This window comes from Eumetopias jubatus, unplaced genomic scaffold, assembly GCF_037043125.1.
Source record: "Eumetopias jubatus isolate StellerSeaLion01/CBP00866 unplaced genomic scaffold, mEumJub1_p1.0 scaffold_10, whole genome shotgun sequence".
Taxonomy (NCBI): Eukaryota; Metazoa; Chordata; class Mammalia; order Carnivora; family Otariidae; genus Eumetopias; species Eumetopias jubatus.
The window spans coordinates 128,909,525-128,981,613 of NW_028274816.1; the positions used below are offsets into that span (position 1 = coordinate 128,909,525).

Here is a 72,089-nt window from a genome sequence, read left to right on the forward strand (position 1 = left end):
TATCATTCTCAATGGGGAAAAGCTGAGAGCTTTCCCCCTAAGGTCAGGAATGTGGCAGGGATGTCCACTCTTACCACTGTTATTCAACATAGTATTAGAAGTCCTAGCCACAGCAATCAGACAACAAAAAGAAATCAAAGGCATCCAAATGGGCAAAGAGGAAGTCAAATTCTCACTGTTTGCAGATGATATGATACTTTATGTGCAAAACCCAAAAGACTCCACCCCAAAACTGCTAGAACTCATACAGGAATTCAGTAGAGTGGCAGGATATAAAATCAATGCACAGAAATCAGTGGCATTCCTATACACCAACAACAAGACAGAAAAGAGACAAATCAAGGAGTCGATCCCATTTACTATTGCACCCAAAACCATAAGATACCTTGGAATAAATCTAACCAATGAGGCAAAGGATCTGTACTCAGAAAACTATAAAATACTCATGAATAAAATTGAGGAAGACACAAAGAAATGGAAAAATGTTCCATGCTCATGGATTGGAAGAACAAACATTGTGAAGATGTCAATGCTACCTAGAGCAATCTACACATTCAATGCAATCCCCATCAAAATACCATCCACTTTTTTTAAAGAAATGGAACACATCATCCTAAAATTTGTATGGAACCAGAAGAGACCCCGAATAGCCAGAGGAATATTGAAAAAGAAAAGCAATGCTGGCAGCATCACAATGCCGGACTTCCAGCTCTATTACAAAGCTGTCATTATCAAGACAGTACGGTACTGGCACAAAAACAGACACATAGATCAATGGAACAGAATAAAGAGCCCAGAAATGGACCCCCAACTCTATGGTCATCTCATCTTTGAAAAAACAGGGAAGAACATCCAATGGAAAAAAGACAGTCTCTTCAACAAATGGGGTTGGGAAAATTGGACAGCCACATACAGAAGAATGAAACTGGACCATTTACTTACACCACACACAAAAATAGACTCCAAGTGGTTGAAAGACCTAAATGTGAGACAGGAGTCCTTCAAAATCCTAAAGAGAACAGAGGCACCAACTTCTTCTACCTCAGCCGCAGCAACTTCTTCCTAGAATCATTGCCAAAGGCAAGGGAAGCAAGGGCCAAAATAAAATCTTGGGACTTCATCAAGATAAAAAGCTTTTGCACAGCAAAAGAACCAGTCCATAAAACCAAAAGACAACTGACAGAATGGGAGAAAATGTTTGCGAATTACATATCAGATTAAGGGTTAGTATCCAAAATCTATAAAGAACTTATCAAACTCAACACCCACAGAACAAATAATCAAATGAAGAAATGGGCAGAAGACATGAACAGACATTTTTCCGAAGAAGACATCCAAATGGCCAACAGACACATGAAAAAGTGCTCAACATCGCTCGGCATCAGGGAAATCCAAATCAAAATCTCTATGAGATACCACCTCACATCAATCAGAATGGTTAAAATTAACAAGTCAGGAAATGACAGATGTTGGCGGGGATGCGGAGAAAGGGGAACACTCCTACACTGTTGGTGGGAATGCAAGCTGGAGTAACCACTCTGGAAAACAGTAGGGAGGTTCCTCAAAAAGTTGAAAACAGAGCTACCATACGATCCAGCAATTGCTCTGCTGGGTATTTACCCCAAAGATACAAATGAGGGACCTGAAGGGGTATGTGCACCCCAATATTTATAGCAGCAATGTCCACAATATCTAAACTGGAAAGAGCTAAGGTGTCCATCGACAGATGAATGGATAAAGAAGATGTGGTATATATATAGCATGGAATATTATGCAGCCATCAAAAAATGAGATCTTGCCATTTGTACCGACGTGGATGGAACTGGAGGGTATTATGCTGAGTGAAATAAGTCAATCAGACAAAGACATGTATCATATGACCTCACTGATATGAGGAATTCTCAACCTCAGGAAACAAACTGAGGGTTGCTGGAGTAGGGGTGGGTTGGGAGGGATGGGGTGTCAAGGTGATAGACATTGGGGAGGGTATGTGCTATGGTGAGCGTTGTGAATTGTGGAAGACTGTTGAATCACATATCTGTACCTCTGAAACAAATAAGGCAATATATGTTTAGAAAAAGAAGAAGAGGAGCAAGATGGCGGAGGAGTAGGAGACCTAGATTTCATCTGGTCTCAGGAATTCAGCTGAATAGGGATCAAATCATTCTGAACACCTACGAACTCAACATGAGATCGAACAGGAGAGTAGCAACAACTCTCTGAACAGAGAAGCGACCACTTACTGGAAGGTAGGGCGTGCGGAGAAGTGAATCCGAGGCGATATTCGGGAGGATAGACGGCGGGGGAGGGGCCTCTGCCGGCCGCTTCTGGCAAGTGATAGAGCCGCGGAGCACAAAATCGGAACTTTTAGAAGTTGGCTCGGCAGAGGGACGTCGCTGCAGTGGCTAAGCGGGGGGTGGAATCCTCCCGGGACAGTGTGGTCTCAGGACCCTTGGGGTCACAGAGAGACCGGGGGTGCCTGAGTGCGCCAGAGCTCCCAGGTATCAGAGCAGGGAAGCCGGCTGCAGATACGGAGCAGAGGCGCGGGCTCTCAGCTTGGGGTTGCCATAAACTGTGATCTGCGGCCCAGTCGGGGCACGGCTCCCCCAGCAGGGACCCAACAAGCAGCAGATCCGGGGAGACTCCCCTTCCTTCCCGGTGAGGAGTGGTGCGGGAACGCACTGCAGGGATCTGCTGGGTTTGGAGACTCCGCGCGGGGTCGGGTGCCAGAGATAGCAACGCTCGGTCACAGGCCGGGTGAGCACGGAGTGCGGCCGGAGACCGGGGACACGGAAGTGACTGCTTTTCTCTGGGGGCACACTGAGGAGCGGGGCCCCGAGTTCTCAGCTCCTCCGAGTGGAGATTGGGAGGCCACCATTTCTGCCCTGGTCCTCCAAACTGTACCGAGAGCTTGCAGGGAACAAAATCTCCTGAGAGCAAACCGGAGTAGCTTCCTTAGCCCGGACCGACAAGGGCGGGGCAATTCCGCCTCCGGCAAAGATATCTGGAAACCACAGCAACAGGCCCCTCCCCCAGAAGATCAACACAAACAGCCAGCAAGCCAAGACCAAGTTGATCGATCAAGGAGAATAGGAGAACTCCAGCGCTAGGGGAATACTGCACATAAATTCATGGCTTTTTTTTTTTTTTTTTTTTTTTACCATGATTCATCATTTCATCAAAGTTAATTTTTGTTGACTGTTTTTTTTTATTTTTCTTTTTCCCTTTTTCAACCAATATCTTATAAATCCCTTTTAAAAAAAAACATTTTTTATTTTTCATTTTTAGAGTCATATTTTATCCCTTCATAGTAGTTACCCTTATTTTTGGCATATATATATAAGTTGTTCTCTCTTTAAAATTTTGAGGTACAGTTTCTTCTAACAGATCAAAATATACCCTAAATCACTAGTGTATGGCTTTGTTCTAGTCTCCTGCCTGATCACATTCTCTCCCTTTTCCCTTTTTTTTTTTCTTAAATCTTCTTTCTTTTTTCAAACAACTTATCTTACCAAGTCCTTTTATAAAATCTTTTATAATTTTCATCTTTACAGTCATCTTCCATCCCTTCATTGTATCAACCCTTATTTTGTACATATATGTCTTTCTTCCTTTAAAATTTTAAGAGGCACTTTTTTCTAACAGACCAAAATACGCCCAAAATCTAGTGTGTGGCACTGATCTATGCACTAGCCTGATCATATTTGATCATATTCTGCCTTTTTTGTATTGTTTTGTTTTTGTTTTTATCTTTTTTTTTCTTTATCTCTTTCTTTTTTCTTTCTTTCCCTTTCTTTTCCCCTGGTTTCAGGTCTTTTCTGATTTGTATACAGTATATTCGCTAGGGACGTTGTAAACCTGTTAGCATTTTGTTCTCTCATTCATCTATTCTCCTCTGGACAAAATGACAAGACGAAAGAAATCACCTCAGCAAAAAGAACAAGAGGTACTACCGTCAGCCAGGTACCTACTCAATACGGACATTAGTACGATGTCGGACCTAGAGTTCAGAATCATGACTTTAAAGATACTAGCTGGGCTTGAAAAAAGCGTGGAAGTTATTAGAGAAACCCTTTCTGGAGAAATAAAAGAACTAAAATCTAACCAAATCGAAATCAAAAAGGCTATTGATGAGGTGCAATCAAAAATGGGGGCACTAAATGCTAGGATAAATGAGGCAGAAGAGAGAATCAGCGATATAGAAGACCAAATGATGGAAAATAAAGAGGCTGAGAAAAAGAGAGAGAAACAAGTACAGGATCACGAGGGCAGAATTCGAGAGATAAGTGATACGATAAGACGAAACAACATTAGAATAATTGGGATCCCAGAAGAAGAACAGAGAGAGAGAGGGGCAGAAGGTATATTGGAGCAAATTATAGTAGAGAACTTCCCTAATGTGAGGAAGGAAACAGGCATTAAAATCCAGGAGGCACAGAGAACCCCTCTCAAAATCAGTAATAATAGGTCAACACCCCGACATCTAATAGTAAAACTTACGAGTCTCAGAGACAAAGAGGAAATCCTGAAAGCAGCTCGGGAGAAGAGATATGTAACCTACAATGGTAGAAACATTAGATTGGCAACAGACCTATCCACAGAGACCTGGCAGGCCAGAAAGGACTGGCAAGATATCTTCAGAGCACTAAACGAGAAAAATATGCAGCCAAGAATACTATATCCAGCTAGGCTATCATTGAAAATAGAAGGAGAGATAAAAAGCTTCCAGAACAAACAAAACTAAAGGAATTTGCAAACACGAAACCAGCCCTCCAAGAAATATTGAGAGGGGTCCTCTAAGCAAAGAGAGAACCTAAAAGCAGCAAAGAACAGAAACGAACACAGACAACAGACAGTTAACAGTCACCTTACAGGTAATACAATGGCACTAAATTCATACGTTTCAATAGTTACCCTGAATGTAAATGGGCTAAATGCCCCAATCAAAAGACACAGGCTATCAGATTGGATTAAAAAACAAGACCCATCAATATGCTGTCTGCAAGAGACTCATTTTAGACCCAAAGACACCCCCACATTGAAAGTGAGGGGGTGGAAAACCATTCACCATGCTAATGGACACCAAAAGAAAGCTGGGGTGGCAATCCTTATATCAGACAAACTAGATTTTAAAACAAAGACTGTAATAAGAGATGAGGAAGGACACTATATCCTACTTAAAGGGTCTATCCAACAAGAAGATCTAACAATTGTAAATATCTATGCCCCGAACATGGGAGCAGCCAATTATATAAGGCAATTAATCACAAAAGCAAAGAAACACATTGACAACAATACAATAATAGTGGGGGACTTTAACACCCCTCTGACTGAAATGGACAGATCATCTAAGCAAAAGATCAACAAGGAAATAAAGACTTTAAATGACACACTGGACCAAATGGACTTCACAGACATATTCAGAACATTACATCCCAAAGCAAAGGATTACACATTCTTCTCTAGTGCCCATGGAACATTCTCCAGAATGATCACATCTCACAAATCAGGTCTCAGTCGGTACCAACAGATTGGGATCATTCCCTGCACATTTTCCGACCACAATGCTTTGAAACTAGAACTCAACCACAAGAGGAAAGTCGGAAAGAACTCAAATACATGGAGGCTAAAGAGCATCCTACTAAAGAATGAATGGGTCAACCAAGAAATTAAAGAAGAATTAAAAAAATTCATGGAAACCAATGAAAATGAAAACACAACTGTTCAAAATCTTTGGGATACAGCAAAGGCAGTCCTGAGAGGAAAGTATATAGCAATACAAGCCTTTCTCAAGAAACAAGAAAGGTCTCAAATACACAACCTAACCCTACACCTAAAGGAGCTGGAGAAAGAACAGCAAATAAAGCCTAAACCCAGCAGGAGAAGAGAAATCATAAAGATCAGAGCAGAAATCAATGAACTAGAAACCAAAAGAACAGTAGAACAGATCCACGAAACTAGGAGCTGGTTCTTTGAAAGAATTAACAAGATTGATAAACCCCTGGCCAGACTGATCAAAAAGAAAAGAGAAATGACCTAAATCAACAAAATCATGAATGAAAGAGGAGAGATCACAACCGACACCAAAGAAATACAAACAATTATAAGAACATATTATGAGCAACTCTATGCCAGCAAATTAGATAACCTGGAAGAAATGGGTGCATTCCTAGAGATGTATCAACTACCAAAATTGAACCAGGAAGAAATAGAAAACCTGAACAGACCTATAACCACTAAGGAAATTGAAACAGTCATCAAAAATCTCCCAAGAAACAAAAGCCCAGGGCCAGATGGCTTCCCAGGGGAATTCTATCAGACATTTCAAGAAGAATTAATACCTATTCTCCTGAAACTGTTCCAAAAAATAGAAATGGAAGGGAAACTTCCAAACTCATTTTATGAGGCCAGCATTACCTTGATTCCAAAACCAGACAAAGACCCCATCAAAAAAGAGAATTACAGACCAATATCCTTGATGAAAATGGATGCAAAAATTCTCACCAAAATACTAGCCAGTAGGATCCAACAGTACATTAAAAGGTTATTCACCACGACCAAGTGGGATGTATCCCTGGGCTGCAAATCTGGTTCAACATCCGCAAATCAATCAACGTGATACAATACATTAACAAAAGAAAGAACAAGAATCATATGATCCTCTCAATAGATGCAGAAAAAGCATTTGACAAAGTACAGCATCCTTTCTTGATCAAAACTCTTCAGAGTATAGGGATAGAGGGTACATACCTCAATATCATAAAAGCCATCTATGAAAAACCTACAGCGAATATCATTCTCAATGGGGAAAGCTGAGTGCTTTTCCCCTAAGATCAGGAACGCGGCAGGGATGTCCACTCTCACCACTGCTATTCAACATAATATTAGAAGTCCTAGCCACAGCAATCAGACAACAAAAAGAAATCAAAGGCATCCAAATCGGCAAAGAGGAAGTCAAACTCTCACTCTTTGCAGATGATATGATACTGTATGTGGAAAACCCAAAAGACTCCACCCGAAAACTGCTAGAACTCATACAGGAATTCAGTCAAGTAGCAGGCTATAAAATCAATGCACAGAAATCAGTGGCATTCCTATACACCAACAACAAGACAGAAGAGAGACAAATCAAGGAGTCGATCCCATTTACAATTGCACCCAAAACCATTAGATACCTAGGAATAAATCTAACGAAAGAGGCAAAGGATCTGTACTCAGAAAACTATAAAATACTCATGAAAGAAATTGAAGAAGACACAAAGAAATGGAAAAACGTTCCATGCTCATGGATTGGAAGAACCAACATTGTGAAGATGTCAATGCTACCTAGAGCAATCTACACATTCAATGCAATCCCCATCAAAATACCATCCACTTTTTTCAAAGAAATGGAACAAATAATCCTAAAATTTGTATGGAACCGGAAGAGACCCAGAATAGCCAGAGGAATACTGAAAAAGAAAAGCAAAGCTGGCGGCATCACAATTCCGGACTTCCAGCTCTATTACAAAGCTGTCATCATCAAGACAGTATGGTACTGGCACAAAAACAGACACATCGATCAATGGAACAGAATCGAGAGCCCAGAAATGGACCCTCAACTCTATGGTCAACTTATCTTTGACAAAGCAGGAAAGAATGTCCAATGGAAAAGAGACAGTCTCTTCAACAAATGGTGTTGGGAAAATTGGACAGCCACATGCAGAAGAATGAAACTGGACCATTTCCTTACACCACACACAAAAATTGACTCCAAATGGTTGAAAGACCTAAACGTGAGACAGGAGTCCATCCAAATCCTAAAGGAGAACACAGGTAGCAACCTTTTCGACCTTAGCCGCAGCAACTTCTTCCTAGAAACATCGCCAAAGGCACGGGAAGCCAGGGCAAAAATGAACTATTGGGATTTCATCAAGATCAAAAGCTTTTGCACAGCAAAAGAAACAGTCCACAAAACCAAAAGACAACCGACAGAATGGGAGAAAATATTTGCGAATGACATATCAGATAAAGGGCTAGTATCCAAAATCTATAAAGAACTTATCAAACTCAACACCCAAAGAACAAATAATCCAATCAAGAAATGGGCAGAAGACATGAACAGACATTTTTCCAAAGAAGACATCCAAATGGCCAACAGGCACATGAAACAGTGCTCAACATCGCTCGGCATCAGGGAAATCCAAATCAAAACCTCAATGAGATACCACCTCACACCCGTCAGAATGGCTAAAATTAACAAGTCAGGGAACGACAGATGTTGGCGGGGATGTGGAGAAAGGGGAACCCTCCTACACTGTTGGTGGGAATGCAAGCTGGTGCAACCCCTCTGGAAAACAGTATGGAGGTTCCTCAAACAGTTGAAATTAGAGCTACCGTTCGATCCAGCAATTGCACTACTGCGTATTTACCACAAAGATACAAATGTAGGGACCCGAAGGGGTACGTGTACCCCAATGTTTGTAGCAGCAATGTCCACCATAGCCAAACTGTGGAAAGAGCCAAGATGCCCATCGACAGATGAATGGCTAAAGAAGATGTGGTATATATACACAATGGAATATTATGCAGCCATCAAAAGGAATGAGATCTTGCCATTTGCAACGACGTGAATGGAACTGGAGGGTGTTATGCTGAGTGAAATAAGTCAATCAGAGAAAGACATGTATCACATGACCTCACTGATATGAGGAATTCTTAATCTCAGGAAAGAAACTGAGTGTTACTGGAGTGGTTGGGGGTGGGAGGGATGGGGTGGCTGGGTGATAGACATTGGGGAGGGTATGTGCTACGGTGAGCGCTGTGAATTGTGCAAGACTGTTGAATCACAGTTCTGTACTTCTGAAACAACGCAGCATATTTTAAGAAAAAAGAAAAAAAAGAAGACAACAGGAGAGGAAGAAAAGGGGAGTATGTCAGAGGGGGAGACGAACCATGAGAGATGATGGACTCTGAAAAACAAACTGAGGGTTCTAGAGGGGAGGGGGTAGGGGGATGGGTTAGCCTGGTGATGGGTATTGAGGAGGGCACGTTCTGCATGGAGCACTGGGGGTTATGAACATACAATGAATCATGGAACACTGCAGCAAAAACTAATGATGTAATATATGGTGATTAACATAACAATAAAAAAATTTAAAAAAATAAAAAAAGAAAAGAAAAAGAAGAAGAAGAAGAAGATAGCAGGAGGGGAAGAATGAAGGGGGGGAAATCGGAGGGGGAGATGAACCATGAGAGACGATGGACTCTGAAAAACAAACTGAGGGTTCTAGAGGGGAGGGGGTGGGGGAATGGGTTAGCCTGGTGAAGGGTATTAAAGAGGGCACGTTCTGCATGGAGCAATGGGTGTTATGCACAAACAATGAATCATGGAACACTATATCAAAAACTAATGATGTAATGTATGGTGATTAACATAACAATAAAAAATGGATAAAAAAAATTCATCCCCCCCTAAAAAGAACTAATGATGTAATGTATGGTGATATAACAATAAATAATTTGAAGTAAAAAAATAGTCTGTGTATTACCATGAATACATATAACTACATACATATGTATATTTGATATTTAATGAAGTTATTTACTTTTTCTACACCTGCATTGCATGTTTTGAATTTCTTGTGTAGCATTTATATTTTTTTTCTTCTGTTGGCTATTGTTTCATTTTTTTAGTTGAGTGCCTACTCAAAATTACTGTGATAATACACTGCTATGTGCTTTAGCTGTTACATAAAGGAGCCAGATATGTATCTTGACATCAATTCTGGATTGTACAAGTGTCTTACTTTCCCCACTAGAATCTTCATTCTGCATCATGGTTCCCTTTCTTGAAATTTAGTTGCTCTATAAGACTCTCAGTCTTGAATCTTACACTCTTAGATGATTTCATCTATTTCCATAACTTTACTTATCACTCCACTATGGTCCATGTGCTGTTAATTTTACCCCAAAATTTCATATCTTTCATTCTACTCTTATTTGAATACTTCCATGAAAATGTCCCATAAGAACTCTTGAAAATATGAAATTAGTTTTTCTTCAATGACTCTTGTTCACAATTTTCATTAAATGCATCATTAACTTTTTAGTGAAACCTTAAACCCTATCTCCTTACTACTTTCATAATAATTACTGTATTCTAAGTTTCTATTTCCATTACCTTTGTGTTTACAGTTGACCATCTAACAACTGGGGGTTAGGGACACCAAGCCCCTACACAGTAAAAAATCTGCAAGTAGCTTCTGATTCCCCCAAAGCTTAGCTATTAATAGCCTACTGTCGACTGGAAGCCTTACCAATAACATAAGTAGTCTATCAACACATATTTTGTATGTTGTATTATATACTGTATTCTTACAATAAAATAAGCTAGAGAAAATAAAATGTTTATTAAGGGAATCACAAGGAAGAGAAAATACATTTATAGTACTGTTTTGTAAAAATTTTGTGTTTAAGTGGACCCGTGCAGTTCAAACGCATGTTTGTTCAAGGGTCAACTGTAGATCCTCTTTCTGTATCTTCACTATTTCTTTAGATTGCTCTGAGCTGTATAATTAAACTCCTGGTCTCATGAGAGACTATGGACTCTGAAAAACAAACTGAGGGTTCTAGAGGGGAAGGGAGTGGAAAGATGGGTTAGCCTGGTGATGGGTATCAAAGAGGGCACGTTCTGTGTGGAGCACTGGGTGTTATACGCAAACAATGAATCATGGAACACTACATCAAAAACTAATCCTGTAATGTATGGTGATTAACATAACATAAAAAAAAACTCCTGGTCTCACCAATCCTCTGCTCCCATACTGCTCTCTGTCTACCCAATTTTAGTTCAACACAAACTCTCATTATTGCTTCATGCGAAGCTTTTATTATCTATCAATCAATCAATCGATCTATCTATCTACATAATACCATAAATACCCCTAGACCCGCCATGCAACCTGAAAGTTAGGTCTTTAGTAATAATTCATATCTAACTACATGGTATCCCCAGTTGCATTCTCCTGACTCTCCCTCTTGAATTTCCTCTCATACTGAATCCTATGCTCATCTTTGCTTTGCTTTTGTTTATAATACACTGTTATTGCATATATATCTATTCCCAGAAAATTTATTTTCTTGTTGGTTTAGCTATTTATAGCCTTATAAAAGGGTATCAATAACAATCTTTGCGGATTTACATTTTTAAATTTTACTATTATGTTGCTCAGGTTCAGTAAAATTGTAGCATGTATCACCAGGACAGAAAAAGGAATTTCTCTACTGGCTGGAGAGATAACCCAATTACCAAAGACATTTTGTTGCCTTCACACATGAGGGGCAAGAAGGACCGTGTCTAGAACTATGTCTGAATTTTGTATTTCTATGACCAATAATAGAGATGAACAGAAATTACAGCAACCTAATAATAATAATAATTATGATGGTAATAATAATGATGATAATAAAGGCAGTACTATTGTGGATTGAGACCCCTCAGGAATGAAAGTTTGGGTCATCTCAGCAGGTGAAGCCCCAGTGGCAGCTGTTTGACAACTCCCCTCAGAGATGTGAGCATCAGACATGTGGTCATTCCTCTTCTGAGCTCCCAGGTTCTGGTGACACCACCTTTCCCTTTTGTACCTAGGGGAAGTAAGTGACTTCTTCCTGTGGTTAATAATCTTTGGACCTTCACATCCATCTCTTTCTCCTATAGTTTTCTCGGGACAAACGTATGTTATCTACTTCCCTCTATTTAAAAAAAAGTATTATTTTTTTTCTTCCAAGTTTTTATCTAAATCAACTTAGTTAACGTATAGTGTAGTATTGGTTTCAGGAGTAGAATTTAGTGATTCATCACTTACATAGAACACCCAGTGCTCATCACAACAAGTGCCCTCCTTAATGCCCATCACCCAGTTAGCCTATCCTCCCACGCACCTCCCCTGCAGCAGCCCCTGATTTGTTCTCTATAGTTAAGAGTCTCTTATGGTTTGCCTCCCCCTCTTTATTAAATCTTATTTTATTTTTTCTTCCCTTCTCCATGTTCATCTGTTTTGTTTCTTGAATTCCACATATGAGTGAAATCATATGGTATTTGCCTTTCTTTTACTGACTTATTTCACTTAGCATAATACCCTCTATTACTTCCATCCATGTTGTGACAAATGGCAAGTTTCCATTCTTTTTGATGGCTGAGTAATATTCCATTGCATGTATATTCCACATCTTCTTTATCCATTCGTCAGTTAATGGACACTTGCACTCTTTCCAGTTTGGCTGTTGGTGATAGTGCTGCTGTAAACATTGGGGTGCATGTACCTTTTCAAATCTGTACTTTTGTATCCTTTGGATAATACCTAGTAGTGCAATTGCTGGAATGTAGGGTAGTTCTATTTTTAACTTTTTGAGGAATCTCCATACAGTTTTCCAGAGTGCACCAGTTTGCATTCCCACCAAAAGTGCAAGAAGGTTCCCTTTTCTCTGCATCCTCTCCAGGTTCCATTGTTTCCTGTGTTTCTACATCCCTGTATTAAATCTTCTTGGTATAAAAATACCAGATGTGATTTGTGTTTCCTTTATGGGCCTGAACTGACCCCAACTGACATACCAGCTATATACTGCAGTCTTTTCCAGACTTAGTCAATCCCTGGATATTGGTATGTGGAGTAATTTAAATTATAGTGTTTAAATTATTGCAGGACAGAGTCAAAGGAAATGGGTGGGACAATGACTTAACATACAGATGCAGTGATTTTTATTTGCATTATAAACATACATGTAGATTCTAATGATTACTGCAGGATACAGTAAAGGAGCTTAACTTCCCTTGTCCAAATTAAACAGAGGAATAATGTGAGACTGTTATAGGGTAGCTATGTGGTATGGAGTTCTCCTAAGAACCTACATTTTCTTCATTTATACACTCCTTTTTGGCACTTAATATTTCACTATGGGAAATATTTGAAACATCTCATACCATTTGGCCTTCTTGAGCTTACCCATAACAACAAAATTAACATTGTTGTATTTGTTAAACATATTATTTTTTTAAAAGATTTTATTTATTTATTTATTTGATAGAGACACAGCAAGAGAGGGAACGCAAGCAGGGGGAGTGGGAGAGGGGAAGCAAGCTTCCTGCGGAGCAGGGAGCCTGATGCAGGGCTCGATTCCAGGACCCTGGGATCATGACCTGAGCCAAAGGCAGACTCTTACTATTGTAGGATTCATATATTCATTTCATACAGATTTATTAAGTAATTACTATATGTCAGCACTGTCTAAGTACTGACCATACAACAGTGAACAAAACAGATCCCAAATCTTCATACTCTCCTGGGGGAGAGAGAGGCAATACATTTATAGGACATTTTAATTGGCCAGCCTTGAAAATTCCCGACATGAAATACCTCCATTTCCTCCATTTTGGTCAGTCATTCACACAGATTCATATGCATCTGTAATCAAATCCTTTTTGGTTGAAAAGAAGGTGATTGGGATAGTTCTCACCCTTGGTGTTTTAGAGACCCAGAAAGCATTAAATGGTGAATAACGTCATCTTCCAACATCCAAATTCTTCCAATATGGACAACTAGCTGACAATGTGAATTATCTACAGAAAATAATCATTTATATTTTTACTGGCAGTTAAAAATAGTAGATAATAAAAGAGTTTGCACACTGTTCTAAGATACACTTAATTCACTTTTTGCTAATGTTACCCTGTTTGGAAATCTGATATTTAGGTACAATCACTTACATATTATTAATATTTTGAGAAAGTTTTATAATTTCCTCATGACTGAATCAAATCATAGGTTGTGGGGTTCCTTGGTGGGTATTTTGTGACCCCCTGGATTAATATCTCTGTTTAGGAAATATCACCTACCTGTCAGGGTTGATCATCCAGAATCCAAGTCTCATCTTCCCTGGGCCATACTGGAGAAACAAGGTCACATCATTTTCAACACTGCTCTTTTTTTTCTGCATTTATTTGGCACCCGAAGTTTTGTCACTGTAATTTTATTTCATGATGTAATTAATTAAGTCAGAATATTTTTTACTTTAAAATGCAATAACTCAATTAAAGAGCATCATTTTGTTAAGGTTATAGGCAAAATCTTATGCTCTTTAGAAACAGTCTAAGCGATGATACAGTGAGAACAAAAATCTCTGCCCAGGTCATTTCCTTTAAAGATTTTATTGGATAGGTATATAAAGTCTAGTCTGATTATGTCTATCATTATGAAATTACAGTTCAGAGAGTGATATTTTCATTTGTCCATGCCATTTTCCAACATGAATCATTGGGGACACTTTATATCACCAAGACTGTGAGAGGTACAGTGATGTTTTAAGATAGTTCTTGCCCTCAGAGGCTTGTAAGCATAGTAGGGGTAATTAGCATAATAGTAAAAAATCAGACATTTGAATAGTGATTTATAGCCTTTAAATCATGAACTATTGTGATCCTCACACCCTGTGACAATAGTGGGGCAGAATTCTTATTCCTAATATGTTGATGTAGAAGCAGAACTTTCGACTGTCTCAATTTTGTTCTGATTATCAGTAGCTTATCTAGGATATGAACCCAATATTCCTGTGCTGCCAAAAGGATAATAATCTATACAAAGTGATAGTTTCATAAGAGGTATCATAAGATTTCAGAGAAGAGGAATTACTAGCTAAGAAGAACAAAGTTGATTGTTGGTGGAGGAGGACATTGGAGCTGGATTTTCAAGTGTATCATAATTGGTGACTCCAATTGACTCTCCAATATGACCTCACATTGGTTATGAGGAGAGTCTTTTGCTGAAGAGTTTCCCCAGGGCAGCCTTCATGTCTCGGTTTCTCAGGCTGTAGATGAAAGGATTTAACATTGGGGTCACTGTCATATACATCACAGTTATCACTGCATCCTTTAGGCTGTAACTAGACAGAGGCCGGAAATACATGCCCATGACCGTCCCATAATACAGAGAAACAACTGTGAGGTGAGAACCACAGGTAGAGAAGGCTTTGAGCACACCCTTAGTGGATGGAACCCGTAAGACTGTGGAAAAGACATGAATATAGGAGATGATGATGCATAGTAATGGCACAGAGAAAACACCAACGCCTAGGTACATCATCTTCACATTAAAGTAGGTGTCAGAACAGGACAGCTTGAGTAAAGAGGTAATGTCACAGTAGAAGTTGGCTACTTCCCTGTTCTCACAGAAAGACAGACTAGCTGTGAGCAGAGTGTGGGGGAGGGCATTGGCATTTCCCACCACCCAAGACCCAATAACTAGGAGGACACAAGTCCGTGGCCTTATAATTGTTGTGTAATGAAGTGGGCGGCTGATGGCCACAGCACGATCATATGCCATTGCAGCCAGCATATAGCTATCTGTGTTACCCAAGGCAATCATAAAATACAACTGTGTTAGGCATCCCCCAAAGGAGATGGCTTTGTTGCCGAAGACATGGTTGACTAGCATTTTAGGGATGGTTACAGAAGAGAAGAGGATGTCAACAAAGGAGAGATTGGCAAGGAAAAAATACATGGGGTTTTGAAGGCGAATGTCAGAGCGAATGGCCAAGATGATGAGCAGATTTCCAATCAGTGTGATGGGATAAATGAATAGGAAGAGGATGAAGAAGAAGTCTTCCTGGTCCTGCTGACCAGTAACTCCCAGGAGGATGAACTCCAGGATAGAGGATTGGTTGTCTTCCCTCATGGCTCCTTTGTTAAGAAAGGGGGAGAAGAATCCAGAAATATTAGTGGAGTTACTGTAATGATCTTCCTTATCCATCAGTTTTGGTTCAAGTGACCAGCAATCTCTATGAAGCATTTACCTGAATCCAGAGATAGCCAACATTTTGGGCAATTATCCTTGTTGTTCAGTGGGCCTGATCAACAATTAGCCCTTGACACTCATGTCTAAGAAGTGAGCAATCTGTGAATCAAAGATGTCCATCCTCCTCCATCCCAGAACCATCCCTCAAACACCTAGGATTTAATCAATTAACTTCTTTTTATATTACATGTGCTAGATACTTTGCTAGGCTTATGGAAAAAATATGCACAAAATACAATGTTTAATCCACTTATTCAACACGTAAGACATAGTCTTTGCTCTCAGGGACTTCACGGTGTAATGGAAAAGCCAAAAGTCACACGCTAATTTTATTACACTTGACAAAGAAAGGGGAGCATTTTGGAATCTTTGACAAAATAGGCCGGTGCAAAGCATGTGTTTTTATAAGGACAAGCCATGAATTTGGGAATTGTTCCAATGGCCAAACTAATAGTGATCCCAGAGACCAGGAAGTAGCAGGTGTCTACACTGACACTGGATGATTGTAAGTCACCAGGATCACTGGGTTTATGTCCTAGCAAAAACAAGCCTAGTGAATTTCCTCCCCAAATATCCCCTTTTCTAAGAATTTGACCACCTCCTTTGGTAGGGTGTATCTCTTTGGAGAACTCCCTAATATTGATAATCACACAGCTTTTCTCTTCCCTTTCTTTCTTATTTCTTTTGTTGAGTGATCCAACTCCTTAGTCATTTCAACTAGTGCTTAGTAAACTCTCGGGTCTATATCTGTAGGCTTGACCTCTCTCTCCCATATTTCTTCATGCAGCTGTCTTGCCAACATGTCTGTCCAAACACTATACTCTGCACTCCAACCTAAGTAGTTTGCAAGCTCATTGGGAAAGGAAAACCATACTTTGTTTATTTTAATAACCCCAGAGAGACTGTTGTGGAAAATTGTGTGCACTCGATATCTCTTGGGTTAAATCGAGGTTTATATTTTGGGCTCCCCACATGTGCGAGGTTCAGAAGCACACTCACCCAGTGTATCCCTCACTTTTACATCTGATCTTGTTGATTGTTCATTTAAAATAATTCTTACATAACTCAACTTTTCTACTTATGGTTTTGGAACTCCAGCTTAGATCATCATCATTTTCTGCCTGAAATACTGTAATGCTCCCGTAACTGCTTGCATACAGAGTCTCTCCTCTTTGATTCACTTGCTTTCTGAGGCATACTAATGATGGCAGAGACTGCTAGCTGTCATCCAAATCCCTGTTGTTCTTTTCTTCCTGGACACACACTTAAATTACATTTCCTAGGCTCCCTTGCACTGAGGTGTGTTCATGTGACTGAGTTTTGGTCGATCCATCGTAATCCATGTGTTGCAGTTCTGGGCTTCCTCCAACTAGATGGAAATGGCCAGGAGGCTGACTGGGTTGGTGAAGTCACATGAGAGAATGAATCTGTGTTCCTAGTTCCCCATATCCAAGGATACCCACAGGGACTATTATGTAGGAGAGAAATAGACTTTATTCTGTTTAAACCAGTATATGTTTTGTGATCTATTTGTTATTGTAGTTCAGGATATCTTAAGTAATTCACTAATTTTTCTAAGGGGCACTCTACTCAAAAATTAATTCAATCTATATTTAATTCAACCACTAATTCTCAATGTCTCCTGTAGTGCCTGTGTGAATTATATGCTGGGCACAGGGATGCAGTTCTCATTATATTTTCTCCAAATATCATGTACTTAAAAAAAAAAATCTCTGTACCTAAAGGAATTTGGTTTTCTCTTTTGAAATGTCTTTCCCTGTCTTCACACATAATATATAAGTGTTCAGAGGGTTCAATAAAGCTAAAGGGCTAAGAGAGTGTGAATAGTTCGTGTGGTCTGTAATGTTTCAGAGGTGGGGCTTTTGGCAACATGGAGGATTAAGCTAATGTTGACAAGTCCCCCCAGTTAAAACACAGAGATTCTAGATAACATTGAAAACTTTAAAAAAAAAGCATGTAGCTAAACCTAAAGGAGAGAAATGGGAATACCTGGGTATGAGAAACAAGAAGAAAACTCAGAACTAGTGTTGTCAGCCATAGTTGATAATGATCTTGAGAACTTGGGTTCTAGAGCCAAGGTTTGAATCCTAATGTTGCTACTATGTCTCTGTGTGACTTTGGGCAATTCAATTCACCATTTTTTTGTCTGGTAAAATGACAAAAATAATTCTACTTACCTTTTGGAGGTTTTGTGAAGGTCAAAGGAAGTAATGCAGGTAGTACAGTTGCTGGCTATCTATCCTTGATTTGTTACTGTATAAAGACTCACTTCTCCAACATTCACAGCTCCTACTGAGGAGTCAGCTCAGATGCTGTCAAAGAGGGTTTTGGTCCTGTCGCCTTCCCTCCTGTTCCACAAATGGGACGTTCACAGCCAGCTGCTGTAGCACTTGTTAACGTTCCTCCTGGGGGGCAGGCATGCTGCAGAAAGGGCCATGAGTAGGCCTGGAGAGCAGGTCTCTCTGATCCTCTGGACCTGAGGTGAAGGAGCTAGGATGGGGATGGTTTGGAAAGAAGAGCCCTGACGTTCCTAATCATGGAGAGAAGGGGTGACTGTTCTAGATGGGGCCTGAAGATGAGGACTCTAGCTTCCCCTTCAGGAAGCAAAGTGGTCATAGAATAGAGAAAATTAGGAGTTATTTACCAGGTTATGACATCTCTGGAAACATGACTCCCTCAGGTCTTCATTATGGCCATAGTCAGAGTAATTGTTGAGACTTATTACACACTCCTACAGCTGTGCCCTGAGGAGACAATGATTCTCAAGAGTAGTCTTTCCCAGAGTTCTTTTCTGGAAGGCAGAATGGGCAAGAGGGTTTCCCAGAGAATGTGTCTCCAGGGTCCAAGCTCTGAGCTGACCTCTTCTAGCCACTTTGTTGGAATATGAGCCCCCATCCTCTGCTTCAGCAGAGGGTGCTGCTCCTTGGGTGCTGCAAAGACTGTGGTACAATTAAGCAAAAGAAATAATCAACAAAATGAAACAATGATGTGTATATATTGCAAACCAGATATTCGGTAAGGCGTTAATATCCAAAATACTTGCAAACCATATATTTGGCTTCCTTAAATGTTTGTTAAAATTCACCAGTGAAGCTCTCAGATCCAGGGATTTTCTTTGTTGGGCAATTTTTGATTACCGATGTAATCTCCTTACTAGTTATAGGTCTATTCAGATTGTTTCTTCATGATTTAGTCTTGGTAGGTGGTGTGTTTCTAGGAATTGTGCCTACAATTGTTTGTAATGCTCTTTCATTATCCTTTTTTATTTCTCTATGGAAATAATGTCCCCAGGTTCATTTCTGATTTTAGTAATTTGAGTCTTCTTTCTTTTTTCCTTAGTCCATCCAGCTAATTTTTTTTTGTCAATTTGGCTGATCTTTTGGAGAACCAACTTTAAGTTTTATTGACCTTTTCTACCGTTTTTCTATGCTCCATTTGTCTTTCTCTACTCTAATCTTTATATTTCCCTTCTTCTGCTAGCTTTGGGTTTTAGTGTGTTCTTTTTCTAGTTCCTTAGGTTGTAAATTTAGGTTATTGATGTAAGCTCATTCCTATTTTTTAATGTAAGCAACTTTAGCTAAAAATTTCCCCTTTAGCACTGATTTTGCTGCATCCCATAAGTTTTGATATGTTATATTTTTACTTTCATTTGTCTGACTATTTTGTAATTTTCCTTGTGATTTTTTCTTTGATCCATTGGTTATTTAAAAGTGTGCTTTTATTTCCACAATTTTGTGAAATTTCCAGTTTTCTTTATGTGATTGATTACTATTTTTATCTCATTGCAATCAAGAAAGATAGTTTGCTTATTTATTTATTTATTTATCTATTATGTTATGTTAATCGCCATACATTACATCATTAGTTTTTTTTACTTTTTAAAAATTTGATTCTGTTATGTTAGTCACCATATAATACATAATTAGTTTTTTTAATTATTATGTTATATCACCATACATTACATCATTAGTTTTTGATGTATGTTCCATGATTCATTGTTTGCGTATAACACCTAGTGCTCCATGCAGTATGTGCCCTCTTTAATACCCATCGCCAGGCTAACACATCCCCCCATGCCCCTCCCCTCTAGAACACTCAGTTTGATTCTCAGGGTCCATAGTCTCTCATGGTTTGTCTCCACCTCCAATTTCCCCCCCTTCATTTTTCCATTCCCGCTATCTTTTTTTTTTTATTAACATGTAATGTATTATTTGTTTCAGAAGACAGGTCTCTGATACAACAGTCTTACACAAATCACAGCACTCACCATAACACATACCCTCCCTATTGTCTATCACCCAGCCACCCCATCCCTCCCACCCCCACCACTCCAGCAACTCTCAGTTTCTTTCCTGAGATTAAGAATTCCTCATATCAGTGAGGTCATATGATACATGTCTTTCTCTGATTGAGTAATTTCGATCAGCAGAATACCCTCCAGGTCCAATCATGTCATTGCAAATGGCAAGATTTCATTCATTTGATGATTGCATAACTATTATGCAAAGATATTATATATCTTTATATATATATATATATATATATATATATATATATATATATATATATAAGATATACCACATCTTTTTCTTTATCCATTCATCTGTCAATGGACATCTTGGCTCTTTCCATAGTTTGGCTATTATGGACATTGCTGCTATAAACATCGGGGTGCATGTACCCCTTCAGATCCCTACATACTTAGTAGTAGGGATCCCTACATCCCTAAATACCCAGTAGTGCAAATTCTTGGCTGTAGGGTAGCTCTATTTTCAAATTTTAAGGAACCTCCATACTGTTTTCCAGAGTGGTGGCACCAGCTTGCATTCCCACCAGCAGCATAAGAGGGTTCCCCTTTCTCCGCATCCCCGCCAACATCTGTTGTGGAACAACTATTATTCTTAAATCAGAGTTCCACGTCTTTCCAACACCCAATATTTCTCTCCTCTCTTATTGTTTTAAACTCCTTCTTTTTTCATTTTAAGTATTTATTTTAATTTCAGCTAATTTACGTTATTGGTTTTTTTAAAGATTTTTTTTATTATTTATTCGACAGATAGAGATAGAACACAAGTAGGCAGAGTGGCAGGCAGAGGGAGAGGGAGAAGCAGGCTCTCCACTGAGCAGGGAGCCAGACGTGGGGCTCGATCCCAGGACCCCAGGATCATGACCTGAGCCGAAGACAGCCACTTAACCAACTGAGCCACCCAGGCGCCCCGACATTATTGTTTTAAACTCTTTTTTTTATCTTCATCTGGAAGGACTTCTGAAGTCTGTTCTCCACATTACTAATTTTTTGTCTGTCAATTCTGCCTAAAAAGCCAATTAAAATCTTATTTTTTTGTACTTAATCATGTCTGTCTGCTGTTTCCATATCTGCTTCATTTTCATCTAAATTTGTTTCTGATTTATACTATATTTTTTATCTCTTAACATGAAAAAAATAATTTACAAAAATTTTGTTTCCTTTCTTACACTATGTGCATGTATAAGTTTTTCTTACAGTATGTTAGATATTGCTCTCTTTCTCTTACTCTGTAAATACATTTCATAAATCATTCCTTTACAAATTTTTTTTTTAATGAGAAGAGATTTACTCAAAGCTGGATTAGCCAACAGACAACTCAATTTAGCCTCTCTCACCATCCAGAGGTTTTTCCCTTTGTGGGGAGGAGACAATCAAAGATTCTTTTGTAAGTCAATGAAAGCTGTAGTCACTGTCCACAGTTAATATTTGCAAATATTTTAGTATCAAATATCATTTTCTTCATCGTTCTCTCCAATACCATTGCATAATCCCTTGCCTCTAATGGATTCCCAGTAATCAAAATATGGAAGTAGCGAGAGAATCTGGAAAGGAAGCCAACATCAAAATGTGATTCCAGAAGAAATATTATCATGACATGTCATAGTATCCGAGTCTGGGGGTCCCAAGTCCTGGACACTGGAGCATGACCCTAACACAGGGCAGAAACAACAGATCATTGAATGGCGTGACTTGAAACATGTCTAGAGCAAAATGTGGTGAAACAGTGTTTATTAACATCTGTGGTAGGTGTGCACAGTCTGATGGAAGATTTTAGAGAGGTGTCCAACAACCACAGGAGTAGATCAGGAGTTAATAAAATAACAGTTAACACTGACTGGGACTCTTAACTATGTACTATCTGCTAGGCTCTCCTAAAGACACTTAAGATAGTAATTCATTTGATCCTCATAGAAACTTTATGAGGATAGTATTGTAGGGTAGGGTAGTATTAAGGTAGGGTAGTATTAGCAGTAATGGTACTCCTATTTTAAAGGTGAGAAAATATGTTGAATAACTGTCCGAGGTCAGTTACAGCCAGTAAGAGACAGAGCCTGGCTGGATACCTGGCCAGAGCACAGTCTTCACCACAGCCCTCTAAGAAAGAAGTGACCTCTCTGTTACAGAGGGTGCTAAGTCATAGGATAAATGCCACTAAGCAGACCTATTATAAAGGTAACACATACATGAAGCAGACTAGATAAACACCTAAGTCCCATCCGTCTCTATGAATGCCATCAGCATGCGAGATAAAGTATAGCACCTGCAATAACTCCCCTCAAGTCAAATCCTAGAGGAAAGAGGAAATAGAATTCTTTTTCCTTGCACACGTAACACCACAAAGTTTTCAGAGTAGCCTGGAAGAATGACCAGGAAGAATGACCAGCTGTAGCCCAGTCCTTGTATCCCAAGGGGTGATTCCAAGTTTGTGTTGAACTGCAGAGGGGCCCACATTTCAACAAAAAGGATAGAATGAGTCAGCCCAGGGCTCGGGCCACAGAGACACATTCTGCCTGATACCGTCTTACGTATCCTTCCTCTAGAAGAGAACTGTGGGAAAGATTACCCTTGAGAGTCCCTGTGTCCCCTCAGGAGACCAGTATAGGAGTGTGCCAACAGGTCTCAACGATTCTTCAGATTTGGGCCTGAATGAACACCTTGGGGAGTCATTTTTCAAAACATTATAACCTGGTGAATATTCACAATTTTCTTGATGCTATAATATACCTTCTTCCTTGAAGGAGAAACCGGAGTCCTCATCTTCAGGTTCCATCCAGGACAGCTCCCGAAGCCTCTTTGTCCACACGTGGGAAGCTGGCGGCTCCTCTTTACAAGAGAGCCCAGCCTTTCTCCACCCCAGGAACAGAAGATTCACAACCCAGCTTACCTGCCCCCCAAAATGAATGTTAACAAACACTAGACGTTGGCTGTAAACTCCCCATTTGTGGAAGAGGAGTGAACGCCACAAGCTCAAGACCCTTTCTGACAGCATTTGAGCTGTCTCCCCGGTGGAGAGCCCAACTCCTGTAAATGTTGAAGAGTCTTTATGACAGCAACATCAAAGGATGCAGAGCCAACAACTGCACTACCTGTGTTATCTCCTCTGACACTCACAAAACCCCTAGAGGTAAGGAGAATGATTTTGTCATTTTATCAGATGAAAAAATGGTGAATTGAATTGCCTAAAGTCACACAGAGAGGTAGGACTCACACCTCAGCTCTGGAATTAGACTCTCAAGATTTAGTGGACAAAAGGGAGAAAGTTGGGGCAGGGCTAGGCAGGATACCCTCCCCTTCTGACAGTGGTTACTTATGGGCTCTTGTCCATGAAAACAGGATCAGGAAGAAGTGTTTCTGTTGGTTTTGTCAGGTCTGAGCCTTTTGTGACTCCTGAAAGTGTGTGTGTGTGTGTGTGTGTGTGTGTGTGGACTTGCAGGAGCTCATTGCCTCATGGAGGACCTACAGAGCCACCTTGGGCTCCCACACTCAAGGGCGTTGGCTAAGACGTCCCTTCAGAAAATTACATTACTTCATTGTCAAAGCACCGGTGGCTTGAACTAACAGGGATACTCAAAGCACTCAGAGGACTTTTGTTGGCCTTGTCTGCTACCACTGATGCCAGGGGGAGGCATTTTGTCTCGTGTATCCTGAAAGACTGTCCTCGGCACCATCATATGCTGGAATTCTCAGAGCGCAAACACTTCCCAGGAAGAGTAGTTAGTGACCGGCATTGCCTGGAAACCTGGGAACTCAAGGCTGTCTTTCCAGGGCACTCAAGGCTGTCACGGCCTCTGGCATTCATGTTGATGCATGTCCTGCTTCTCTTCTGGGGAGGGTAAGATACTGTCTGTCACCTCTTCCTCCTGGGCTTTTGCAAGTATCATCTCTCCCGGGGTGCCTGGGTGGCTCAGTCGTTAAGCATCTGCCTTCGGCTCAGGTCGTGATCCCAAGGTCCTGGGATCAAGCTCTGCATCGGGCTCCCTGCTCCACGGGAGGCCTGCTTCTCCCTCTCCCACTCCCCGTGCTTGTGTTCCCTCTCTTGCTGTGTCTCTCTCTCTGTCAAATAAATAAAATCTTTGAAAAAAATAGAATCATCTCTCCCCATGATCACCTCCAACATCTTGCTCTGTGCTTCTACATCCTCAGTCCTTGACTGCTCAGCAACCCTTTCCTTGGGTTCTCTGTTTGTCTAGCTCCTGCAGCGATTATACCAATCTCATCCTTTTCTGGGGCTGCTTTTCTTCCATTCCTTCACTTTCTAATTTTATCTCCTTGTGGTTGTCTCTCTACCACATGGTCACTCCAAACTGTTGCCCTATTGATCAGTCACTTTATTTATATGTCCAAATATCTGTATTTACATTAAACAAAAGATTCATATGCCTATTATCACAAAGAGTTAATGTGAGGGAATGTACCCATACGGGTTCAAGTTTCTCATTGAAGTAGGACATGACATATAGGTCTGGAAGAGTGCTGAGGTAAAGTGCATGGTGGGTTTGGGGATAGTGTCAAAGGTTTTGATGGACTACTATGAATAATGAGAGGAAAGCTTGTTGAGGATCCAAATGGAATTGAGCACTATAAATTCTAGCCCCATTTTGTGTGATTTCTCCAAGACGCCTCAACCATGTAGGAAGAAGGAAGTGAACACATGAACAGATTGCCTTAGGGTGAAGGTTTTGTTTGAAGGGTGCATGACCATGGGGTGCAGGCTGGGCGGGGATGAAAGTACCAGAGCTAAGCTGGCTACCTGAGATGCAATATAGAGGTCAAGGGGCTTGAGATCATCATTGGGTCAAAGAACAGGTGTACACATGATCTCACTGATATGAGGATTTCTTAATCTCGGGTAACAAACTGAGGGTTGCTGGAGTGGTGGGGGGTGGGAGGGATGGGGTGGCTGGGTGATAGACACTGGGGAGGGTATGTGCTATGTTGAGCACTGTGAATTGTGTAAGACTGTTGAATCACAGACCTGTACTTCTGAAACAAATAATACATTGTATGTTAAAAAAAAAAGAATATATTAAGAAGGGAAAAACGAAGGGGGGGAAATTGGAGGGGGAGAAGAACCATGAGAGATGATGGACTCTGAGAAACAAGCTGAGGGTTCTAGAGGGGAGGGGGGTGGGGGGATGGGTTAGCCTGGTGATGGGTATTAAAGAGGGCATATACTGAATGGAGCACTGGGGAACAATGAATCATGGAACACTACATCAAAAACTAATGATATATGGTGATTAACATAACAATAAAAAAGACAGGGTTAAAAAAAAGAACAGGTGTACACAAAAGGAATGAGCTGGAAGAGGTAGCACTGAATGATTAAATAACACTGGCCAAATGTGTCAAAAACAAAAACCTACTTGCTTCCACTTAGTATTTTGCTTTCCCTAACCTGAATCTTCTTTTCCATTGCATCTTTCTCTCTCAGCATGATATACTGTCCCAATGGTCCCTCTTCCCACCATAAATAAACTTTCACTTGTTCTCAATCTCTTCACATACAACACCTTCAGTGAAACTGGACTTGAGTACCCAAGTCAATGGCCACAATCTGGACCTAGTTATCACGAAGTCTGTTACATTCTTATGTTAAGTTTAAATTTTTTATTATGATGTTGTTAAAAATCAAAAAGACAAAGAGAATAACATAACAAGAAGTTATCACATGGACTTAACAAAATTATGAACAAATATAAACATTATGTCATATCTCCTCCAAATTTCTTAAGGAAATAAATAATACAGACTCACTTAAAACTCTCTTTGTTCCCATCCAAAATCTTAGTGTTCCCACTCTCCCCCAGAAAGGCGGCTATTCTAGAATGGGTAGTTTACTCCAATTCAGGATTTATGCTTTTACTACATACATGTATATTATTTTATGCAATAAAACTTACATATACTGTGTAATATGTCACATGTCTTCCAGTAACTTGCCTTTTACCTAGCACTATGGTTTTTAAAAACTATTCTACATGAATACATTCAAAACTGTTGTACAGAATTTATTAATAAGGAAATGGCACAGGGGGCGGAGCAAGATGGCGGAGGAGTAGGAGACCTGGATTTGGTCTGGTCTCAGGTATTCAGCTGAATAGGGATCAAACCATTCTGAACACCTACGAACTCAACAGGAGATCGAAGATAAGAAGAGTAACAACACTCTGAATAGAAAAGCGACCACTTTCTGGAAGGTAGGACGTGCGGAGAAGTGAATCCGAGGCGATATTCTGGAGGAGAGACAGCGGGGGAGGGGCCTCCGTCGGCCGCTTCTGGCAAGTGCTAGAGCCGCGGAGCACAAAATCGGAACTGTTAGAAGTCGGCTCCGCTGAGGGACGTCGCTCCAGTGGCTAAGCTGGGGGTGGAACCCTCGTGGGACAGTGTGGTCTCAGGACCCTCGGGGTCACAGAAAGACCGGGGGAGCCTGAGTGTGGCAGAGCTCCCAGGTATTGGAGCGGGGAAGCCAGCTGCAGAGACGGAGCCGAGGTGCGGGCTCTCAGCTCGGGGTTGCCATAAACTGTGATCCGCGGCCCAGTCGGGCCACTGCTCCTCCAGCAGGGACCCAACAAGCGGCAGATCCAGGGAGATTCCCCTTCCTCCCCCGGGAGGAGCGGCGCGGGAGCACACCGCAGGGATCTGCTGGGTTTGGAGACTCCACGTGGGGTCGGGTGCCAGACATAGAAATGCTCGGTCACAGGCCGGGTGAGCACAGAGTGCGGCCGGAGACCGGGGAGACTGGAGTGACTGCTTTTCTCTGGGGGCATACTGAGGAGCGGGGCCCCGAGTTCTCAGCTCCTCTGGGCGGAGATTGGGAGGCCACCATTTTCACCTTGGTCCTCCAAAGCTGTACCGAGAGCTTGCAGGGAACAAAACTCCTGAGAGCAAACCCGAGCAGCTTGCTTAGCCCGGACTCACAAGGGCGGGGCAATTCCGCCTCCGGCAAAGACATTTGGAAACCACGGCAACATGCCCCTCCCCTAGAAGATCAGCAGGAACAGCCAGCAAGCCAAGACCAAGTTTACCGATCAAGGAGAAGGGCAGAACTCCAGCGCTAGGGGAATACTGCACATAGAGTTCATGGCTTTTTTACCATAATTCATTATTTTTTCAAAGTTAATTTTTTTAACTGTTTTTTTTTTGAGTTTTTCTTTTTCCCTTTTTCAAACAACATCTTATCAATCCTTTTTTAAAAAAATTTTTTTATTTTTCATTTTTAGAGTCACATTTTTATCCCTTCATAGTAGTTACCCTTATTTTTGGCATATATATATAAGTTGTCCTCTCTTTAAAATTTTGAGATACAATTTCTTACAACAGATCAAAATATACCATAAATCACTAGTGCATGGCTTTGTTCTCTTCTTCTGCCTGATCACATTCTCTGCCTTTTTTTTCTTTTTTCTTTTTCTTTTTAAATCTTCTTTCTTTTTAAAAAACAACTTCTTATCTTATTAATTCCTTTTATAAAATATTTTATAATTTTCATCTTTACAGTCATCTGCCATCCCTTCATTGTATCAACCCTTATTTTGTACATATATAAGTCTTTCTTCCTTTAAAATTTTAGGAGGCACTTTCTTGTAAGAGACCAAAATATGCCCAAAAGCTAGTGTGTAGCACTGATCTATGCACTAGCCTGATCATATTTGGTCATATTCTGTTTTTTTTGTTTTGTTCTGTTTTTGTTTGTTTTTATCTTTCTCTTTTTCTTTTTTTTTCTCTTCTTTCTTTCCCTTTCTTGTCCCCTGCTTTCAGAACATTTCTGATCTGTATAGAGTATATTTGCTGGAGACGTTGTTAACCTGTTAGCATTCTGTTCTCTCATTCATCTGTTCTCCTCTGGACAAAATGACAAGATGAAAAAAATCACGTCAGCAAAAAGAACAAGAGGTAGTACCGTCTGCCAGGGACCTACTCAATACTGACATTAGTAAGGTGTCGGACCTAGAGTTCAGAATCATGACTTTAAAGATACTAGCTGGGCTTGAAAGAAGTGTGGAAGTTATTAGAGAAACCCTTTCTAGAGAAATAAAAGAACTAAAATCTAACCAAGTCGAAATCAAAGGGCTATTCATGAGATGCAATAAAAAATGGGGGCACTAACTGCTAGGATAATTGAGGCAGAAGAAAGAATCAGAGATATAGAAGATCAAATGATGGAAAATAAAGAGGCTGAGAAAAAGAGAGAGAAACAACTACAGGATCACGAGGGCAGAATTCGAGAGATAAGTGATATGATAAGACAAAACAACATTAGAATAATTGGGATCCCAGAAGAAGAAGACAGAGAGAGAGGGGCAGAAGGTATATTGGAGCAAATTATAGCAGAGAACTTATCTAATGTGGGGAAGGAAACAGTCATCAAAATCCAGGAGGCACAGAGAACCCCTCTCAAAATCAATAAAAATAGGTCAGTACCCCGACATCTAACAGTAAAACTTACGAGTCTCAGCGACAAAGAGAAAATCCTGAAAGCAGCTCGGGAGAAGAGATATGTAACATACAATGGTAGAAACATGAGATTGGCAACAGACCTATCTACAGAGACCTGGCAGGCCAGAAAGGACTGGCATGATATCTTCACAGCACTAAACGAGAAAAATATGCAGCCAAGAATACTATATCCAGCTAGGCTGTCATTGAAAATTGAAGGAGAGATTAAAAAGCTTCCAGTACAAACAAACACTAAAGGAATTTGCAAACAAGAAACCAGCCCTACAAAAAATATTGAAAGAGGTCCTCAAAGCAAAAAGAGAGCCTAAAAGCAGCATAGACCAGAAAGGAACACAGACAATATACAGTAACAGTCACCTTACAGGCAATACAATGGCACTAAATTCATACCTTTCAATAGTTACCCAGAATGTAAATGGGCTAAATGCCCCAATCAAAAGACACAGGCTATCAGATTGGATTAAAAAACAAGACCCATCGATATGCTGTCTGCAGGAGATTCATTTTAGACCCAAAGACACCCCCAGATTGAAAGTGAGGGGGTGCAAAACAATTTACCATGCTAAGGGACACCAAAAAAAAGCTGGGGTGGCAATCCTTATATCAGACAAATTAGACTTTAAAACAAAGACTTTAATTAGAGATGAAGAAGGACACTATATCCTACTTAAAGGGTCTATCCAACAAGAAGATCTAACAATTGTAAATATCTATGCCCCTAACGTGGGAGCAGCCAGTTATATAAGGCAATTAATAACAAAAGCAAAGAAACACATTGACAACAATACAATAATGGGGGGGGGGGACTTTAACACACCTCAGACTGAAATGGACAGATCATCTAAGCAAAAGATCAACAAGGAAATAAAGACTTTAAATGAAACACTGGACTAAATGGACTTTACAGACATATTCAGAACATTCCATCCCAAAGCAACGGAATACACATTCTTCTCTAGTGCCCATGGAACATTCTCCAGAATTGATCACATCCTAGGTCACAAATCAGGTCTCAACCAGTACCAAAAGATTGGGATTATTCCCTGCATATTTTCAGACCAGAGTGCTTTGAAACTAGAACTCAATCACAAGGGGAAAGTTGGAAAGAACTAAAATACATGGAGGTTAAAGAGCATCCTACTAAAGAATGAATGAGTCAACCAGGAAATTAAAAAGAATTTTAAAAATTCATGGAAACCAATGCAAATGAAAACACAACTGTTCAAAATCTTTGGGATACAGCAAAGGCAGTCCTGAGAGGAAAGTATATGGCAATACAAGCCTTTCTCAAGAAACAAGAAAGTTCTCAAATACACAGTCTAATCCTACACCTAAAGGAGCTGGAGAAAGAACAGCAAATAAAGCCTAAATCCAGCAGGAGAAGAGAAATCATAAAGATCAGAGCAGAAATCAATGAAATAGAAGCCAAAAGAACAGTAGAACAGATCCACGAAACTAAGAGCTGGTTCTTTGAAAGAATTAACAAGATTGATAAACCCCTGGCCAGACTGATCAAAAAGAAAAAAAATGACCCAAATCAACAAAATCATGAATGAAAGAGGAGAGACCGCACCCAACACCAAAGACGTACAAACAATTCTAAGAACATATTATGAGCAACTCTATGCCAGCAAATTAGATAACCTGGAAGAAATGGGTGCATTCCTTGAGATGTATCAACTACCAAAACTGAACCAGGAAGAAATAGAACACCTGAACAGACCTATAACCACTAAGGAAATTGAAGCAGTCAACAAAAATCTCCCAACAAACAAAAGCCGAGGGCCAGATGGCTTCCCAGGGGAATTCTATCAGACATTTAAAGAAGAATTAATACCTGTGCTCCTGAAACTGTTTGAAAAAATAGAAATGGAAGGAAAACTTCGAAACTCATTTTATGAGGCCACCATTACCTTGATCCCAAAACGAGACAAAGACCCCATCAAAAAGGAGAATTACAGACCAATATCCTTGATGAACATGGATGCAAAAATTCTCACCAAAATACTACCCAAGAGGAACCAACATTACATTAAAAGGATTATTCACCATGACCAAGTGGGATTGATCCCTGGGCTGCAAGGTTGGTTCAACATCAGCAAATCAATCAACATGATACAATACATTAACAAAAGAAAGAACAAGAATGATAGGATCCTCTCAATAGATGCAGAAAAAGCATTTGACAAAGTACAGCATCCTTTCTTGATCAAAACTCTTCAGAGTATAGGGATAGAGGGTACATACCTCAATATCTTAAAAGCCATCTATGAAAAACCTACAGCAAATATCATTCTCAATGGGGAAAAGCTCTCAGCTTTTCCCCTAAGGTCAGGAACGAGGCAGGGATGTCCACTCTCACCACTGCTATTCAACATAGTATTAGAAGTCCTAGCCACAGCAATGAGACAACAAAAAGAAAGCAAAGGCATCCAAATCGGCAAAGAGGAAATCAAACTCTCACTCTTTGCAGATGATATGATTCTGTATGTGGAAAACCCAAAAGACTCCACCCCAAAACTGCTAGAACTCATCCAGGAATTCAGCCATATAGCAGGCTATAAAATCAATGCTCAGAAATCAGTGGCATTCCTATACACCAACAACAAGACAGAAGAGAGACAAATCAAGGAGTCGATCCCATTTACAATTGCTCCCAAAACCATTAGATACCTAGGAATAAATTTCACCAAAGAGGCAAAGGATCTGTACTCAGAAAACTATAAAACACTCAGGAAAGAAATTGAAGAAGACACAAAGAAATGGAAAAACGTTTCATGCTCATGGATTGGAAGAACAAACATTGTGAAGATGTCAGTGCTACCTAGAGCAATCTACACATTCAATGCAATCCCCATCAAAATACCATCCACTTTTTTCAAAGAAATGGAGCAAATCATCCTAAAATTTGTATGGAACCAGAAGAGACCCCGAATAGCCAGAGGAATATTGAAAAAGAAAAGCAAAGCTGGCGGCATCACAATTCCGGACTTATGGCTCTATTACAAAGCTGTCATCATCAAGACAATATGGTACTGGCACAAAAACAGACACATAGATCAATGGAATAGAATAGAGAGCCCAGAAATGGACCCTCAACTCTATGGTCAACTCATCTTTGACAAAGCAGGAAAGAATGTCCAATGGAAAAAAGACAGTCTCTTCAACAAATGGTGTTGGGAAAATTGGACAGCCACCTGCAGAAGAATGAAACCGGACCATTTCCTTACACCACACACAAAAATAGACTCCAAATGGTTGAAAGACCTAAACGTGAGCCAGGAGTCCATCAATCCTAAAGGAGAACACAGGCAGCAACCTCTTCAACCTCAGCCACAGCAACTTCTTCCTAGAAACATCGCCAAAGGTAAGGGAAGCCAGGGCAAAAATGAAGTCTTGGGATTTCATCAAGATAAAAAGCTTTTGCACAGCAAAAGAAACAGTCCACAAAACCAAAAGACAACCGACAGAATGGGAGAAAATATTTGCAAATGACATATCAGATAAAGGGCTAGTATCCAAAATCTATAAAGAACTTATCAAACTCAACACCCAAAGAACAAATGATCCAATCAAGAAATGGGCAGAAGACATGAACAGACATTTTTCCAAAGAAGACATCCAAATGGCCAACAGGCACATGAAAAAGTGCTCAACATCGCTCGGCATCAGGGAAATCCAAATCAAAACCTCAATGAGATACCACCTCACACCCGTCAGAATGGCTAAAATTAACAAGTCAGGGAACGACAGATGTTGGCGGGGATGTGGAGAAAGGGGAACGCTCCTACACTGTTGGTGGGAATGCAAGCTGGTGCAACCACTCTGGAAAACAGTATGGAGTTTCCCCAAACAGTTGAAAATAGAGCTACCATATGATCCAGCAATTGCACTACTGTGTATTTACCTCAAAGATACAAATGTAGGGATCTAAGGGGTACGTGCACCCCAATGTTTTTAGCAGCAATGTCCACAATAGCCAAACTGTGGAAAGAGCCATGATGTCCATCGATAGATGAATGGATAAAGAAGAGGTGGTATATATACACAATGGAATATTATGCAGCCATCAAAAGGAATGAGATCTTGCCATTTGCAACGACGTGGATGGAACTGGAGGGTGTTATGCTGAGTGAAATAAGTCAATGATAGAAAGGCAATGTATCATATGACCTCACTGATATGAGGAATTCCTAATCTCAAGAAACAAACTGAGGGTTGCTGGAGTGGTGAGGGGTGGGAGGGATTGGGTGGCTGGGTGATAGATACTGGGGAAGGTATGTGCTGTGGTGAGTACTGTGAATTGTACAAGACTGATGAATCACGGATCGGTACTTCTGAAACAAATAATGCAATATATGTTAAGAACCAAAAAAAAAAAGAAGATGGCAGGAGGGGAAGAATGAAGGGGAGTAAGTCAGAGGGGGAGAGGAACCATGAGAGACGATGGACTCTGAAAAACAAACAGGGTTCTAGAGGGGAGAGGCATGGGGGGATGGTTTAGCCTGGTGATGGGTATTAAAGAGGGCACATTCTGTGTGGATCACTGGGTGTTATGCTCAAACAATGAATCATGGAACACTACATCAAAAACTAATGATGTAATGTATGGTGATTAACATAATAAAAATTATTTTAAAAAATATTGGAAATGAGTGGATATGTAAACACAAAATACCAAAACCTGTGGGATGCTGGAAAAGCACTTGTAGAGAGAAGTTTATAGCAATAAAACATTAAGAGAAAATAAAAATCTCAAGTAAACAATCTAATTTTATACCTCATGGAACAAAAAAGAGGAATATACTAAACCTATAGTTATCAGAAGGAAGGAAACAACAAAGATCAGAGCAGAAATAAATGAGATTCAGACCAAAAAACAATAGAAGACCAGTGAAAGGAGGGTTGGTTTTATGAATAGATGAGCAATAATGCTGGGGAAAAAAGGAAAAAGAAACATATGAAAATAATTTTGATAATATATTTAATGTAACCCAATATGTCCAAATTATTGTCATTTCAACATGCAATCAATATTTTTAAAATACTATTGATATTTTATCATCATCAAAATCCAGAGTGTAATTTACATTCACAACACATTTCAATTTAGCCTAGCACATTTCAAGAGTTCTACAGCCACATATAGCTAAAGGTTAAATATTTGTGATAGCTGTAGGTTCAGAATATGACACTGATTGCACAGTGGTAAAAGCCCCTATGTTTAGGCTTTTACTGACTCATGGGCAGTGGCCAATTGCCTAGATATATGGCCCAGCAGAAAGACAATGGAAAACTGTCCTATTAAAAGGATCTTCATATCAGGCACAGCACTAAAGTAATCACAGTGGGAATTTAAGGAATGCATTAAAGTAGGACGTGTTGAAAGCCCATCAGAAGAACTCACTTCCAAGTTTGGAAAGAGATTGGAATGGGCAAGTCGATATCCTGAAGTGCTCACTTGAGGTGGCCACCTGGGTCTATGAAATGAGTAGACATAGAGTCCTGCAATAATGTAGAGGTGGCCTGAATGTAGACATATTTCTCTTGCACTTTGTGAGGCACAAAATGCCAATAAGAGCTGTTCTTTCTGCTAGGAAGAGACAGAGACTACAGATGCCTCCACAACATATTCCCTGTGGCTGGTAAGTGAGCCTGATGTCAGTAGCCCTGGGGGCCATCTGTTGGGTCCTAACAGGAGTAGATATTCTGGACCAGGCTTTCCTTACCCGGTGGTAGATGCAAAAGCTCAGAGTGCTGTAAAAGAACCAGAACAGAAGCCATTGCACCATTTTGGGTGGCTGTCCATCATTTCTTCATAGCAAGTAGCACATTTTACAGCCCATAATGTCCAACAATAGGCGGAGAGATATCCTCCTTAGAGTACTAGTTGATAGAGAATTAGAACTGGCAATTAAAACATTGGTTGTCTGAAGATGTTGGCGGGGATGTGGAGAGAGGGGAACCCTCCTACACTGTTGGTGGGAATGCAAGCTGGTGCAGCCACTCTGGAAAACAGTATGGAGGTTCCTCAAACAGTTGAAATTAGAGCTACCCTACAACCCAGCAATTGCACTACTGGGTATTTACCCCAAAGATACAAATGTAGTAATCAAAAGGGGCACCTCCACCCCAATATTTATAGCAGCAATGTCCACAATAGCCAAATTATGGAAAGAGCCTAGATGTCTTTCGACAGATGAATGGATAAAGAAGAAGTGGTATATATATACAATGGAATATTATGCAGCCATCAAAAAAATGAAATCTTGTCATTTGCAATGCTGTGGATGGAACTAGAGGGTACTATGCTAAACAAATAAGTCAATCAGAGAAAGAAAAGTATCATATGATCTCACTGATATGAGGATTTTGAGAAAAAAGACAGAAGATCATAGGGGAAGGGAGGGAAAAATGAAATAAGACAAAACCAGAGAGGGAGACAAACCATAAGAGACTCTTAATCTCAGGAAACAAACTGAGGGTTGCTGGAGTGGAAGGGGGTTGGAAGGGATGGGGTGGCTGGGTGATGGATGTTGGGGCGGGTATGTACTATGGTGAGTGCTGTGAATTGTGTAAGACTGATGAATCACACACCTGTACCCCTGAAACAAATAATACTGTATATGTTAATTAAAAAATTTTTTAAAGAAATAAAAAAATAAAACATTGGTTGTCTGAAATGGATGGAGATAATGTATGAAGGGATGGCTTCACTTCTGTGTGCTCGCACTCAACATGAACATGAGTAGGGCTCAAGGAGTGTCCCCACCATTTTTTTCTGGTGGATCTGGGGAACAGGTGGTGAGGAAGGATGTTCTATGACAGTCCAGTGTTTGCTACTGGTCTAATGATTGTTTTTTTCTTTCTTCCCACACTACCTTGACTTTTTCACCCTACTTGATGCAGTGGTTACAGAACCAGGGCTACAATTACAAGGGCTGGATGCAGGGATGATTCCTGGGCAAGAAACTGTAACTATGTTTTTAATCTTAATTTAAGTCTCCAGAACTCCTGAGGGCATGATAGGGTGGATTATACTTTGATCCAGTATCAAAGGCGACTTTGGTTGCCTAGTGGTCAGGATAGCACACTAGATCTGTATTTAGGTAACCTTGCCTTATCTGAATAAAGTGGACAGATGGGGAGGGACTTGTTAGACTGGAATTGCTGCCTACAAGATGGACCAGTACAGAGGCTAAACTTAATGCCCCTTCCAAAGGTGGAAGTGTTAGGGTAAAGAAGGAGAGAAGGTGGAATTAAGGCGAGGTTATGAGAATGAATAAATGAATTATGTAATGAGGGAATTCAATATTACATAAAAACCTAGAAAGAGACTCCTAACAAAAAGTGATATTAAAAGATAATATTGATTCTTACTCACTTATATCTGATGTCTGAAATGGTGAAGCTACATATTGCTGACACCACTCCTACTTTGGAACCTGATGAGATTAAATGGAAGCTTCAGACAGAGTGGCCTTGCCCTGGGAGAAAAGGGTGGCTTCTTGGAGAGGGAGGACATTGGGGCTGAATTTTCAAGTGCATCCTAATTGGTGACTCCAATTGACTCTCTAGTATGACCTCAAATTGGTTTTGAGGAGAGTCTTTTGCTGAAGAGTTTCCCCAGGGCAGCCTTCATGTCTCGGTTTCTCAGACTGTAGATGAAAGGATTTAACATTGGGGTCACTGCGATGTACATCACAGTTATCATTGCATCCTTCAGGTTGTAACTAGTTAGAGGGCGGAAATACATGCCCATGACTGTCCCATAATACAGAGAAACAACTGTGAGGTGAGAACCACAGGTAGAGAAGGCTTTGAGCACACGCTTGGTGGATGGAACCTGTAAGACTGTGGAAAAGACCCGGACATAGGAGATGATGATGCATAGTAATGGCACAGAGAAAACACCAACGCCTAGGTACATCATCTTCACATTAAAGTAGGTGTCAGAACAGGACAGCTTGAGTAAAGAGGTAATGTCACAGTAGAAGTTGGCTACTTCCTTGTTGCCACAGAAGGACAGACTAGCTGTGAGCAGAGTGTGGGGGAGGGCATTGGCATTTCCCACCACCCAAGGCACAACAACCAGGAGGACACAAGTCTGTGGGCTCATAATTGTTGTGTAATGAAGTGGGCGGCTGATGGCCACAGCACGATCAAATGCCATCGCAGCCAGCATGTAGCTATCTGTGTTAGCCATGCCAATCATGAAATACATCTGTGTTAAGCATCCCCCAAAGGAGATGGCTTTGCTGCCGAAGACATGGTTGACTAGCATTTTAGGGATGGTTACAGAGGAGAAGAGGATGTCAACAAAGGAGAGATTGGCAAGGAAAAAATACATGGGGTTGTGAAGGCGAATGTCAGAGAGAATGGCCAAGATGATGAGCAGATTTCCAATCAATGTGATGGGGTAAATGAACAGGAAGAGGACGAAGAAGAAGTCTTCCTGTTGCTGCTGACCACTGACTCCCAGGAGAATGAAACCAAGGTTAAAGGATTCGTTGTCTCCTCTCATCCTCTCATGGATCCTTCAGCAGAAAGAGGAGAGGAATCCAGAATTATGACTAAAGTTACTGTGTGTAATGGTCTTCCTAAGCCATCACTTTGACCCCTGTGGTTGTTGTGTCTCTACTTAGGTGTGCTAAATCCAATAAATTGCAGGAGAAATCCCTGTTTGTCAGTGTACCTAATTTCCATGTGCTAGAAACTTTGTTAGGCTTTGTGGAAAAATTATAAATATGTGAAAAATAATTTATTTATCCATTTAGTCATATATGATGTAGTCTCTGCTCTGTAGCACCTTATAACTTAATAGAGATGACAGTATTGCATGCTAATTGTATTACACATGAAAATGAAAGGACAGTGTTTTGGAGTCTTTGAAAAAACCTCTCCAGTGGAAGGAGTGGTTAGTACAAGAGCACCATGAACAATCAGAAATTTTTCCACTGACCAGACTGAGAATGAACCCAGAGCCAGGAGGTAACTAGTGTCTGTCTGAACTGGCATGGAATATTGTAAATCTTAAGACTACTGGGCTTAGGTTGTAGCAAAAGAAGAACTGGGTGTTTACTCTCCAGGTATCCAGTTTTGAAAGTAGACATTCACTACTTCGTTCAATAGGTTTCATCTTTATTCCAAACCCTTAAATTTATGGAATTATAATATTTTTTCTCTTTGACCTTCTCTTACCTTTTTTAAATTGTTTCCCCTGGTGACTCATACAATTCCCTTGTGGATTCATCTCCTGCTTAGTAGACTCTAGGTCTCTATGTGTAGACTAGATCTTTTCTTCTCATTTCCATGAATAGTCATCCCGCCAACATGTGAAACTGAACCTCATCCTCTGCGCATCTTTCCTGAGTAGACAACAAAATGAGAAAGAGAAACGTGTCTTGTTTATTTTTAATCTCCCTTACAGAGATTATTTGGAATATTATTTTATGCACCAATACATTTGTACTCAATAGTTTGAATATAACCTGGTTTGTTTCATGGCTTCTCACAAGGAGGATGCTACCAGTCATTGTCACTTAGGTTACCCCTCACCTCTACATCTGATCTTGTTGATTCTTCATTTTAAATAATTCATACATATGTTTTCTACTTATTGTTTCAGTGCTTTCGCTTTGACCACCATCAATTCCTTCCTGAAATATTGTAGTGCTCCCTTAATTGTTTCTTGACTGAAGAAGTTTCCCTCCTTTCATCCATCTAGACTCTGAGGCATACTAAGTGTGTCAGAGACTGCTAGAATATTACCCAAATCCACTTTGTTCTCTTCTTCCTGGGCACTGACCTAGATTACATATCCCAGCCTCCCTTGCACTGAAGTGTGGCATGTGTCTGAGTTCTAGCCAATCCATACGTTCCAGTTCTGCTCTTCCTCCAAATTCTCTGTCTCCTTGGGCCAGCTGAATGCAAATGGCCAGGAGGCTGAAGGGGATGGTGGAATCACATGGTGGAATGAGCCTGTGTCTCCAGTACTCTTCATTCAGGAAAGCCACTCACCACCAAGCACACCCACTAGCACCACAATATAATAGAGAGAAATTTATTCTGTTTAAACTGTTACATATTTTACATGCATTTGTTACTGTAGCCCAGGATATACTAAGTAATTCACTAAGTTTTCTGGTTTTTAAAAAAGATTTTATTTATTTATTTGAGACAGAGAGACAGAGAGAGAGAGAGAGAGAGAGAGAGAGAGTGTGTGTGTGTGTACATGAGCACGAGCAGGGGTGGGGAGGGGCAGAGGAAGAGGGAGAAGCAGACTCCCCGCTGAGCAGGGAGCCAGACAGTGGGCTCAATCCCAGGACCCTGAGATCATGACCTGAGCCAAGGGCAGATGCTTAACTGATTGAGCCACCCAGGTGCCCCAGTAATTCATTAGGTTTTCTAAAGAGATTTTGACTCAATAATTAAATCTATCTGTAATTAATTGTAATTAATTTAATTACCAATTCACAGTGTCTCCTGTAGTACCCACTGAATATGGCAGGCAAGGGGAAGTAGGTAAAATTATCTTCCCCTAAAAATGGTATTCTTTTTCATCTCTGCACTTAAATGAATTTGATTTTTTTTCCCTTAAATGCCCTTTACTCTGGTGTACACAGAATCATGTTATTTCAGCATTGGGAGCATTCAATAAATGAGATGGCTCAGAAACTATGGTTACCTGAAATGCTAGAGAAGTATAGTATTACAGACACACTGTGTTGGCAACATGACAGACTTAACTGATGTTGATAGGTCACATCCCTATTAAAACACATAGGCTAATTATTAAAGGAAAAGAAAAAAACACATAGCCAAATCTAAAAGAAAGAAATGGTATTACAGAGGCAAAGAAAGTAAAAGGACTCAGAACAGGAGGGAGTTGTGGGCCAGAGCTGATGCTGTGGTACCCTTGGAGATGTGACCACTTATCCATATACAGCAGGGAATTTATATTGAGCTTTCAGCATAAACTTGAAGTGTGGTCCTCTTTGTGAAGAGAACACTAGAAGAAATTATTGCCATATAAGAATTGGAAGAGAAAGAATAAAATCGAAAGAATTCACAGAAAATATGATTGTCTACAGAAGAAATCCACGAGAGACTCCCTATACAAACTACGAAGTTTCAGAAAATTTATTTGATATAAGTCAATGTTGAAAAATCAATTCTTTTGGTATACTTTAAAAATACATTGCAAAATATTAATTTTAAAAGATTCCTATTCCCAATATGAACAGAAAATTTAAGGAATCTAGAAATAATTCTAACAAATGAAGTCCAAGTTGGGATTCAAAAATTATAAAACTTTGCTGAAAGAAAAGAGGAATATCATAAAAAATGTAGACATAAGCAATGTTTATGGAGACTCAATGTTTCTGGTATATCAGTTCTGTTCCATAAATCTATGATTTGTTGCAATTCCTGTCAAGACACCACAGATTTCTTTTAACACTGGACCTTGGTAAAATGACCCAACAATTCATGCAGGAGAACAAAGAGCAAAGAAAATCTGAGACAATTGGAGGAAAAGCATAAGGAAAGAGGAATGCCCTATAGGTATGAAAATTACTTCCCCTGGTACTTCAAAGATTTATTTATTTTTGAGAGAGTGGGCAAAGGGGAAGAGGGCGTGAGTCTTCCAGCAGACTCCCCATTGAGTGTGGAGTCTGGCACAGGGCTCAATCTCACTACCCATGAGATCATGACCTGAGCTGAAACCAAGAGTCAGATGCTTAACCGACTGAGCCACCTGGACATCCCACCCCTGGTACTTCATGTAGTGGATTAATTCTGGCATAGGTACTGACAAATAAATCTATGTAACAGATCAGAAAGCCTAGAAACAGACCAAGTATTTCTTAGCAATCGGTAGATGACATGGTTGGTTCAGAATCAGGCAGGGAGTGGTTGCGCTGACTGTTGGTAAAGAGCTGGGAAAACTGGATGTGGTACATAACAAATAACATGGAAAATGAGTCCTAGTGGATTGATTGTGGAAAGCAAAACTTCACCAACTTTAGAAAGAATATGTTTATGATATCAGTGTAGGAATTGATTTCTTAATCCAGCACAAATTGTTCAACATATGAGAGAACATGTAAAATTTGACAATCTTAAACTTAAAACATTTGTATGAAACAGATGCCATAACGAACAAAGAAAGATAAGTCATGGACTGGAAGAGGTATATGCGGCACACACATCAATAAGGGATTAGTGTTCAGAATACAGAAGATTCCTATACAGAAAATTCAATTACCATCCTTTGTCGTGGAACAACCCTAAAGTCTGACAATTCCAATGGTTAGGAAAGAAAAATTCATTTTATCATTTGGAGAACAGTTATCCCATATCTAGGACAGCTGATAACTCTTTCACCTCTAGTTGACTAGCACTTCCAATTCTTGATTAGATCCTGGAGGATTATGTGTTCAAGAATATATTTGTATATTGTCATGCAGAAAAATTAGTAATGGATAAGTTATATAAAACGTTTGCTTTTTTTTTCTTTAAAGTTTTTATTTTATTTATCTGAGAGAGAGACAGAGAGGGCGAGTTGGGGGAGGGACAGAGGAAGAAGCAGACTCCATGCTGAGCAGGGAGCCTGATGCAGGACTCATCCTAGGACCCTGAGATCATGACCTGAGCTGAAGGCAGACACTTAACCAACTGAGCCACCCAGGTGCCCCTACAAGATTTGTTTATTAATATTGTTCAACAGCTGAACAAAATGTATTCTCATGGATCAATTTTTTTATTAAAATGACATTTCTTTTTTTAAAATTAATTTAGTTTAGAGATGGAGAGAGAGAGAGTGAGTGCACAGAGGAGAGGAGCAGAAGGAGAGGGACAAACACGGAGTGTGGAGACTGACCCTGGGCTTGATCCCACAACCCTGAGATCATGACCTCAGCTGAAATCAAGAGTCGGATGACTATCCAACTGAGCCAACCAGGTGCCCTGCATGGAACAATTTTTAAAAACCACAATGTGATGGGAAAAAAACAAGTTTCCATATGATACTTGGTATATCACACCATATGTGTAAATTTTAGCACATAAAATAATACATGCATGCGCCGGTAAAGTACATACATTCTGAATGGGAATATATTACCCAATGTTGAGCAGCAGTCATCTCTGGGGTTAGAGAGATAATATTTCTTCATATTTGCCCTGGACATCACTTCCATACACCTACTCCCATCCTTTTCATTTGCCTCAAAGACTCGGAAGAAAAGTGTCCATGAAACCCATATACTCTCATTCTTATTCTCTTCTGTTTCCTCAACTATATTGCTCCACCATTCTTTCAGCTGCAGTATTTGCTCTCTGCAGGATTTCCCTCACCACCAGCTGTTTCTCATTAACCATTAGGCATAACACAGTCTATTTAGTGAATGTTCCTCAATCTTGTAACTCTTTCTAGCTCCCATGCCATTTCTTATCTACGTTATTCCTTTCTCAGGCAGGCTTCTTTATAGACACGTCTGCTTACTGGACCCCAAGTTATATTTATAATATAAAAATGTGATTGTACACATGTCTTCAAATAACTCACTATTTAGCATCACCTAACAGATAAAGTCCAATTTCCTTCTCATGGAGAAAATTTCAAAGACAAAATACTTATACATTTGAGGACTACTTCAGGGCAAATGAGTTATATATCTTTATTAGGAGCACCAGATTAAAGCAGGAAAAACAGCCTGGAAAAGTTGCTTGGGTTCATACCTGGAGGATTTTGAATTAATGCAAACACTTTGTTCTATATTCATTGGGAGGTAAGATTAGTATAGTGGGTATAGGTTGCACTAACTCTTTGTAATAATAGGCATATGCACCTTTTGTTTCATATAAATACAGATATTCGGACATATAAAAAAAGTGACTGATCAATAGGGCAACAGTTTGGAATGACCATCTGGTACAGAGACAACCACAAGGAGATAAAATTAGAAAGTGAAGGAATGGAAGAAAGGCAGCACCAGAAAAGGAGAAGATTGGTATAATCACTGCAGGAACTAGAGAAACAGAGAACCCAAGGAGAGGGTTGCTGAGCAGTCAAGGACTGAGGATGTAGAAGCACAGAGCAAGATGTTGGAGGTGATCATGGGGAGAGATGATACTTGCAAAAGCCCAGGAGGAAGAGGTGACAGACAGTATCTTACCCTCCCCAGAAGAGAAGCAGGACATGCATCAACATGAATGCCAGAGGCCGTGACAGCCTTGAGTGCCCTGGAAAGACAGCCTTGAGTTCCCAGGTTTCCAGGCAATGCCGGTCACTAACTACTCTTCCTGGGAAGTGTTTGCGCTCTGAGAATTCCAGCATATGATGGTGCCGAGGACAGTCTTTCAGGATACACGAGACAAAATGCCTCCCCCTGGCATCAGTGGTAGCAGACAAGGCCAACAAAAGTCCTCTGAGTGCTTTGAGTATCCCTGTTAGTTCAAGCCACCGGTGCTTTGACAATGAAGTAATGTAATTTTCTGAAGGGACGTCTTAGCCAACGCCCTTGAGTGTGGGAGCCCAAGGTGGCTCTGTAGGTCCTCCATGAGGCAATGAGCTCCTGCAAGTCCACACACACACACACACACACACACACACACTTTCAGGAGTCACAAAAGGCTCAGACCTGACAAAACCAACAGAAACACTTCTTCCTGATCCTGTTTTCATGGACAAGAGCCCATAAGTAACCACTGTCAGAAGGGGAGGGTATCCTGCCTAGCCCTGCCCCAACTTTCTCCCTTTTGTCCACTAAATCTTGAGAGTCTAATTCCAGAGCTGAGGTGTGAGTCCTACCTCTCTGTGTGACTTTAGGCAATTCAATTCACCATTTTTTCATCTGATAAAATGACAAAATCATTCTCCTTACCTCTAGGGGTTTTGTGAGTGTCAGAGGAGATAACACAGGTAGTGCAGTTGTTGGCTCTGCATCCTTTGATGTTGCTGTCATAAAGACTCTTCAACATTTACAGGAGTTGGGCTCTCCACCGGGGAGACAGCTCAAATGCTGTCAGAAAGGGTCTTGAGCTTGTGGCGTTCACTCCTCTTCCACAAATGGGGAGTTTACAGCCAACGTCTAGTGTTTGTTAACATTCATTTTGGGGGGCAGGTAAGCTGGGTTGTGAATCTTCTGTTCCTGGGGTGGAGAAAGGCTGGGCTCTCTTGTAAAGAGGAGCCGCCAGCTTCCCACGTGTGGACAAAGAGGCTTCGGGAGCTGTCCTGGATGGAACCTGAAGATGAGGACTCCGGTTTCTCCTTCAAGGAAGAAGGTATATTATAGCATCAAGAAAATTGTGAATATTCACCAGGTTATAATGTTTTGAAAAATGACTCCCCAAGGTGTTCATTCAGGCCCAAATCTGAAGAATCGTTGAGACCTGTTGGCACACTCCTATACTGGTCTCCTGAGGGGACACAGGGACTCTCAAGGGTAATCTTTCCCACAGTTCTCTTCTAGAGGAAGGATACGTAAGACGGTATCAGGCAGAATGTGTCTCTGTGGCCCGAGCCCTGGGCTGACTCATTCTATCCTTTTTGTTGAAATGTGGGCCCCTCTGCAGTTCAACACAAACTTGGAATCACCCCTTGGGATACAAGGACTGGGCTACAGCTGGTCATTCTTCCTGGTCATTCTTCCAGGCTACTCTGAAAACTTTGTGGTGTTACGTGTGCAAGGAAAAAGAATTCTATTTCCTCTTTCCTCTAGGATTTGACTTGAGGGGAGTTATTGCAGGTGCTATACTTTATCTCGCATGCTGATGGCATTCATAGAGACGGATGGGACTTAGGTGTTTATCTAGTCTGCTTCATGTATGTGTTACCTTTATAATAGGTCTGCTTAGTGGCATTTATCCTATGACTTAGCACCCTCTGTAACAGAGAGGTCACTTCTTTCTTAGAGGGCTGTGGTGAAGACTGTGCTCTGGCCAGGTATCCAGCCAGGCTCTGTCTCTTACTGGCTGTAACTGACCTCGGACAGTTATTCAACATATTTTCTCACCTTTAAAATAGGAGTACCATTACTGCTAATACTACCCTACCTTAATACTACCCTACCCTACAATACTATCCTCATAAAGTTTCTATGAGGATCAAATGAATTACTATCTTAAGTGTCTTTAGGAGAGCCTAGCAGATAGTACATAGTTAAGAGTCCCAGTCAGTGTTAACTGTTATTTTATTAACTCCTGATCTACTCCTGTGGTTGTTGGACACCTCTCTAAAATCTTCCATCAGACTGTGCACACCTACCACAGATGTTAATAAACACTGTTTCACCACATTTTGCTCTAGACATGTTTCAAGTCACGCCATTCAATGATCTGTTGTTTCTGCCCTGTGTTAGGGTCATGCTCCAGTGTCCAGGACTTGGGACCCCCAGACTCGGATACTATGACATGTCATGATAATATTTCTTCTGGAATCACATTTTGATGTTGGCTTCCTTTCCAGATTCTCTCGCTACTTCCATATTTTGATTACTGGGAATCCATTAGAGGCAAGGGATTATGCAATGGTATTGGAGAGAACGATGAAGAAAATGATATTTGATACTAAAATATTTGCAAATATTAACTGTGGACAGTGACTACAGCTTTCATTGACTTACAAAAGAATCTTTGATTGTCTCCTCCCCACAAAGGGAAAAACCTCTGGATGGTGAGAGAGGCTAAATTGAGTTGTCTGTTGGCTAATCCAGCTTTGAGTAAATCTCTTCTCATTAAAAAAAAAATTTGTAAAGGAATGATTTATGAAATGTATTTACAGAGTAAGAGAAAGAGAGCAATATCTAACATACTGTAAGAAAAACTTATACATGCACATAGTGTAAGAAAGGAAACAAAATTTTTGTAAATTATTTTTTTCATGTTAAGAGATAAAAAATATAGTATAAATCAGAAACAAATTTAGATGAAAATGAAGCAGATATGGAAACAGCAGACAGACATGATTAAGTACAAAAAAATAAGATTTTAATTGGCTTTTTAGGCAGAATTGACAGACAAAAAATTAGTAATGTGGAGAACAGACTTCAGAAGTCCTTCCAGATGAAGATAAAAAAAAGAGTTTAAAACAATAATGTCGGGGCGCCTGGGTGGCTCAGTTGGTTAAGTGGCTGTCTTCGGCTCAGGTCATGATCCTGGGGTCCTGGGATCGAGCCCCACGTCTGGCTCCCTGCTCAGTGGAGAGCCTGCTTCTCCCTCTCCCTCTGCCTGCCACTCTGCCTACTTGTGTTCTATCTCTATCTGTCGAATAAATAATAAAAAAAATCTTTAAAAAAACCAATAACGTAAATTAGCTGAAATTAAAATAAATACTTAAAATGAAAAAAGAAGGAGTTTAAAACAATAAGAGAGGAGAGAAATATTGGGTGTTGGAAAGACGTGGAACTCTGATTTAAGAATAATAGTTGTTCCACAACAGATGTTGGCGGGGATGCGGAGAAAGGGGAACCCTCTTATGCTGCTGGTGGGAATGCAAGCTGGTGCCACCACTCTGGAAAACAGTATGGAGGTTCCTTAAAATTTGAAAATAGAGCTACCCTACAGCCAAGAATTTGCACTACTGGGTATTTAGGGATGTAGGGATCCCTACTACTAAGTATGTAGGGATCTGAAGGGGTACATGCACCCCGATGTTTATAGCAGCAATGTCCATAATAGCCAAACTATGGAAAGAGCCAAGATGTCCATTGACAGATGAATGGATAAAGAAAAAGATGTGGTATATCTTTATATATATATATATATATATATATATATATATATATATATAAAGATATATAATATCTTTGCATAATAGTTATGCAATCATCAAATGAATGAAATCTTGCCATTTGCAATGACATGATTGGACCTGGAGGGTATTCTGCTGATCGAAATTACTCAATCAGAGAAAGACATGTATCATATGACCTCACTGATATGAGGAATTCTTAATCTCAGGAAAGAAACTGAGAGTTGCTGGAGTGGTGGGGGTGGGAGGGATGGGGTGGCTGGGTGATAGACAATAGGGAGGGTATGTGTTATGGTGAGCGCTGTGATTTGTGTAAGACTGTTGTATCAGAGACCTGTCTTCTGAAACAAATAATACATTACATGTTAATAAAAAAAAAAAGATAGCAGGAATGGAAAAATGAAGGGGGGGAAATTGGAGGTGGAGACAAACCATGAGAGACTATGGACCCTGAGAATCAAACTGAGTGTTCTAGAGGGGAGGGGCATGGGGGGATGTGTTAGCCTGGCGATGGGTATTAAAGAGGGCACATACTGCATGGAGCACTAGGTGTTATACGCAAACAATGAATCATGGAACATACATCAAAAACTAATGATGTAATGTATGGTGATATAACATAATAATTAAAAAAACTAATTATGTATTATATGGTGACTAACATAACAGAATCAAATTTTTAAAAAGTAAAAAAAACTAATGATGTAATGTATGGCGATTAACATAACATAATAGATAAATAAATAAATAAATAAATAAGCAAACTATCTTTCTTGATTGCAATGAGATAAAAATAGTAATCAATCACATAAAGAAAACTGGAAATTTCACAAAATTGTGGAAATAAAAGCACACTTTTAAATAACCAATGGATCAAAGAAAAAATCACAAGGAAAATTACAAAATAGTCAGACAAATGAAAGTAAAAATATAACATATCAAAACTTATGGGATGCAGCAAAATCAGTGCTAAAGGGGAAATTTTTAGCTAAAGTTGCTTACATTAAAAAATAGGAATGAGCTTACATCAATAACCTAAATTTACAACCTAAGGAACTAGAAAAAGAACACACTAAAACCCAAAGCTAGCAGAAGAAGGAAAATATAAAGATTAGAGTAGAGAAAGACAAATGGAGCATAGAAAAACGGTAGAAAAGGTCAATAAAACTTAAAGTTGGTTCTCCAAAAGATCAGCCAAATTGACAAAAAAAAATTAGCTGGATGGACTAAGGAAAAAAGAAAGAAGACTCAAATTACTAAAATCAGAAATGAACCTGGGGACATTATTTCCATAGAGAAATAAAAAAGGATAATGAAAGAGCATTACAAACAATTGTAGGCACAATTCCTAGAAACACACCACCTACCAAGACTAAATCATGAAGAAACAATCTGAATAGACCTATAACTAGTAAGGAGATTACATCGGTAATCAAAAATTGCCCAACAAAGAAAATCCCTGGATCTGAGAGCTTCACTGGTGAATTTTAACAAACATTTAAGGAAGCCAAATATATGGTTTGCAAGTATTTTGGATATTAACGCCTTACCGAATATCTGGTTTGCAATATATACACATCATTGTTTCATTTTGTTGATTATTTCTTTTGCTTAATTGTACCACAGTCTTTGCAGCACCCAAGGAGCAGCACCCTCTGCTGAAGCAGAGGATGGGGGCTCATATTCCAACAAAGTGGCTAGAAGAGGTCAGCTCAGAGCTTGGACCCTGGAGACACATTCTCTGGGAAACCCTCTTGCCCATTCTGCCTTCCAGAAAAGAACTCTGGGAAAGACTACTCTTGAGAATCATTGTCTCCTCAGGGCACAGCTGTAGGAGTGTGTAATAAGTCTCAACAATTACTCTGACTATGGCCATAATGAAGACCTGAGGGAGTCATGTTTCCAGAGATGTCATAACCTGGTAAATAACTCCTAATTTTCTCTATTCTATGACCACTTTGCTTCCTGAAGGGGAAGCTAGAGTCCTCATCTTCAGGCCCCATCTAGAACAGTCACCCCTTCTCTCCATGATTAGGAACGTCAGGGCTCTTCTTTCCAAACCATCCCCATCCTAGCTCCTTCACCTCAGGTCCAGAGGATCAGAGAGACCTGCTCTCCAGGCCTACTCATGGCCCTTTCTGCAGCATGCCTGCCCCCCAGGAGGAACGTTAACAAGTGCTACAGCAGCTGGCTGTGAACGTCCCATTTGTGGAACAGGAGGGAAGGCGACAGGACCAAAACCCTCTTTGACAGCATCTGAGCTGACTCCTCAGTAGGAGCTGTGAATGTTGGAGAAGTGAGTCTTTATACAGTAACAAATCAAGGATAGATAGCCAGCAACTGTACTACCTGCATTACTTCCTTTGACCTTCACAAAACCTCCAAAAGGTAAGTAGAATTATTTTTGTCATTTTACCAGACAAAAAAATGGTGAATTGAATTGCCCAAAGTCACACAGAGACATAGTAGCAACATTAGGATTCAAACCTTGGCTCTAGAACCCAAGTTCTCAAGATCATTATCAACTATGGCTGACAACACTAGTTCTGAGTTTTCTTCTTGTTTCTCATACCCAGGTATTCCCATTTCTCTCCTTTAGGTTTAGCTACATGCTTTTTTTTTAAAGTTTTCAATGTTATCTAGAATCTCTGTGTTTTAACTGGGGGGACTTGTCAACATTAGCTTAATCCTCCATGTTGCCAAAAGCCCCACCTCTGAAACATTACAGACCACACGAACTATTCACACTCTCTTAGCCCTTTAGCTTTATTGAACCCTCTGAACACTTATATATTATGTGTGAAGACAGGGAAAGACATTTCAAAAGAGAAAACCAAATTCCTTTAGGTACAGAGATTTTTTTTTTTAAGTACATGATATTTGGAGAAAATATAATGAGAACTGCATCCCTGTGCCCAGCATATAATTCACACAGGCACTACAGGAGACATTGAGAATTAGTGGTTGAATTAAATATAGATTGAATTAATTTTTGAGTAGAGTGCCCCTTAGAAAAATTAGTGAATTACTTAAGATATCCTGAACTACAATAACAAATAGATCACAAAACATATACTGGTTTAAACAGAATAAAGTCTATTTCTCTCCTACATAATAGTCCCTGTGGGTATCCTTGGATATGGGGAACTAGGAACACAGATTCATTCTCTCATGTGACTTCACCAACCCAGTCAGCCTCCTGGCCATTTCCATCTAGTTGGAGGAAGCCCAGAACTGCAACACATGGATTACGATGGATCGACCAAAACTCAGTCACATGAACACACCTCAGTGCAAGGGAGCCTAGGAAATGTAATTTAAGTGTGTGTCCAGGAAGAAAAGAACAACAGGGATTTGGATGACAGCTAGCAGTCTCTGCCATCATTAGTATGCCTCAGAAAGCAAGTGAATCAAAGAGGAGAGACTCTGTATGCAAGCAGTTACGGGAGCATTACAGTATTTCAGGCAGAAAATGATGATGATCTAAGCTGGAGTTCCAAAACCATAAGTAGAAAAGTTGAGTTATGTAAGAATTATTTTAAATGAACAATCAACAAGATCAGATGTAAAAGTGAGGGATACACTGGGTGAGTGTGCTTCTGAACCTCGCACATGTGGGGAGCCCAAAATATAAACCTCGATTTAACCCAAGAGATATCGAGTGCACACAATTTTCCACAACAGTCTCTCTGGGGTTATTAAAATAAACAAAGTATGGTTTTCCTTTCCCAATGAGCTTGCAAACTACTTAGGTTGGAGTGCAGAGTATAGTGTTTGGACAGACATGTTGGCAAGACAGCTGCATGAAGAAATATGGGAGAGAGAGGTCAAGCCTACAGATATAGACCCGAGAGTTTACTAAGCACTAGTTGAAATGACTAAGGAGTTGGATCACTCAACAAAAGAAATAAGAAAGAAAGGGAAGAGAAAAGCTGTGTGATTATCAATATTAGGGAGTTCTCCAAAGAGATACACCCTACCAAAGGAGGTGGTCAAATTCTTAGAAAAGGGGATATTTGGGGAGGAAATTCACTAGGCTTGTTTTTGCTAGGACATAAACCCAGTGATCCTGGTGACTTACAATCATCCAGTGTCAGTGTAGACACCTGCTACTTCCTGGTCTCTGGGATCACTATTAGTTTGGCCATTGGAACAATTCCCAAATTCATGGCTTGTCCTTATAAAAACACATGCTTTGCACCGGCCTATTTTGTCAAAGATTCCAAAATGCTCCCCTTTCTTTGTCAAGTGTAATAAAATTAGCGTGTGACTTTTGGCTTTTCCATTACACCGTGAAGTCCCTGAGAGCAAAGACTATGTCTTACGTGTTGAATAAGTGGATTAAACATTGTATTTTGTGCATATTTTTTCCATAAGCCTAGCAAAGTATCTAGCACATGTAATATAAAAAGAAGTTAATTGATTAAATCCTAGGTGTTTGAGGGATGGTTCTGGGATGGAGGAGGATGGACATCTTTGATTCACAGATTGCTCACTTCTTAGACATGAGTGTCAAGGGCTAATTGTTGATCAGGCCCACTGAACAACAAGGATAATTGCCCAAAATGTTGGCTATCTCTGGATTCAGGTAAATGCTTCATAGAGATTGCTGGTCACTTGAACCAAAACTGATGGATAAGGAAGATCATTACAGTAACTCCACTAATATTTCTGGATTCTTCTCCCCCTTTCTTAACAAAGGAGCCATGAGGGAAGACAACCAATCCTCTATCCTGGAGTTCATCCTCCTGGGAGTTACTGGTCAGCAGGACCAGGAAGACTTCTTCTTCATCCTCTTCCTATTCATTTATCCCATCACACTGATTGGAAATCTGCTCATCATCTTGGCCATTCGCTCTGACATTCGCCTTCAAAACCCCATGTATTTTTTCCTTGCCAATCTCTCCTTTGTTGACATCCTCTTCTCTTCTGTAACCATCCCTAAAATGCTAGTCAACCATGTCTTCGGCAACAAAGCCATCTCCTTTGGGGGATGCCTAACACAGTTGTATTTTATGATTGCCTTGGGTAACACAGATAGCTATATGCTGGCTGCAATGGCATATGATCGTGCTGTGGCCATCAGCCGCCCACTTCATTACACAACAATTATAAGGCCACGGACTTGTGTCCTCCTAGTTATTGGGTCTTGGGTGGTGGGAAATGCCAATGCCCTCCCCCACACTCTGCTCACAGCTAGTCTGTCTTTCTGTGAGAACAGGGAAGTAGCCAACTTCTACTGTGACATTACCTCTTTACTCAAGCTGTCCTGTTCTGACACCTACTTTAATGTGAAGATGATGTACCTAGGCGTTGGTGTTTTCTCTGTGCCATTACTATGCATCATCATCTCCTATATTCATGTCTTTTCCACAGTCTTACGGGTTCCATCCACTAAGGGTGTGCTCAAAGCCTTCTCTACCTGTGGTTCTCACCTCACAGTTGTTTCTCTGTATTATGGGACGGTCATGGGCATGTATTTCCGGCCTCTGTCTAGTTACAGCCTAAAGGATGCAGTGATAACTGTGATGTATATGACAGTGACCCCAATGTTAAATCCTTTCATCTACAGCCTGAGAAACCGAGACATGAAGGCTGCCCTGGGGAAACTCTTCAGCAAAAGACTCTCCTCATAACCAATGTGAGGTCATATTGGAGAGTCAATTGGAGTCACCAATTATGATACACTTGAAAATCCAGCTCCAATGTCCTCCTCCACCAACAATCAACTTTGTTCTTCTTAGCTAGTAATTCCTCTTCTCTGAAATCTTATGATACCTCTTATGAAACTATCACTTTGTATAGATTATTATCCTTTTGGCAGCACAGGAATATTGGGTTCATATCCTAGATAAGCTACTGATAATCAGAACAAAATTGAGACAGTCGAAAGTTCTGCTTCTACATCAACATATTAGGAATAAGAATTCTGCCCCACTATTGTCACAGGGTGTGAGGATCACAATAGTTCATGATTTAAAGGCTATAAATCACTATTCAAATGTCTGATTTTTTACTATTATGCTAATTACCCCTACTATGCTTACAAGCCTCTGAGGGCAAGAACTGTCTTAAAACATCACTGTACCTCTCACAGTCTTGGTGATATAAAGTGTCCCCAATGATTCATGTTGGAAAATGGCATGGACAAATGAAAATATCACTCTCTGAACTGTAATTTCATAATGATAGACATAATCAGACTAGACTTTATATACCTATCCAATAAAATCTTTAAAGGAAATGACCTGGGCAGAGATTTTTGTTCTCACTGTATCATCGCTTAGACTGTTTCTAAAGAGCATAAGATTTTGCCTATAACCTTAACAAAATGATGCTCTTTAATTGAGTTATTGCATTTTAAAGTAAAAAATATTCTGACTTAATTAATTACATCATGAAATAAAATTACAGTGACAAAACTTCGGGTGCCAAATAAATGCAGAAAAAAAAGAGCAGTGTTGAAAATGATGTGACCTTGTTTCTCCAGTATGGCCCAGGGAAGATGAGACTTGGATTCTGGATGATCAACCCTGACAGGTAGGTGATATTTCCTAAACAGAGATATTAATCCAGGGGGTCACAAAATACCCACCAAGGAACCCCACAACCTATGATTTGATTCAGTCATGAGGAAATTATAAAACTTTCTCAAAATATTAATAATATGTAAGTGATTGTACCTAAATATCAGATTTCCAAACAGGGTAACATTAGCAAAAAGTGAATTAAGTGTATCTTAGAACAGTGTGCAAACTCTTTTATTATCTACTATTTTTAACTGCCAGTAAAAATATAAATGATTATTTTCTGTAGATAATTCACATTGTCAGCTAGTTGTCCATATTGGAAGAATTTGGATGTTGGAAGATGACGTTATTCACCATTTAATGCTTTCTGGGTCTCTAAAACACCAAGGGTGAGAACTATCCCAATCACCTTCTTTTCAACCAAAAAGGATTTGATTACAGATGCATATGAATCTGTGTGAATGACTGACCAAAATGGAGGAAATGGAGGTATTTCATGTCGGGAATTTTCAAGGCTGGCCAATTAAAATGTCCTATAAATGTATTGCCTCTCTCTCCCCCAGGAGAGTATGAAGATTTGGGATCTGTTTTGTTCACTGTTGTATGGTCAGTACTTAGACAGTGCTGACATATAGTAATTACTTAATAAATCTGTATGAAATGAATATATGAATCCTACAATAGTAAGAGTCTGCCTTTGGCTCAGGTCATGATCCCAGGGTCCTGGAATCGAGCCCTGCATCAGGCTCCCTGCTCCGCAGGAAGCTTGCTTCCCCTCTCCCACTCCCCCTGCTTGCGTTCCCTCTCTTGCTGTGTCTCTATCAAATAAATAAATAAATAAAATCTTTTAAAAAAATAATATGTTTAACAAATACAACAATGTTAATTTTGTTGTTATGGGTAAGCTCAAGAAGGCCAAATGGTATGAGATGTTTCAAATATTTCCCATAGTGAAATATTAAGTGCCAAAAAGGAGTGTATAAATGAAGAAAATGTAGGTTCTTAGGAGAACTCCATACCACATAGCTACCCTATAACAGTCTCACATTATTCCTCTGTTTAATTTGGACAAGGGAAGTTAAGCTCCTTTACTGTATCCTGCAGTAATCATTAGAATCTACATGTATGTTTATAATGCAAATAAAAATCACTGCATCTGTATGTTAAGTCATTGTCCCACCCATTTCCTTTGACTCTGTCCTGCAATAATTTAAACACTATAATTTAAATTACTCCACATACCAATATCCAGGGATTGACTAAGTCTGGAAAAGACTGCAGTATATAGCTGGTATGTCAGTTGGGGTCAGTTCAGGCCCATAAAGGAAACACAAATCACATCTGGTATTTTTATACCAAGAAGATTTAATACAGGGATGTAGAAACACAGGAAACAATGGAACCTGGAGAGGATGCAGAGAAAAGGGAACCTTCTTGCACTTTTGGTGGGAATGCAAACTGGTGCACTCTGGAAAACTGTATGGAGATTCCTCAAAAAGTTAAAAATAGAACTACCCTACATTCCAGCAATTGCACTACTAGGTATTATCCAAAGGATACAAAAGTACAGATTTGAAAAGGTACATGCACCCCAATGTTTACAGCAGCACTATCACCAACAGCCAAACTGGAAAGAGTGCAAGTGTCCATTAACTGACGAATGGATAAAGAAGATGTGGAATATACATGCAATGGAATATTACTCAGCCATCAAAAAGAATGGAAACTTGCCATTTGTCACAACATGGATGGAAGTAATAGAGGGTATTATGCTAAGTGAAATAAGTCAGTAAAAGAAAGGCAAATACCATATGATTTCACTCATATGTGGAATTCAAGAAACAAAACAGATGAACATGGAGAAGGGAAGAAAAAATAAAATAAGATTTAATAAAGAGGGGGAGGCAAACCATAAGAGACTCTTAACTATAGAGAACAAATCAGGGGCTGCTGCAGGGGAGGTGCGTGGGAGGATAGGCTAACTGGGTGATGGGCATTAAGGAGGGCACTTGTTGTGATGAGCACTGGGTGTTCTATGTAAGTGATGAATCACTAAATTCTACTCCTGAAACCAATACTACACTATACGTTAACTAAGTTGATTTAGATAAAAACTTGGAAGAAAAAAAATAATACTTTTTTTTAAATAGAGGGAAGTAGATAACATACGTTTGTCCCGAGAAAACTATAGGAGAAAGAGATGGATGTGAAGGTCCAAAGATTATTAACCACAGGAAGAAGTCACTTACTTCCCCTAGGTACAAAAGGGAAAGGTGGTGTCACCAGAACCTGGGAGCTCAGAAGAGGAATGACCACATGTCTGATGCTCACATCTCTGAGGGGAGTTGTCAAACAGCTGCCACTGGGGCTTCACCTGCTGAGATGACCCAAACTTTCATTCCTGAGGGGTCTCAATCCACAATAGTACTGCCTTTATTATCATCATTATTATTACCATCATAATTATTATTATTATTAGGTTGCTGTAATTTCTGTTCATCTCTATTATTGGTCATAGAAATACAAAATTCAGACATAGTTCTAGACACGGTCCTTCTTGCCCCTCATGTGTGAAGGCAACAAAATGTCTTTGGTAATTGGGTTATCTCTCCAGCCAGTAGAGAAATTCCTTTTTCTGTCCTGGTGATACATGCTACAATTTTACTGAACCTGAGCAACATAATAGTAAAATTTAAAAATGTAAATCCGCAAAGATTGTTATTGATACCCTTTTATAAGGCTATAAATAGCTAAACCAACAAGAAAATAAATTTTCTGGGAATAGATATATATGCAATAACAGTGTATTATAAACAAAAGCAAAGCAAAGATGAGCATAGGATTCAGTATGAGAGGAAATTCAAGAGGGAGAGTCAGGAGAATGCAACTGGGGATACCATGTAGTTAGATATGAATTATTACTAAAGACCTAACTTTCAGGTTGCATGGCGGGTCTAGGGGTATTTATGGTATTATGTAGATAGATAGATCGATTGATTGATTGATAGATAATAAAAGCTTCGCATGAAGCAATAATGAGAGTTTGTGTTGAACTAAAATTGGGTAGACAGAGAGCAGTATGGGAGCAGAGGATTGGTGAGACCAGGAGTTTTTTTTTATGTTATGTTAATCACCATACATTACAGGATTAGTTTTTGATGTAGTGTTCCATGATTCATTGTTTGCGTATAACACCCAGTGCTCCACACAGAACGTGCCCTCTTTGATACCCATCACCAGGCTAACCCATCTTTCCACTCCCTTCCCCTCTAGAACCCTCAGTTTGTTTTTCAGAGTCCATAGTCTCTCATGAGACCAGGAGTTTAATTATACAGCTCAGAGCAATCTAAAGAAATAGTGAAGATACAGAAAGAGGATCTACAGTTGACCCTTGAACAAACATGCGTTTGAACTGCACGGGTCCACTTAAACACAAAATTTTTACAAAACAGTACTATAAATGTATTTTCTCTTCCTTGTGATTCCCTTAATAAACATTTTATTTTCTCTAGCTTATTTTATTGTAAGAATACAGTATATAATACAACATACAAAATATGTGTTGATAGACTACTTATGTTATTGGTAAGGCTTCCAGTCGACAGTAGGCTATTAATAGCTAAGCTTTGGGGGAATCAGAAGCTACTTGCAGATTTTTTACTGTGTAGGGGCTTGGTGTCCCTAACCCCCAGTTGTTAGATGGTCAACTGTAAACACAAAGGTAATGGAAATAGAAACTTAGAATACAGTAATTATTATGAAAGTAGTAAGGAGATAGGGTTTAAGGTTTCACTAAAAAGTTAATGATGCATTTAATGAAAATTGTGAACAAGAGTCATTGAAGAAAAACTAATTTCATATTTTCAAGAGTTCTTATGGGACATTTTCATGGAAGTATTCAAATAAGAGTAGAATGAAAGATATGAAATTTTGGGGTAAAATTAACAGCACATGGACCATAGTGGAGTGATAAGTAAAGTTATGGAAATAGATGAAATCATCTAAGAGTGTAAGATTCAAGACTGAGAGTCTTATAGAGCAACTAAATTTCAAGAAAGGGAACCATGATGCAGAATGAAGATTCTAGTGGGGAAAGTAAGACACTTGTACAATCCAGAATTGATGTCAAGATACATATCTGGCTCCTTTATGTAACAGCTAAAGCACATAGCAGTGTATTATCACAGTAATTTTGAGTAGGCACTCAACTAAAAAAATGAAACAATAGCCAACAGAAGAAAAAAAATATAAATGCTACACAAGAAATTCAAAACATGCAATGCAGGTGTAGAAAAAGTAAATAACTTCATTAAATATCAAATATACATATGTATGTAGTTATATGTATTCATGGTAATACACAGACTATTTTTTTACTTCAAATTATTTATTGTTATATCACCATACATTACATCATTAGTTCTTTTTAGGGGGGGATGAATTTTTTTTATCCATTTTTTATTGTTATGTTAATCACCATACATTACATCATTAGTTTTTGATATAGTGTTCCATGATTCATTGTTTGTGCATAACACCCATTGCTCCATGCAGAACGTGCCCTCTTTAATACCCTTCACCAGGCTAACCCATTCCCCCACCCCCTCCCCTCTAGAACCCTCAGTTTGTTTTTCAGAGTCCATCGTCTCTCATGGTTCATCTCCCCCTCCGATTTCCCCCCCTTCATTCTTCCCCTCCTGCTATCTTCTTCTTCTTCTTTTTCTAAACATATATTGCCTTATTTGTTTCAGAGGTACAGATATGTGATTCAACAGTCTTCCACAATTCACAGCGCTCACCATAGCACATACCCTCCCCAATGTCTATCACCTTGACACCCCATCCCTCCCAACCCACCCCTACTTCAGCAACCCTCAGTTTGTTTCCTGAGGTTGAGAATTCCTCATATCAGTGAGGTCATATGATACATGTCTTTGTCTGATTGACTTATTTCACTCAGCATAATACCCTCCAGTTCCATCCACGTCGTTACAAATGGCAAGATCTCATTTTTTGATGGCTGCATAATATTCCATGCTATATATATATATACCACATCTTCTTTATCCATTCACCTGTCGATGGACATCTTAGCTCTTTCCACAGTTTAGATATTGTGGACATTGCTGCTATAAACATTGGGGTGCACATACCCCTTCGGGTCCCTACATTTGTATCTTTGGGGTAAATACCCAGCAGAGCAATTGCTGGATCGTATGGTAGCTCTGTTTTCAACTTTTTGAGGAACCTCCCTACTGTTTTCCAGAGTGGTTACTCCAGCTTGCATTCGCACCAAAAGTGTAGGAGGGTTCCCCTTTCTCCACATCCCCGCCAACATCTGTCATTTCCTGACTTGTTAATTTTAGCCATTCTGATTGGTGTGAGGTGGTATCTCATTGAGATTTTGATTTGGATTTCCCTGATGCCGAGCGATGTTGAGCACTTTTTCATGTGTTCCACAATAGCCAAACTGTGGAAAGAGCCAAGATGTCCATCAACAGATGAATGGATAAAGAAGAAGTGGTATGTATATATACAATGGAATATTATGTAGCTATCAAAAGGAATGAGATCTTGCCATTTGCAATGACAAGGGGGGGTATGTGCTATGGTGAGCGCTGTGAATTGTGCAAGACTGTTGAATCACAGATCTGTACCTCTGAAACAAATAATGCAATATATGTTAAGAAAAAAAAGAAGAAAAAGATAGGAGGAGGGGAAGAATGAAGGGGGAAATCGGAGGGGAAGACAAGCCTTGAAAGACGATGGACTCTGAAAAACAAACTGAGAGTTCTAGAGGGGAGGGGGCGGGAGGATGGGTTACCCTGGTGATGGGTATTAAAGAGGGCACGCTCTGAATGGAGCACTGGATGTTATACGCAAACAATGAATCATGGAACACTACATCAAGAACTAATGATGTTAGAAGGGAGGGGGGTGGAGGAATGGGTTTTCAGAGTCCATCGTCTCTCATGGTTCGTCTCCCCCTCCGATTTCCCCCCTTCATTTTTCCCCTCCTGCTATCTTCTTCTTTTTCTTTCTTTTTTCTTTTTTTAACATATAATGTATTATTTGTTTCAGAGGTATAGGTCTGTGATTCAACAGTCTTACACAATTCACAGCGCTCACCATAGCACATACCCTCCCCAGTGTCTATCACCTAGCCACCCCATCCAAATACAAGGTTCCGGACTTATTTAATATAGGTCAGTGGGTAGATCCCCGCCCTCCACCTACACATGAATTCAGGGAAACTACCTTTTGGTTTCTCCTCACGATGTGGGCCTCAGTTTTCTGGAGGTAAAATGGAGGAACTGAATTATGCATCTTCCAGTGTTCGTGCCTGCATTCACCCAGGCAATGTGTGTTTAAAAACATCTCTTTGGTGCTGGACATTATCTTAGGCACTCGGGAATCATACAAAGTGAATACACAGTGGCCCTGATTTCTTGATGCTTTCATTTTGGTGGTGAGGCTGGATTTAATGAAGTAGTGTTGTAAGTTAGAGTGGTGTTAAAATATGGGCAGTGGAGTTTAATATCAGAACACTCAGCAAGCTGGAAAAGGGTGAGAAATCATCTCAGGGATGTTTATGTTGAGACCTCAGGGATGCACAGGACTTAAGTGAAGGAAGAGGGATGGGGGTTGGTGGTGGAACAGTGTTCTAGGCAGAAGGAAGAGCAACCAAGAATATTCAGAGATGAGGAGTAGGGGCTGAGGTTGAAGGGAGCCTGTGTACTCAAGAAGCTGATAAGTATCATATTTTGTGCTGACAGAGCAGGCACAGTGTCAGATTGATGTTCCTCCTCTCCTCTGTGCTCCTGTCTGCTGCTTGCGGGGACATGTGGCAGCATAGACAGTGGAGCCCCATCACACAGCTCCTCTCCCCTGCTCCGTCTCCGCACACTTTCCTCTCCTGAGACTCGGAGCTTTCCCAGATCCTCCCCAGTGACAGGATCTTCCTTCATGACACTGACCTGTAACTCCTTTAACTCTGCTTTCCTCCCTCCTTCCTTTTGTTAATGGAAGGAACATCAGAATTAAAGGTGCTGTGGAGGCTGCCCAGTTCACCCTTCCTTCAATTCAGGGATCCTCTCACCAGGGTCCAGGAGATGCTGTCCTTCCTCAGCTTAGGGACTGATGGTGATGGGGAGCTCCACCATGACAGAGCAACACAACCCACTTTGGATCGGGTTCCTATTTCACCTTTTCATGTTGCTAGTCTGTGCACTTAGTACTGTCCAAATGTGTTTTTAAAACAACTCTAATATTAATAATGCATTTCCCTATATTATTACCATGACACATAAACCATGTTCTTCAAAACATGATTTAATAGGGGGGCAGAGCAAGATGGCAGAGGAGTAGGAGACCTGGATTTCGGCCGGTCTCAGGAATTCAGCTGAATAGCGATCAAACCATTCTGAACACCTACGAACTCAACAGGAGATCGAAGAAGAGAGTAGCAACAACTCTCTGAACAGAGAAACGACCACTTACTGGAAGGTAGGACGTGCGGGGAAATGAATCCAAGGCGATATTCGGGAGGATAGACGGCGGGGGAGGGGGCCTCCGTCAGCCGCTTCTGGCAAGTGCTAGAGCCGTGGAGCACAAAATCAGAACTTTTAGAAGTCGGCTCCGCTGAGGGACATCACTCCAGTGGCTAAGCTGGGGGTGGAACCCTCATGGGACAGTGTGGTCTCAGGACCCTCGGGGTCACAAAAAGACTGGGGGTGCCTAAGTGCAGCAGAGCTCCTGGGTATCAGAGTGGGGAATGGGCTGCAGAGACGGAGCCGAGGCAGGGGCTCTCAGCTCGGGGTTGCCATAAACTGTGATCGGTGACAGTCGGGCCAATGCTCCTCCAGCAGACACCCAACAAGTGGCAGATCAGGGAGACTCCCCTTCATCCCCCGGGAGGAGCGACACAGGAGCGCACCACAGGGATCTGCTGGGTTTGGAGACTCCACGTGGGGTCGGGTGCCAGAGATAGAAATGCTCGGTCACAGGCTGGGTGAGCACGGAGTGCGGCCGGAGACCGGGGACATGGGAGTGATTGACTGCTTTTCTCTGGAGGCGCACTGAGGAGTGGGGCCCCAAGTTCTCGGCTCCTCCGGGCAGAGATTGGGAGGCCACCATTTTCACCCTGGTCCTCCAAAGCTGTACCGAGAGCTTGCAGGGAACAAAAGCTCCTGAGAGCAAACCTGAGCAGCTGGCTTAACCCGGACCGAGAAGGGCAGGGCAATTCCACCTATGGCAAAGACAATAGGGAACCACGGCAACAGGGCCCTCCCCCGGAAGATCAGCACAAACAGCAAGCAAGCCAAGACCAAGTTTACCGATCAAGGAGAAGGGGAGAACTCCAGCGCTAGGGGAATCCTGCACATAGAATTCATGGCTTTATTACCATGATTCATTAGTTTTTCAAAGTGAAATTTTTTTAACTTTTTTTTTTAAATTTTTCTTTTTCCCTTTTTCAACCATCTTATCAATCCCTTTTTGTTAAAAAAACATTTTTTATTTTTCATTTATAGTGTCATATTTTATCCCTTCAGAGTAGTTACCCATATTTTTGGCATACATATATAGGTTGTTCTCTCTTTAAAATTTTGAGATACAGTTTCTTCTAACAGATAAAAATATACCCTAAATCACTAGTGTATGGCTTTGTTCTAGTCTCCTGCCTGATCACATTCTCTCCCTTTTTTTTTTTTAAATCTTCTTCTTTCTTTTTTCAAACATCTTATCTTATCAATTCCTTTTATAAAATCTTTTATAATGTTCATCTTTACAGTCATCTTCCATCCCTTCATTGTATCAACCCTTATTTTCTACATATATGACTTTCTTCCTTTAAAATTTTAGGAAGCACTTTCTTCTAACAGGCCAAAATACGCCCAAAATCTAGTGTGTGGCACTGATCTATGCACTAGCCTGATCATATTTGATCATATTCTGGTTTTTTTTGTTCTGTTTTGTTTGTTTTTATATTTATCTTTTTCTTTCTTTTTTTCTCTTTCTTTTTTCTTTCTTTCCCTTTCTTTTCCCCTGGTTCCAGGTCTTTTCTGATTTGTATAGAGTATATTTGCTGGGGACGTTGTTAACCTGTTAGCATTTTGTTCTCTCATTCATCTATTCTCCTCTGGACAAAATGACAAGACGAAAAAAATCGCCTCAGCAAAAAGATCAAGAGGTAGTACCGTCTGCCAGGGACCTACTCAATGTGGACATTAGTATGATGTCAGGCCTAGAGTTCAGAATCATGACTTTAAAGATACTAGCTGGGCTTGAAAAAAGCGTGGAAGTTATTAGAGAAACCCTTTCTGGAGAAATCAAAGGACTAAAATCTAACCAAATCGAAATCAAAAAGGCTATTAATGAGGTGCAATCAAAAATGGGGGCACTAACTGCTAGGATGAATGACGCAGAAGAGAGAATCAGCGATATAGAAGATCAAATGATGGAAAATAAAGAGGCTGAGAAAAAGAGAGAGAAACAACTACAGGATCATGAGGGCAGAATTCGAGAGATAAGTGATACGATAGGACAAAACAACATTAGAATAATTGGGATCCCAGTAGAAGAAGAAAGAGAGAGGGGGGCAGAAGGTATATTGGAGCAAATTATAGCAGAGAACTTCCCTAATGTGAGGAAGGAAACAGGCATCAAAATCCAGCAGGCACAGAGAACCCCTCTCAAAATCAGTAAAAATAGGTCAACACCCTGACACCTAATGGTAAAACTTACCAGTCTCAAGGGAAAGACAAAATCCTGAAAGCAGCTCAGGAGAAGAGATATGTAACCTAAAATGGTAGAAACATTAGATCGGCAACAGACCTATCCACAGAGACTTGGAAGGCCAGAAAGGACTGGCATGATATCTTCACAGCACTAAACGAGAAAAATATGCAGCCAAGAATACTATATCAGGCTAGGCTGTCATGAAAATTGAAGGAGAGATAAAAAGCTTCCAGGACAAACAAACACTAAAGGAATTTGCAAAAACGAAACCAACCCTATAAGAAATATTGAAAGGGGTCCTCTAAGCAAAGAGAGAGCCTAGAAGCAGCTTAGACCAGAAAGGAACACAGACAATATACAGTAACAGTCACTTACAGGCAATACAATGACACTAAATTCATATCTTTCCATAGTTACCCTGAATGTAAATGGGCTAAATGCCCCATTCAAAAGACACAGGTTATCGGTCGGATTATTAAACAAGACCCATCAATATGCTGTCTGCAAGAGACTCATTTTAGACCCAAAGACACCCCCACATTGAAAGTGAGGGGGTGGAAAACCATTTACCATGCTAATGGACACCAAAAGAAAGCTGGGGTGGCAATCCTTATATCAGACAAATTAGATTTTAAAACAAAGACTGTAATAAGAGATGAGGAAAAACACTATATCCTACTTAAAGGGTCTATCCAACAAGAAGATCTAACAATTGTAAATATCTATGCCCCGAACATGGGAGCTGCCAATTATATAAGGCAATTAATAACAAAAGCAAAGAAACACATTGACAACAATACAATACTAGTGGGGGACTTTAACACCCCCTGACTGAAATGGACAGATCATCTAAGCAAAAGATCAACAAGGAAATAAAGACTTTAAATGAAACACTGGACTAAATGGACTTTACAGACATATTCAGAACATTCCATCCCAAAGCAATGGAATACACATTCTTCTCTAGTGCCCATGGAACATTCTTCAGAATTGATCACATCCTAGGTCACAAATCAGGTCTCAACCGGTACCAAAAGATTGGGATCATTCTCTGCATATTTTCAGACCACAATGCTTTGAAACTAGAACTCATTCAGAAGAGGAAACTCGGAAAGAACTCAAATACATGGAGGCTAAAGAGCATCCTACTAAAGAATGAATGGGTCAACCAGGAAATTAAAGAAGTTTAAAAATTCAAGGAAACCAATGAAAATGAAAACACAACTGTCCAAAATCTTTGGGATGCAGCAAAGGCAGTCCTGAGAGGAAAGTATATAGCAATTACAAGCCTTTCTCAGGAAACAAGAAAGGTCTCAAATACACAACCTTACCTTACACCTAAAGGAGCTGGAGAAAAAAGAGCAATAAAACCTAAACCCAGCAGGAGAAGAGAAATCATAAAGACCAGAGCAGAAATCAATGAAATAGAAACCAAAAGAACAGTAGAACAGATCACCAAAACTAGGAGCTGGTTCTTTGAAAGAATTAACAAGATTGATAAACCCCTGGCCAGACTTATCACAAAGAAAAGAGAAATGACCCAAATCAACAAAATCATGAATGAAAGAGGAGAGATCACAACCAACACCAAAGAAATACAAACAATTATAAGAACATATTATGAGCAACTCCATGCCAGCAAATTAGATAACCTGGAAGCAATGGATGTATTCCTAGAGATGTGCCAACTTCCGAAATTGAGCCAGGAAGAAATAGAAAACCTGAACAGACCTATAACCACTAAGGAAATTGAAGTAGTCATCAAAAATCTCCCAACAAACAAAAGCCCAGGGCCAGATGGCTTCCCAGTGGAATTCTATCAGATTTTGAAAGAAGAATTAATACCTATTCTCCTGAAACTGTTCCAAAAAATAGAAATGGAAGGAAAACTTCCAAACTCACTTTATGAGGCCAGCATTACCTTGATCCCAAAACCAGACAAACACCCCATCAAAAAGGAGAATTACAGACCAATATCCTTGATGAACATGGATGCAAAATTTCTCACCAAAATACTAGCCAATAGGATGCAACAGTACATTAAAAGGATTATTCACCATAACGAAGTGGGATTTATCCCAGGGCTGCAAGCCTGGTTCAACATCCGCAAATCAATCAACGTGATACAATACAATAATAAAGGAAAGAGCAAGAATCATAAGATCCTCTCAATAGATGCAGAAAAAGCATTTGACAAAGTAAAGCATCCTTTCTTGATCAAAAGTCTTCAGAGTATATGTATAGAGGGTACATAACTTAATATCATAAAAGCCATCTACGAAAAACCTACAGCTAACATCATTCTCCATGGGGAAAAGCTGAGAGCTTTTCCCCTAAGGTCAGGAACGTGGCAGGGATGTCCACTCTCACCACTGCTATTCAACATAGTATTAGAAGTCCTAGCCACAGCAATCAGGCAACAAAAAGAAATCAAAGGCATCCAAATGGGCAAAGAGGAAGTTAAACTCTCACTCTTTGCAGATGATAGGATACTGTATGTGGAAAACCCAAAAGACTCCAACCCAGAACTGCTAGAACTCATACAGGAATTCAGTAAAGTAGCAGAATATAAAATCAATGCACAGAAATCAGTGGCATTCCTATACACAAACAACAAGACAGAAGAGAGACAAATCAAGGAGTCGATCCCATTTACAATTGCTCCCAAAACCATAAGATACCTAGGAATAAATCTACCCAAAGAGGCAAAGGATCTCTACTCAGAAAACTATAAAATACTCATGAAAGACATTGAAGAAGACACAAAGAAATGGAAAAACGTTCCATGCTCGTGGATTGGAAGAACCAACATTGTGAAGATGTCAATGCTACCTAGAGCAATCTACACATTTAATGCAATCCCCATCAAAATACCATCCACTTTTTTCCAAGAAATGGAACAAATCATCCTAAAATTTGTATGGAACCAGAAGAGACCCCGAATAGCCGGAGGAATATTGAAAAAGAAAAGCAAAGCTGGCGGCATCACAATGCCGGACTTTCAACTCTATTACAAAGGTGTCATCATCAAGACAATATGGTACTGGCACAAAAACAGACACATAGATCAATGGAATAGAATAGAGAGCCCAGAAATGGACCCTCAACTCTATGGTCAACTCATCTTTGACAAAGCAGGAAAGAATGTCCAATGGAAAAAAGACAGTCTCTTCAACAAATGGGGTTGGGAAAATTGGACAGCCACATGCAGAAGAATGAAACTGGACCATTTCCTTACACCACACACAAAAATAGACTCCAAATGGTTGAAAGACCTAAACGTGAGACAAGAGTCCATCAAAATCCTAAAGGAGAACACAAGGCAGCAACCTCTTCGACCTCAGCCGCAGCAACTTCTTCCTAGAAACATCGCCAAAGGCAAGGGAAGCCAGGGCAAAAATGAACTAGTGGGATTTCATCAAGATCAAAAGCTTTTGTACTGCAAAAGAAACAGTTCACAAAACCAAAAGACAGCCAACAGAATGGGAGAAAATATTTGCAAATGACAGATCAGATAAAGGGCTAGTATCCAAAATCTATAAAGAACTTATCAAACTCAACACTCAAAGAACAAATGATCCAATCAAGAAATGGGCAGAAGACATGAACAGACATTTTTCCAAAGAAGACATCCAAATGGCCAACAGAGACATGCAAAAGTGCTCAACATCGCTTGGTATCAGGTAAATCCAAATCAAAACCTCCATGAGATACCACCTCACACCAGTCAGAATGGCTAAAATTAACAAGTCAGGAAACGACAGATGTTGGCAGGGTTGCGGAGAAAGGGGAACCCTCCTACACTGTTGGTGGGAATGCAAGCTGGTGCCACCACTCTGGAAGACAGTATGGAGGTTCCTCAAACAGTTGAAAGTAGAGCTACCATACGATCCAGCAATTGCACTACTGGGTATTTACCACAAAGATAGAAATGAAGGGATCCGGTGGGGTACGTGCACCCCAATGTTTATAGTAGCAACGTCCACAATAGCCAAACTGTGGAAAGAGCCAAGATGTCTATCGACAGATGAATGGATAAAGAAGATGGGGTATATATACACAATGGAATATTATGCAGCCATAAAAAGAATGGGATCTTGCCATTTGCAATGACGTGGATGGAACTGGAGGGTGTTATGCTGAGTGAAATAAGTCATTCAGAGAAAGACATGTATCATATGACCTCGCTGGTATGCGTAATTTTTAATCTCAGGAAACAAACTTAGCGTTGCTGGAGTGGTGGGGGGTGGGAGGGATGGGGTGGCTCGGTGATAGACATTGGGAGGTTATGTGCTATGGTGAGCGCTGTGAATTGTGCAAGACTGTGGAATCACAGATCTGTACCTGTGAAACAAATAATGCAATATATGTTAAGAGAAAAAAAAGAAGTAGAAGATAGCAGGAGGGGAAGAATGAAGGGGAGTGAGTCGGAGGGGGGGGATGAACCATGAGAGACGATGGTCTCTGAAATACAAACTGAGGGTTCTAGAGGGGAGCGGGGTGGGGGGATGGGTTGGCCTGTTGATGGGTATGAGGGAGGGCACATTCTGCATGGAGCACTCGGTGCTATGCACAAACAATGAATCATGGAACACTACATAAAAAACTAATGATGTAATGTATGGTGATTAAGATAACAATAAAAAAAGTGACAAAAAAAACCATGATTTAATAAATCATGGTTTTTTTCTCTTTCTATGGTGCAGACACACACCCCCCACACCACTTGCCAGCCGTTCTTTGCCGCTTTCCATGCACTGAGGATCCATACTTTCTCTTGCCTCAGCTCAGATGTCTTCCTCTAGGAAGCCCTCCCTTTCCAACAATGGTGAATTAAACATCCCTTTGTCGTGCTATGTGGCATCCTACACGACCCTCTCTTATAGCAGGTTGCAAGTGCATATGAGTCTAACCTGTTTCTGCCCCTCTTTGAGGTAATGAAGACACAGTCATGGACCAGCCAGACAAGGAAATTTCATGGAGGGAAAAAAGATCATGAAACAGTGAACATATGAACAATATAATCTTAGCATGTAGAGTGTACCATGAAGTTAATGAGCATAGCAACATGATGGAGAGCACACAATGGGGTGTGAGAGTGGTTTTTTAAAATAAAGATGTCAAGAAAGGGGAAAAGAATTTGAGCTGAGATGTAAAAGTTGAGACTCAGTAATTAAATTGGAATTATATTACATTTATATTTCGATTTGGCGAGGATTAGAATTTTTATGTTATTAAATTCTTCCCAGCTAAGAGCATGGTATGTCTTTCCATTTCTTGTATCTTGATTGATTTTCTTTGATCAAATTTTATAGTATTCTTCCTGTAGGTCTCATGCTTTATTTGTTGCACTTAGGCCTAAGTATCTCATGGATTTTGTTGTTGCTCCTGTGAATTTTTTCCTTTTACTACTTCTGTCTTCTTTTTGCTAGAATGGAGAAAATCTATCATATATATCTTCTTCTATCCAGGCTCCTTCATATCATCTTTCTGAATCCTCGGGTGATTACCTCATCATTCCGGTAGTATATGACAATTTATGGTCATTTATCCTTCTATAATTATGTGCAGAATTTAGAGAACCATTCAGATTTTCAAATACAGGACTCTTTTCAATTTAATACAGTTTGCATCAGACTCACATATTTTGCTTTATTTGGGGGGGGTTTCTCAAATTCCTGGATTGGATCTTGGTTCTCTATTTCCTCTAACTATATTTCCTTTCTCCTTATTTTTATCTCTGTCCCTTTCATTTTAATTTTTTGAGAAAAATCTCATTTGTATTTTCAAAATGGATGATCTTTTCTGCAGTTTCCACGTTGGTATTATTTGCAAACTGTGTAAATTATAAAATCACATATAAAAATTCACATTTTTCTGCTGAATTATTTTAAAGTGAATTATATATATCATATTACATTCCTAAATATTCAGCATATATCTCTAAAAACCCTTCTCCACATGCCTTAAATAGCACTTTCAACCCAATTAATAGTCATTCCTTATTATTATCCACTCCTAGTTTATATGTAAATTTCTCCACTTATCCCCAAAGGTGTCCTTTTCAGTTGGTTTGTCAAAATAGGAATGTAACGTGGACCTTGCATTGTATCTGGTTGTTATGAATCTTGTTATAGATTTTTCATCTCTAACAATTCATTTTTTTCACAGCAGTGACTGACTGAAGAGATTGCCTCAGTCTCCTCTGCCTCAAAGTCAGGTTCACTGACAGGGGCAGCAGTATCCCTTGGAGCTTGTTAGAAATGCAGGCTCCACCCCAAACACACTGAAATGCAGATCTGCATTGACTTCTGTGTCCCTGGTAACTCATATGCGCATAAAAGCTTAGGAAGCTTTCCTGTGGTGTCCCACCTTTAGGACTTCTGTGATTGTTTCCTCTTGGACTAGTTTGCTCCTTGAGATCCAATATTACTATAACTGAAAGTTATGGCTAGCAGTTTGATAACATTCAAATTAAACGTTTTTGGCTAAAACACATCATGTTATGTGTGCCATGTTTGACAGATAGGAAAATTCACCACTGGATTTGTAAAATAATACACATTGCATTATTACACATTTTACACTTTGTATATACAATTTACACATTGTAAAGTGAGAGTGTCCCTCTTGTGACCAGGAAGGAATCTGTGTGGTGTTAATTTGGCATCATTCAAATATACAGCTCCCCATCAACCATTTGCTGAATGGCTTTAACAACATTTGATATTCTCTTTACCTTACCTGAATCAATGCTTTACTCAGGGTTTTAAAGTGTTCCTCATATAAATCTTAAACACTTCTTTTTAAGTTTTTTCCCCCTAGGTATTTTGCCTTTTTTGGTTGCTATTGTAAGTGGGTTCTTCTTTTTCATGATTTCCTGTAACTGAATGTTGTTTTTATATATGGATATGACTGATTTGTGTATGTTGATTCTATAACATGTTACTATTCTCAATAGTTTTGTTGTTTCTCAGTTGATTTTCTTGTGTTCTCCAGAAAACTTTTTTTAAATTTTTTGTTCTTATGTTAATCATCATACATTACATTATTAGTTATTTTTTTTAAAGATTTTATTTATTTATTTGACAGAGAGAGATACAGCGAGAGAGGGAACACAAGCAGGGGGAGCAGGAGAGGGAGAGGCAGGCTTCCTGCGGAGCAGGGGGCCCAATGCGGGGCTAAATCCCAGCACTCTGTGATCACGACCTGAGCCGAAGGCAGACGCTTAACGACTGAGCCACCCAGGCGCCCCACATCATTAGTTTTTGATGTAGCCTTCCATGATTCATCGTTTGTGCATAACACCCAGTGCTCCAGGCAGAGCATGCCCTCTTAATACCCATCACCAGGCTAACCCACCCTCCCACAACCCTCCCATCTAGAACTCTGTTTTTGAGAGTCCATCGTCTCTCATTGTTTTTCTCCCCCTCCGATTCCCTCCTTCATTCTTCCCCTCCTGCTATCTTTTTCTTTTTCTTTTTCTTAACATATATTGCATTATTTTTTTCAGAGGTACAGATCTGTGATTCAACAGTCTTGAACAATTCACAGCGCTTACCGAGGCACATACCCTCCCCAATGTCTATAATCCAGCCACTCCATCCCTTCTACCAACCCCCACTCCAGCAACCCTCAGTTGGTTTCCTGAGATTAAGAATTCTCCATATAAGTGAGGTCATAATATACATGTCTTTCCCTGATTGACTTGTTTCGCTCAGATTACACCTTCCGGTTCCATCCACGTTGTTGCAAGTGGCAAGATCTCATCCTTTTGAGGGCTACATAATATTCCATTGTATATATATACGACTTCTTCTTTATCCATTCATCTGTCGATGGACATCTTGGCTCTTTCCAAAGTTTGGCTGTTGTGGACATTGCTGCTATAAACATCGGGATATATGTACATCTTTGGAACCCTACATTTGTATCTTTGGGGTAAATACCCAGTAGTGCAATTGCTGGATCGTATGGTAGCTCTATTTTTAACTTTTTGAGGAACCTCCATACTGTTTTCCAGAGTGGTTGCACCAGCTTCCATTCCCACCAACAGTGTAGGAGGGTTCCCCTTTCTCCGCATCCCCGCCCAGATCTATCGTTTCCTGACTTCTTAATTTTAGCCATTCTGACTGGTGTGAGGTGGTATGTCATTGAGGTTTTGATTTGGATTTCCCTGATGCCGAGCGACATTGAGCACTTTTTCATGTATCTGTTGGCCATTTGGATGTCTTCTTTGCAGAAATGTCTGTTCATGCCTTCTGCCCATTTTTTTATTGGATTATTGTTCTTTGGGTGTTGAATTTGATAAGTTCTTTATAGAATTTGGATACTAGCCCTTCATCGGATATGTCATTTGCAAATATCTTCTCCCATTCTGTCTATTGTCTTTTGGTTTTGTGGACTGTTTCTTTTGCAGTGCAAAAGCTTTTTATCTTGATGAAGTCCCAAGAGTTCATTTTTACCCTTGCTTCCCTTGCCATTGGTGAAGTTTCTAGGAAGAAGTTGCTGTGGATGAGGTCAAAGAGGTTGCTGCCTGTGTCCTCCTTTAGGATGCTGATGGACTCCTGTTTCACATTGAGGTCTTTCAACAATTTGAGTCTATTTTTGTGTGTGGTGTAAAGGAATGTTCCAGTTTCATTCTTCTGCATGTGGCTGTCCAATTTTCCCAACACCATTTGTTGAAGAGACTGTCTTTTTTCCACTGGACATTCTTTCCGGCTTTGTCAAAGATGAGTTGACCATAGAGTTGAGGATCTATTTCTGGGCTCTCTATTCTATTCCATTCATCTATGTATCTGTTTTTGTGCCAGTACCATACTGTCTTGATGACGACAGCTTTGTAATAGAGCTGGAAGTCCGGAATTGTGATGCCGCCGGCTTTGCTTTTCTTTTTCAACATTCCTCTGGCTATTTAGGGTCTCTTCTGGTTCCATACAAATTTTAGGATTATTTGTTCCATTTCTTGAAAAAAGTGGATGGTATTTTGATGGGGATGGCATTGATGTGTAGATTGCTCTAGGTAGCATTGACATCTTCACAATGTTTGTTCTTCCAATCCATGAGCATGGAACATTTTTCCATTTCTTTGTGTCTTCCTCAATGTCTTTCACGAGTATTTTATAGTTTTCTGAGTACAGATCCTTTGCCTCTTTGGTTAGATTTATTCCTAGGTATCTTATGGTTTTGGGTGCAATTGTAAATGGGATCAACTCCTTAATTTCTCTTTCTTCTATCTTGTTGTTGGTGTATAGGAATGCCACTGATTTCTGTGCATTGATTTTATATCCTGCTTTACTGAATTCCTGTATGAGTTCTAGCAGTTTTGGGGTGGAGTCTTTTGGGTTTTCCACATACAGTATCTTATCATCTGCAAACAGGGAGAGTTTGACTTCTTCTTTGCCGATTTGGATGCCTTTGATTTCTTTTGTTGTTTGATTGCTGTGGCT

At 40.1% G+C, this 72,089-nt stretch overlaps 3 protein-coding genes across 3 annotated transcripts; 1 reads left to right on the forward strand and 2 right to left on the reverse strand.

Annotated features, from left to right (window-relative positions):
- Positions 1–14,777: 14,777 nt before the first annotated feature.
- Positions 14,778–15,707, reverse strand: LOC114203733 (olfactory receptor 1A1). Its single transcript, XM_028097055.2, has one exon. The coding sequence runs from the start codon at positions 15,705–15,707 to the stop codon at positions 14,778–14,780; it is 930 nt and encodes a 309-aa protein (XP_027952856.2).
- Positions 15,708–36,202: 20,495 nt separating this feature from the next.
- LOC114203651 (olfactory receptor 1A1-like) lies at positions 36,203–37,182 on the reverse strand. The gene has a single exon (XM_028096993.2). It carries the CDS (start codon positions 37,139–37,141, stop codon positions 36,203–36,205), a length of 939 nt encoding a protein of 312 aa, XP_027952794.1. The 5' UTR covers positions 37,142–37,182.
- Positions 37,183–51,078: 13,896 nt separating this feature from the next.
- On the forward strand, positions 51,079–52,008 carry LOC148163491 (olfactory receptor 1A1). The gene has a single exon (XM_088027345.1). The coding sequence runs from the start codon at positions 51,079–51,081 to the stop codon at positions 52,006–52,008; it is 930 nt and encodes a 309-aa protein (XP_087883471.1).
- Positions 52,009–72,089: the final 20,081 nt, after the last annotated feature.

What these genes read in the sequence shown, in the direction of transcription:
- LOC114203733 (XM_028097055.2), bottom strand. Translation starts at nt 15,707, where the DNA reads ATGAGGGAAGACAACCAATCCTCTATCCTGGAGTTCATCCTCCTGGGA.
- LOC114203651 (XM_028096993.2), bottom strand. Translation starts at nt 37,141, where the DNA reads ATGAGAGGAGACAACGAATCCTTTAACCTTGGTTTCATTCTCCTGGGA.
- LOC148163491 (XM_088027345.1), top strand. Translation starts at nt 51,079, where the DNA reads ATGAGGGAAGACAACCAATCCTCTATCCTGGAGTTCATCCTCCTGGGA.